At 36.7% G+C, this 72,089-nt stretch overlaps 1 protein-coding gene and 4 long non-coding RNA genes across 6 annotated transcripts in view; all 5 read right to left on the bottom strand.

The window, feature by feature from the left end:
• The window catches only part of LOC113290127, a 6,537-nt gene extending 4,325 nt beyond the window's left edge, over positions 1–2,212 (bottom strand). For both annotated transcript variants that reach the window (XR_003331405.1, XR_003331406.1), the window contains exon 1: positions 261–2,212. This is a non-coding gene — a long non-coding RNA (uncharacterized LOC113290127). The remainder of the gene's footprint in view (positions 1–260) is intronic.
• Positions 2,213–39,140: 36,928 nt separating this feature from the next.
• Positions 39,141–45,851, bottom strand: LOC113290126 (30-kDa cleavage and polyadenylation specificity factor 30-like). The gene is made up of 7 exons (XM_026539665.1): positions 45,233–45,851; positions 44,496–44,885; positions 43,203–43,365; positions 42,919–43,029; positions 41,569–41,637; positions 40,884–40,970; positions 39,141–40,429 (listed from the first exon to the last, which is right to left on the bottom strand). The coding sequence occupies exons 1-7, from the start codon at positions 45,622–45,624 to the stop codon at positions 39,542–39,544; spliced, it is 2,100 nt and encodes a 699-aa protein (XP_026395450.1). The 5' UTR covers positions 45,625–45,851; the 3' UTR covers positions 39,141–39,541.
• Positions 45,852–46,419: 568 nt separating this feature from the next.
• Positions 46,420–47,381, bottom strand: LOC113286560. The gene is made up of 3 exons (XR_003329358.1): positions 47,352–47,381; positions 47,042–47,112; positions 46,420–46,462 (listed from the first exon to the last, which is right to left on the bottom strand). It is a non-coding gene; the product is annotated as an uncharacterized LOC113286560 (long non-coding RNA).
• Positions 47,382–47,743: 362 nt separating this feature from the next.
• LOC113286603 lies at positions 47,744–49,150 on the bottom strand. The gene is made up of 3 exons (XR_003329376.1): positions 49,107–49,150; positions 48,690–48,791; positions 47,744–47,800 (listed from the first exon to the last, which is right to left on the bottom strand). It is a non-coding gene; the product is annotated as an uncharacterized LOC113286603 (long non-coding RNA).
• Positions 49,151–49,159: 9 nt separating this feature from the next.
• Positions 49,160–49,969, bottom strand: LOC113286602. The gene is made up of 3 exons (XR_003329375.1): positions 49,923–49,969; positions 49,354–49,428; positions 49,160–49,223 (listed from the first exon to the last, which is right to left on the bottom strand). It is a non-coding gene; the product is annotated as an uncharacterized LOC113286602 (long non-coding RNA).
• Positions 49,970–72,089: the final 22,120 nt, after the last annotated feature.

Below are 72,089 nucleotides of genomic sequence, written 5' to 3'. Positions count from 1 at the left end.
AAAAGAGTATTTGTGCAGGTTCCAACCAGCCACAGGTCATATTGTACAATTTTCTGGAAACTTAGAAAACTATAATGAGTCGAGCTATGCTATTAATTTAACCAATATCAACCTAATATTGCAATTTCATAATTCCACTCTCTTGTAATGATAATAACCCTTCAAATTAGGTAAGAGCGCTAAATTATTGCATAGCCATAATATGCACCTAAGTTTATACTAAGTTAGCTATAAGAAGGATTATAACTAGGATGTAATACCTTCAAAACCCTTACTGACGCTTTAGTAAAAGTCGTTGCAGGAACACACCCCTTCTTCGATTTGGTGAAACCGCTTGGATGCACGAGCGCTGATTCGCCTTCCAACAATTTTAGAGATAATCTTCAATGCATTATGGCAATCCATACACATTCCAACATTCATGAGTATTCGCACTTGGCTGCGAGCAGGGCTACTTAAGATACCAGAAACACAAGCCAATATTTCACTGTGTGCGAGAAGTATTTCAGCTTTACTTTCATCATCAACATCATGCATTGCGTATCTAAGCTCAGGTATATAACCACTCTTTCATATGTGCACTCAGTGTCTTCAGATGGGCATAAACTTTGTCACTATCAGAGTGGGATGTATCCCCTGCCTTAAACTGTTGAATCCTATTTTGTAATCTTAATGGTGTCTGACCTGAAACCTTATTTTGCATATCAGAGGGGTTTACTGGCACAAAACCAGCCTTTGATTCAACATTTAGCTGTGAGGGGTCTAAGAGAGCAACGATATTAGCACAAAGGTCCCCAATTTCCAAATTCCCATGAATTCTGCAAAGATTCATCAAAGTTTCCCAAACATCAATACTTGGTTCAACTGGCATATCTTCAATGAACTCAAAAGCCTCATCCAAGTGTCCTGAACATGCCAACATTTTCACAACACCCACATAATGATCCATGGAAGGTGCAGTACCAAACGCCTTACTCATCGACTCAAAGTGCAGCAATCCTTCATTAACATCAAAAAGGGTACTACAAGCATAAAGAACCCCAAGAAACATTTGGCCGTTGGGTCTTCCCCCTGCCTCCTTAATTCAGTGAACACATCTATTGCGTCTTCTCCGTATCCATTTTCTGCCAGACCAACTATCATGGTATCCCAAGAAGTCAGATTTCGAGTAGGTATTTTTGAAACAATTCATAAGCATCAGACACTAAACCACATTTCAAATACATCTCTAGTAACTTATTCTGTACATTAATTTCCAAAGAGAACTTTGTCTTCATAAGATGATTATGAATCAATTTGCCTCTTCATTAGCAACAACTTCCCCAATAACTTTCATCAACTGACAATACCGAGGCAAATCAATCTCAACACCTTGTTGATGTAACAAATTCAGAACCCCCATAGCTTCCTTCACATTACCCTCATTACAGAAACCATCCATCTCCTCGAGACCATTTCCATTCTGCTTACTATTAGGATTAATGTTCTGTGCCTGTGAATGATACCCATTACGGTTATTCTGGAGATTATCGTAACTATTATGAAAATATGAAGATCTTGGCCTCTTCAGCACATTAGCATTATGCTGCAAATCATTTGGATTGAACCCATTAGGATTTATGTTCTGTAACGTTGGATCATACCCGCTAGGGTTGTGTTGGAAACTCCTACCGTAATTATTATGAAAATATGAAGAACTTGGGTTCTTGTGGAACTCCGTTTGATAAAACCTACTATTCGGAAACCCAGCACCTGTAGTCTGCTGGATGTCTCCTCCTCCCTCAGAACCATACGAGTTACTGTTACTTGGTTGAGTTTGATGGTCAGTTCTTTCAGCAGCAACAGTTCTAAAGGTCTTAACTTTATTTAAGAGATTAATGCAAATAGAATTAAGATTGGGTTGAGAATTTCTGACCTTTGGTATTAAACTGATGACTCTTTTTCTTTCCATTATTATTAAAACAACAATGAATCGATCAAAGGATGAACGAATGACGTTTGCAGATGTAAAGGAATTGATAGAAGGACATCGAAGAAGTTGTGTTAGGGTTTATGGAGAAAAAAAATTTAAAGAGAGAAATGGGATAGAGAGGGCATGCAGTGAGACGGGTAGTCCAGTTTTGTACGCCATCCTGATTTGGATATTAACCCAGATTGTTGTTGTACACTTATCGCCGGAGCGTGTAAAGTTGAGCACCAGAGGGTGAAATGGATCCATTGAACCACTGTTGTTAGATGTTGCACCCAATTTAGTATTTTTATGTTTTCTGACGTAATTGATTTGATGTAAATAAAATTTCATATATAAATGAAATTACAAGACATTGCGTGATCAGGGCCGTCTCTGACAATTAGACTATCTTGTACGAAAGTTCTTCCAACGGCCTCCAATGGAAAAAAAAATTCACACACGTAGTTTGTATGTTTTCTTAGTGAGTATATATAACCTTGCATTTTTAGGGGCACTTGAAAGGAATTAGGGACCAACAATAAAATAAAATAGGGTCATCCAAATTTAAATTGAGTTCATTCCTTATCCTTTTTTTCCTAATGGCAAAATTGTCCTTCAATAATCGGAAATTAAACATAAATTCGGTAGTTTAGTTATTGTTAGCAGAATTATTTGAAGTTTTTTTTTTCTTTTTTTTTTTTTTTTGTTCCCCGAATTTTGATTCTACCATAATCGATAGTAAATAGTGTTGATTTAACTTCCGAATATATAATGTCCCAAAAATGAGATTTTTCCAAAAATTTTCAATTTTCGAATTCTGGTACTACCATAATCGGTAGTAAGTTTAACTTCCGAATGAATATTGGCCCCAAAATGAAATTTTGTCAAAATCCTTTAATTTTCTAACTTTGGTACTACCACAATGGGTAGTAAATTATGTTACTTTTATCTTCGAATATATCTAATTTTCGAATTTTGGTACTACCATATTCGGTAGTAGATTTAACTTCCGAATATATACTGGCCCCAAAATGATTTTTTGAAGAAAAACCTTAATTTTTCGAATCTTGGAATTATAACAATCGGAAGTAAGGTAAGTGAACTTAACTTCCGATTATATAGTGGCGTTTCGAAATGAGAACTACCCATATTCGGTAGTATTTTAAGTTAATTAAACTTCCGATTATATACTGGCCCAAAAATGAGTTTTTGAAAAAAAACCTTAATTTTTCGAATTTTGGAATTATAACACTCGGAAGTAAGGTAAGTGAACTTAACTTCCGATTATATAGTGGCATTTTGAAATGAGAATTACCATATTCGGTAGTATTTTAAGTTAATTAAACTTCCGATTATATACTATCATAATCGGTACTATTTTAAGTTAATTATTTCAAAAAGAGTTTTTGAAAAAAATTCTTCAATTTTCGAATTTTGGTACTATCATAATCGGTAGTAATTGTGTTCATTATCTACCGATTGTGTTTAATTTTTAGAAAAATTGAATTTTTTGAATCAAGAATAATCGGTATATAACAATAATTTTATCTACCGATTCTAGTTGATGTTCGTCATTTCTTAAGAACATCATCCATAATCGGTAGGTAAAATAGATTTTTATCTACCGATTATGTTCCTGCTACTGCAAATCCGAGAATTCTCAAGTTTTCAATTTTCATTTTCAAGTTTGAGAATTCTCGAATTCTCAAATTTTCAATTTTTATTTTCAAGTTTTCAGTTTTCAAGTTTGTTTCTTAAACTTAAACTACCGTAATCGGTAGTTCTAACATTGTTTCTTAAACTTAAATCCAGAATTCTAATTGAGGGCAATCCAAGATTGTTTCTTAAACTTAAACTATGAATGTGTAGTTATCTACCGATTATTTGAGGGCAATTTTGTCATTACAAAAATTATAGATAAGGGCTAGCTTCAGTTTAGGTTTGGGTGACCCTATTTTGTTTTATTGTTGGCCCCTAATTCCTTTTGAGTGGCCCCTAAAAACGCTAGGATATATAACACTAAAACGAAGGATTTTATGGCCAATAACATGGCCAAACTGTAGCATGATTCATCTGAAAGTGAAATGTCTCTTATATATATGGTAAATAAATTGAAAAATTGGAAACCTTTCAGTAAGAAACGAAAACAAACAGAAACAAATTGAAGTAGATAGTCACCGTCCAATTATTCTTCACTTTAGAATTGTATTAAAGTTAGAAAAAATTTAAGACAGTACAAGAAAAAAATTCACAACTAAAAAAATGTTCCAACCGGGAAAAAGCTTAATACGCCATGTAGTCGGACGGTATGGTCCGAAAAGTAACAATACCTGAATACTCTTTTAGGAGCTTTTGTATATGTCATTCTACCAAGTACAATTAGGAATTGCATAGTAAAAAAAGTAAAATCATAATCGAAGAACATTTAGTGTAAGATAGTGACCTCGTATTAATTTTGTGTTCACCCCGTCACTTCAACTTCGGCCTCCTTGCATTTTAGTTAGCAAACTGCTCCATCATTTTTCTAAAATCTATTTGTCTACAAACCTAATCTCTATAGCTATCGGAGCTAACCAACTCTTTACTATCAATTATGAAACATCTAGATGCACACAAGAATTCACAATTCAATTTATTGTGTCTTTAAGATTAAAGAACAAAAACCAAGACAGTTAGATACCTAGATCAACTGATATGGAAACCCGTCTAAACTAGCGAGTGCAAGATTGACATAAGTTTATGAATAGATGCACAAATTCTAGTCATCAGACCTTAGAACTCATGAATAATGAATCCATAACTTGGAACTAAACTCCCCTTAATACCATATCGATGTACTGGATGAAAGGAAATCGTTATGCTTGTTCTTGGATTGATTTTATTCTTTCCCGTTCTCGCTCGTTCCAATAGGAGTTTGACGTCCTCTACGGCTAAGTGATAACCTGGTATTTTTGTTGTTGTTTTTTTTAGGAGAAGGCGAGAAGTTAACTTTGTATTTTCCGTTTCTAAATTTTGAACAACCAAAAACTATTGGGTCATCAAAATACAAGCTCGTCCTAACTTAAAAAAGAATCCACCTTGTGCAAGAGCACAACTTGACCGGATTCAAACCCGGCCCTGTGCCTGATCCTTCCAAACAAAAAACCAATCTATTAATTTTTTGGTTTCAACATACATTCTCATTTTAGGAAAAAAAATACTAATCAACTTTAGAGAATTGCAAATCGTACCATAGACTTACCGGATATGTTATTATTTTATTTTATTTAAAAAAAAGCTAGTTGAGTTTCAAAGAGAAAAATCTAATAGCCTTTAATAAAACTCAAAATATTTATGGTCTAAATAGGTTTTCCAAAACCTTTTTTTGCTTTCGACGTTTTTAAGCCTTTTTCGGGCTCTTGGAAATAAAACAAAAAAGAATCTAAAAGTTAACCTCCAATTTCACGATTTAAACAACAAAATGATTATGAACCTGTGTTACAGCGACACACCATTTACACGGACACGCTTATTAATACCCCAATACTTCAAGATACAGCTCAGTTAGGAAACTTTGGCTAAATTATTAGCTATCAACAGCTTTCAAGATGAATCATATTATGAAACTCCAATTTAATTCCGAGAGCACCAACTTAAAAGTGAGACTCAATCAAGAATTATATCAAAGAGTTTTTATCTCTTTCTCAATACAATCAGCAAATCAAACAGATAGAAGTCCGCGAGCCTGATTGATATGAGAAATAACTTGGACAGTACCAAAAAAAAAAATATAATGCGGAAAAGAAATTACGCAGACGCCAGAAATTTTGTTAACGAGGAAACCGCAAATGCAGAAAAACCCCGGGACCTAGTTCAGATTTGAACATCACACTGTATTAAGTCGATACATACACTAGCCTACTACAAGTTAACTTCGGACTGGAATGTAGTTGAGCGCTAACCAAGTCATACACCGATTAAGGTACATTCGCGTTCCTTACACCTCTAGAACCACGCCGGATTCTGCGCACTTGATTCCCTTAGATGATCTCACCAACAACTATGAATTGCTACTACCCAAAGTCATAGACTTATAAAAAGATATGTCTCCCACAGAAATGTCTATTCTTTATTTTGTTTTTGTTCCATCTTTTGATAAATCAAGGTGAACATGAACTAAGTAATAATCCGGTCTTATACTCTCGAAGAGAAGCCTAGAAATATTAGTCGCCTCACAATAACCCAACTGATTAACATGAAAAGTTATTACGGAATCACAAGAGTCTGCGACGAAGAACTTTTTGTGGTTACTTTTTATATCTTACCTATCAGAGATAAATCTCGAGTAAATATTAGAGAAGATAAAACTCAATACGATAAAACAAGTAAGATCAAAATACGCAACTACAGAGAAAATAGTTGGATCTGGAATCACGAATCCCAATGAAATCTTCAAGTCGTTAACCTAATAGTGGTTTTGAAAAAACCTAGATTAAAGGAGAATCAACTCTAGTTTACAACTAGGAACACACGAAATTATGGGGATTAGTTTTTCCAGTTGCTAGAGTTCTCCCTTATTTAGTCTTTCAAATAAGGCTTGCTTACAATCAAAGCTAAGATAGTTTAGTAACAAAGTATTCAATATTCACCGTTAGATGAACTCTTGATTTAAGATTCAAGCTAAGTCTGCTTAGAAATTAAGCAATTAATCTACACCGTTAGATGGTATTAGCTTGTTACACACAAATAAAATATACTTATATTTAGATATGGATATGGATAACCGAACCTGAACGTGTATATTGGGTTGGCTCAATAATAGTTAATCGAAGTTAGCCACATGAACACTTTTGTCTTAGTTGTATTCATCTAACACTTCTAGATCAAATATGATAATCAATCAATCATAAAGATAATCAAATGAATCTAATTGTGTTTCAAATAAAGTTGTTCAATTGTTCAGTATCTCATAGAAATATATACGAGCAAATTAAAACGAAATCGGTTTGATTCGTAATTGTGCAAAGTACTTATACAAGAATCAATTCATGAACATTAAGCCACGGTTTGCAACGTTTGCATTCCTTAAATCATAAATATTTCAGTTCATGAGTACGAGAATCATATATTACCGATTTAGAACTTCACCACTGTGTTCGCAAACATGGTACGCGAACAGCAGCTCGGACCTTGGCCTATTCAAGCCGTTCGAAAATCCGGTTCGTGAAAAACCATTCCGGACCCAACTCAGGTAAACTCGTTCGCATACTAGGTACGCAAACAAGAGTTCCGGAACTTTTCAGGTAAATCCATTCGCATACTAGTTACGTAAACAAGAGTTCCGGACCCGAATCATCACAATACAATTCGCATACTGGGTATCCATACCGTGTTGTATCCATACATGAGTAATTGTTCTAAACTCTCATTTCAATTATTGAAACATCCTTGGAAGACGACAATGATAATCACACACATACCATTAGCTTCAAGTACTTTTCAAGCGATCGAATGATCAATACGAAACTTCCCAAGCTAAAATCAAATGATTGTCTCACACAAATCGTAAGATGTTCAAGGTAATTTTGACATGATCATCTTTTGACTTATCATTTAGTTTCCAACAAATAGATTTTCTCCAACTAAACTTGTGAAGAATATGATGAACATAGCTAAAGCAAAAAGCTTCCAACACGTATTTCAAGAAATAGATAAGCGAGATAAACTCGGCTCGAAATATCAAATGTGTATACTATAAAAGTTTATATAGATATACAACTTAGTCTCATTAGAAGATATAATAGAATATACTTCTGAGTGACATATAAATTTTAGCCTCCACATACCTTTTGTTGATGAATTTCCTCCAAGATCCTCAGTAGATCTTCTTCTTCAATTGGTGAACGCCGTGAAGTCTAAAACTCAACTACACATTCTATCCTAATCCGAGACATAGGTATAAGTAGACTAGAAATCAAGTATATAGTTTTGATCAACTAAACTTGACAAACAAGCTTGAGATAGCAATGCTTGCGAGTTCGACCGAGCAGTGCTCTAACAATTCCCCCTTTGTCAATTTAAGTGACAAAACTATCAATACATATGGATTGCAAAATAAATAAAACCTTGCATCTTCTCATCCATCATGCTTGACTTCCTTGTCTCTTCAACCTTCCTTGAATTCTTCGCTACTCCACGTACTCCAGCGATTTCGAACGTGTTCAACTCAGCATCATTGTTGTCAAAAATCCGTAGCCATAACAATAAGAAAACATATATTCTCAATCATTGTTATACAGTGCCATAGTATTATTATAGAAAACAAAGTCCAAATGCATCACAACTTTGAAATAATACTATGGTGATATGTATCACTCCCCCTTAGTCAATACTTCCATCTTAAGTAAAAACCACTCCCCCTTACGTAATGATCCGTAAACCATATGTATGTAGTGTGAACTACCAAATAACTCTCCTCCTTTTTGTCAATATAAATTGGCAAAGGTGCGAAAACTACGAGATCATAAAGAAATTTTCATGACTAAAAGAGAAAAACATACCAACTTGTTTCGTTGATTTCACATAGTCGAAACTTAGTGTATTCATCAAGGAGTTTATAAAGATGCAAGATAACTCCTACAATATTCCACAACCGCACTCCCCACAAAGATATGGAAATTAAACACAAGTTCAATTAAGAACTCTCCCCCATTTGATGTCATTCCTGAGAGAACAACAAGAGCGATCTTACCTTTACAAGAAAAGAATGATTTATTTGGACATTAATAAATCACATGAATTTGTATCCAGAAAATTCGAATAAATTAACCACAGGAAGATCTTATTGATTTATTTAATCGGAAACACTCAACATAAGAAAACTTACGGAGTCATACAGTACTTTCACATAAAAGTGGATCAGGGAAGAGATCAATACTGCAGAATTTTTCAAAATTCCATTCTATCTTTCATCAATATTTGCATAAAGACATAATAGACTAAACTTTTGCGCATATATGAGATAAGCACAGTTCACGAACGTAAACACATGTATATCTCATAAGCAGTTGCAATATATGAAATCAAAAAGATCAAATACTGCAAAATTGTCTTCCAAATAACTTAATAATTTAAATAAATAAATTTAAAAACATTTCAAGATGAAAATCGTTGGACATAGCTATGTGCAGGGCCGGCTCCGAAGCCCGTCAAATTATGTTCTTGCACAAGGTGGATTATTTTTTAAGTTAGGACGAGATTGTATTTTGATGGCCCGATAGTTTTTGGTTGTTCAAAATTTAGGAACGGAAAATACAAAGTTAACTTCTCGCCTTCTCCTAAAAAAACAACAACAGAAGTACCAGGTTATCACTTAACCGTAGAGGACGTCAAACTCCTATTGGAATAGGCGAGAACAGGATAGAATAAAATCAATCGAAGAACAAGCATAACAATTTCCTTTCATCCGGTGCATCGATATGGTATTAACGGGAGTTTAGTTCCAAGTTATGGAATCATTATTCATGAGTTTTAATGTCTAATAACTAAAATTTCTGCATCTATTCATAGACTTATGTTAATTTTCCACTTCGCTAGTTTAGACGGGTTTCCATATCGGTTGATCTAGGTATCTAACTGTCTTGTTTTTTTTTTAATTTTAAAAACACAATTAATTGAATTGTGAATTCTTGTTTGAATCTAGATGTTTCATAATTGATAGTAAAGAGTTGGTTAGCTTAGGTTTGCATACATATAGATTTTAGAAAAATGATGAAGAAGTTTGCTAACTAAAATTCAAGGAGGCCGAAGTTCAAGTGACAGGGTGGACACAGAATTTATAAGAGGTGACTATCTTACACTAAATGTTCTTCAATTATGATTTTACTTCTTTTATTATGCAATTTCTAACTGTACTTAGTAGCATGACATATAAAAAAGTTCCTAAAAGAGTATTCCAGAATTGCTACTTTTCGGACCATATTGTCCGAATACATGGCGTCTTAAGATTTTTTCCGGTGGAACATTTTCTTAGTTGTGAATTTTTTTCTTGTCTTGGCTTGGCTTTTTTCTAACTATAATACAATTCTAAAGTGAAGAGTTATTGGACGACGACTATCTACTTCAATTTGTTTCTGTTTGTTTTCGTTTCTGACGGAAAGGTTTCCAATTTTTCAATTTATTTACCATATATATATAAGACATTTCACTTCCAGATGAATCATGCTACAGTTTGGCCATGTTATTGGCCATAAAATCCTTCATTTCAGTGTTATATATACTCGCTAAGAAAACATACAAACTACATGTGTGAAGTTTTATTTTCCATTTGAGGGCGTTCCAAGAGCTTTTGCACAAGGTCGTTTAATTGCCAGAGACGGCCCTGGCTATGTGTAATCACAATATTGGATATATCAAACCCTAGTTATCCTTCTTAAACATAAGAATAAATTCTCAAAAAGAAGTTTCCTAGACATTAAGATTCTTGAAAAATTCTTTAACGTCCCTGAACTCCTTGTCGTCAACATATATTGGGACATAAGGTTCATGAATTCAGGAGTCAATTCCAACAAACCTTCTTGATTGTTGCCGAATCAGGGCCTTCTTAATTTCAAGAGATCTTAGAACGATAGCCTTTATTTGTTGAATCTCCATCCTTGTTTCGTTTAACACTTCAAGATTGTAGAGGAATGGGATTTGTCTTTTTTCTTCATGACTGATGGCTTAACAATCATATTAATATCTTTTCCAACAGATGAAATGATGCTTGGAGGCTCCATTAAAAAAATGGGATTGTGAAACGAACACAAAAGCAACTTCTCCACAAACAACCTTTTTGAAGAAAAATTTTTCATGGAAGGAAAAAGAGAATCTAGTGTTACAGAACCTTTATACAAAAGAATGGTTCACGTACGATCAACACAAACATCCCTAGGAAGGGTAGAAATGTCGATTTTAACCCCCTTTTATTAACCCAAAAAGTGAAAGCTTTTCAACACCATTACTTGAGGATATGAAAACAATTACCAGAAAATCAGAAAACAAAACTCAAAAAAGAAAAAAAAAAGATTTCTGAACCTAGAACCCGACTGTGCACAACTATTGTCTCTTTTCTAAATTCGGGTACATGAGACAAGATGCACTTTCAACACAATTAGGTTGTGTTGGAGTGAGCAATAGTTGTTCACAACAGGGTTCCTGAGCGGAATTTTCAACACCCTTTTTCATAGGTCGTTTAGACCTAGTCCTTTTCTGTAAAGATCTAATCTTTTCCTTAGAAATCACCTTTTTAGGAGAAGAGTTAATTTTACATACCTCGGATGGATTCGGCTTTAGAACAAGTTTGAGTTTGTTTGCTAACGATTAGCTCTCCGTTGCAGTTTTTGACATACCTTACTTTATGTTTGTGCTTGAAACAGTTTGAGAGTTCATGACCCTTGAGAATACAAAAAGGACATGCCAATGTGGAGGATGGTTCAGGCACCATAGCCGAACATGCTGCTGAACAAAGTGAAGTACCTGATGAGATAGAGTTTCATTAGACAGATAAAAATCCATTTCATTCTCCTACGAGGTTGATGAAGTTTCTCCGGGAAAAACATCAAGGTTGATATGAGTATTGCTACAGTTATTAAAATTAATATTTTCACCCAATAGTGCCACACTTGATTTTTCATCTTCAGTCGAATCATAGTGATCATATGTTTCATCCAGAGTTGCAGCAAGACCTTTGTTCCCAGTGTATTTTCTACAATTTGGACACTCATTAGAGAAATGACCAATACCTTTACACTTGAAGCACTGTGCATATCCTCATCATCAGTGTCAACAGTATTCCTATTTTTAGGAGGGACTCGATCATGAGGCCTGACTGATGATCTAGGTTTATCTCTGGTGAACCGTTTACTTCTCTTCAAAAGAAGATCTCTAAACTGTCTTGCGATCAGAGAAACCAAATTATCAAGTGAAAAAGCGGGGGTCTAACAACCACGCCCAATATTTCGATTAGCAATCTGAATAGACTAACTCCAATATACTTTCAAGAGAATCAATTAGACAGTCAGACTCAATCTAGAGAAAGGATATCGAGGAGTTAATATCTCTCTCACTTGATTTGATCTTTACTTAAGCAAATAAGAATTTGCGAGTCTTTATCAAACACAAGGATAATAAACTTGGATGGTACCAAAGACCAATATCCAAGGATCAATAAATTTCCAATCAACAACCAAAGATGCACAACCTGTGATATTTCAATTATATAACAAAATAAAATGCGAAATAGAAATAACACAGACACCAGAAATTTTGTTAACGAGGAAACTGCAAATGCAGAAAAACCCCTGGACCTAGTCCAGATTAAACACCACACTATATTAAGCCACTACAGACACTAGCCTACTACAAACTAACTTCGGTCTGGACTGTAGTTGAACCCTAATCAATATCACATTGATTCAAGGTACAGTTGCGCTCCTTACGTCTCTGATCCCAGCAGGATACTACGCACTTGATTCTCTTAGCTGATCTCACCCACAACCAAGAGTTTCTACGACCCAAAGTCGAAGACTTCAATAAACAAATATGTATCACACAGAAAAGTCTATGATGATAGATAAATCTGTCTCCCACAGATAAACTTACAAGTTTTGTTCCGTCTTTTGATAAATCAAGGTGAACATGAACCAATTGATAAACCGGACTTATATTCCCGAAGAACAACCTAGTATTATCAATCACCTCATAATAATCTAAATCGTATGGTAGCGAAACTAGATATTGTGGAATCAAAAACGATGAGACGAAGATGTTTGTGATTTGTTTTTATCTTGCCCAATCGGAGATATAATCTCAAGTCAATTATTTCAATTGAACTCGTACGATAGAATATGGCAAGATCAGATCGCTCAACTACAAGAGAAGTAGTTTCGTATGGATTCACAATCCCAATGAAGTCTTTAAGTCGTTAACCGACAGGGTCTCGAGAAGAAACCTACGATTAAAGGAGAATCGACTCTAGCAAAACCAACTAGTATCACACAAGAGGTGTGGGGATTATTTTTTCCAGTTGCTAGACGTCTCCCTTATATAGTTTTCAAATCAGGATTTGCAATCTTAGTTACCTTGGTAACAAAGCATTCAATATTCACTGTTAGATAAAAAACCTGACTTATCCAAGATAATATCTTTCAACCGTTAGATCGAAACTTAGCTTGTCTCACCCACAAATAAAATGTATTCATTTAGGTTTGTGTAACCGTACCTAAACGTGTACATTGGGTTGGTTCACAAATAGTTAACCAATGGTTAGCCATATGAGCACTTTCATATTAACCTTATTCATCTTTCTCATAACTAGTTCAAATGACTCATAAGAACTAGTTCAAGAGTTGTTCAATTGCTTAGGTCTTTATTCATAGACACAATTGAAACAAAATCGGTTTGATTCACTTGAATCAATTCATGAACAATATAGCCATGGTTTGCAAAGATTGCGTTCCTTATTGATTTATTGTTTTAAGTTCATGAAACTACCGATTTGAGAATTAACCAGCTTGGTTACACGTACGGGTATGCGTACCTTAGCTACCGGATTTGAGTTTACAAACTCAGCAGAAATTTTCGGTTCGAAAACTTCCGCGGGTACGCGTACGGGTATCTGTACCTAAGGTGACTGGTTTTTCATTTTGCAAACTTCACAAACTACAACAGAAATTTTCGGTATGAAAACTCCCTCCAGTATGCGTACGGGTACGCGTACCTAACCCGTCTCCTTCACCAGTACCGCATGCACACATATGCACGCACTTGGTTTCCGGCACATGGATTTATACTCTAATGTGCGAACACACTATATATGCTTATATCCATAGTTGGTTATCTCAACTCTACATTTCAATCTTTGAAACATTCTTCTATAATGTTATAATAGTCGTTAGACAAAAAGAATCGACTATCGTCATCAAAGTTATTTTCAAGATTGAAACGTCATCATGACTTTCGTCACGGGTAAAGATGAAAGTGGTTAAAGCAAAAGCTTACCAACACATATTTCGAGAAAAAGATAGGCCAGTAAACTCAGCTCGAAATAGCAAATGTGTATGTATGAAAACTATCATACTTATACGACTTTTGTCTCAAGAGTAGGAGATAGAGTAGATAGACTTTTAAGTGACAGATGAGTTCAAGTCTCCACATAACTTTTGGTCGGATGAAGTTCCACTGGTTCCTTGAGTAGTTCTTCATCTTCGTAAGATAATCGTCATGGAGTCTGGAGCTCAATTATACCTAACTATCCTAGACCGAGACTTAGTCATAAGTAAACTAGAAATCAAAACATATAGTTTTGATCACTAACATTGACAAACATGCTTGAGATAGCAACACATGCGAGTTCGACCAAGCAATGCTCTAACAATCTCCCCCTTTGTCAATTTTAGTGACAAAACTATCAATACATATGGATTACAAAATAGATAAAACTTTGTAGCTTCTCATCCACATGCTTGGTCTCCTTGGTGCTTCAACATTACTCGAAAACTTCGTCTTTTCCAAGTACTCCCATGATTCCATATATGTTCAATTCAGCATCATAGTTGTTGAAGTTCCCTAGCCATAACAATGAGAAAACAAAATCTCTCGATCATTGTTATACAATGTCATAGTATTATTACACAACATCAAAGTTCTTATATCACAACTTCGACAACAATACTATGGTGATACTGCAAAAATTCCCCCTAAGTCAATACTTTCGTCTCAACATGAAAACCACTCCCATTTACATAATGACTCGTAAAACACGTAAATCATATGTATTTGTAGTGTGAACTACATATTAATTCTCCCCCTTTTTGTCAATAAAATTGGCAAAGGTACGAAAACGGGATCCTAATGAAATTTCCACGAAGACGCTTCAAGACCAAAGAAAAGTACATATCAACTTATTTAGATGCAATCATAAAGCCGAAGCTAAATGCATTCATCAAGGAGTTTATAAAGATACAAGATAACCCCTAAATAATTCCACACCCGCACTCCCCACAAAGATATGGAAATTAAGCGCAAATTCAAAAGAACTCTCCCCCATTTGATGTCATTCCCGAAAGAACAACAAGAACGACCTTACTTTTACAAGAAAAGAAGGATTTTATTGGACACCAAAAACCATAATGAAATGATTTTCTATATCCAAAATTCTCAATTAAACTAACTGAAAAAGTGGGGGTACAACAACCACACCCAATAATTCGCTTAGCAATCTGTATGGACAAACTCCAATACACTTTCTAGAGAATCAACTAGACATTCAGACTCAATCTAGATAAAAAGTATATCAAAGAGTCTATATCTCAATCTCTCGATTTGGTATATACTCAAGCAAATAGAAATTTGCGAGTCTTTATCAAATACTAGAGAGATAACTTGGTTGGTACCAAAGACCAATATCCAAGTGTCAATCAATTTAAATCAACAGCCAAAAGGTCGGATATTCTAATTGATTGAACAACGCACAACCTGTGATATTTCAATTATATAACAAAATATAATGCGAAAAAGAAATAACACAGACACCAGAATTTTGTTAATGAGGAAACCGCAAATGCAGAAAAAACCCGGGACTTAGTCCAGATTGAACACACATTGTATTAAGCCGCTACAGACACTAGCCTACTCCAAACTAACTTCGATCTGAACTGTAGTTGAACCCCAATCAATCTCACACTGATCCAAGGTACAGTTATGCTCCTACGTACCTGATCCCAGCAGGATGCTACGTACTTGATTCCCTTAGCTGATCTCACCCACAACTAAGAGTTGCTACAACCCAAAGTCGAAGACTTTAATAAACAAATCTGTATCACACAAAAAAGTCTACGGTAATAGATAAATCTGTCTCCCACGAATATACCTACGAGTGTTGTTCCGTCTTTTGATAAATCAAGGTGAACATGAACCAATTGATAAACCGGACTTATATTCCCGAAGAACAACCTAGTATTATCAATCATCTCATAATAATCCTAATCGACGCAGCGAAAAAAGATATTGTGGATTCACAAACGATGAGAAGAAGTATTTGTGATTACTTTTCTATCTTGCCTATAGAAGATATAAATCTCGAGCCAATTATTACAATTGTACTCATAACGATAGAAGATGCAAGATCAGATCACACAACTACAAGAAAAGTAGTATCAGTCTGGCTTCACAATCCAAATGAAGTCTTTAAGTTGTTAACCTGGTTTTAGAAGAAGAAACCAAAGGTTAAAGGAGAATCGACTCTAGATATGCAACTAGTATCACACGTAAGGTGTGGGGATTAGGTTTCCTAGCTGCTAGAGTTCTCCTTTATATAGTCTTTCAAATCAGGGTTTGCAATCAATGTTATCTTGGTAACAAAGCATTCAATATTCACCGTTAGATGAAAACATGATTAGATTCAAGCTAATATTTCTCAGCCGTTGGATCGAAAACTTAGCTTGTTACACACAAATGAATTGTCCAATTTCGGGTTTATGTAGCCGTTCCCAAATATTAACATTTGTTGGTTCAACAATAGTTAACCAAATGGTTAGCCATATGATTACTTTCATATCCACCATATTCTTCTTCACTATAACTAGTTCAAATGACTCAAAAGAACTAGTTAGAGAGTTGTTCAATTGCTTAGATCTTATGTAATTACACAAGACACAATCGAAGCAAAAACGGTTTGATTCACTTGAATCGGTTCATGAACTTTATAGCCACGGTTTGCAAAAGAATTCCTTAGTTTATATAAACATGAGTTCAAGAACAACCGATTTTAGATATAACCTGCTCAAGTTCTCGGACTTAAGCTCACGGAAGGAGTTCACAAACTCCAGCAGAAATTCTCGGGTCGAGAACTTCCGCTAGTTCGCGGACTTGGCTCACGCCACATTCCGTTTCTCTTGATCAACAAAGTTCGCAAACTTTGGTTCAAGGAATAATTACTTATACATATATGTGTTTCCACAATAATGCTTATATCCTACCAATGGTTATGTAATCTAAACTCTCATTTCAATCATTGAAACATTCTCAGAGGATGTTATATAGCCGTTATTCACAGACCATTTTTCGTCAGAGCAATTTCCAAAGTGATTGAAACATAACATGACATTTGTCACTAGGTAAAGATGAATTTGGCTAAAGTGAAAGCTTACCAACACATATTTCGAGAAATAGATAGGCGAGTTACACTCGGCTCGAAATAGCAAATGTGTATAATGAAAGTTTATATGTCAAAACGACTTTTGTCTCAAGAATAGGAGATAGAGTAGATAGACTTTTGAGTGACAGATAAGTTCAAGTCTCCACATACCTTTTAGTCGATGAAGATCCACCAGTTCCTTGAGTAGTCCTTCGTCTTGTATGATGATTTCCATGGAGTCTTGAGCTCAACTACACTTTCTATACTACTCCGAGACCTTTAGCTATATAGGCTAGAAATCAAGACTTATAGTTTTGATCACTAACATTGACAAACATGCTTGAGATAGCAACGCATGCGAGTTCGACCGAGCAATGCTCTGACACTAACCACAAGTAAACCCATGATTAATTTAATCGGAATACTCAATCAAATTAAACACAAAAGTGATCAATTTAATTGAACATGCTCGACATAAGAGAACTTACGGAGCTACAACTATGTTAACCATAAAGGAATGATCAACTCAATCGTTTTATGCTCAACACAAGAAATCCTTATGGAGCATTGCAGTATACACATAAAATATGGATCAGGGAAAGATCAATACTGCGGCATATACAAAGATTTATTCTATTTTCATCACTATTTGCACAATGACATACAATAGACATAATCCTTGTAAAAAAAGATTTTAACCTATCTTCCATCAATAAATGACATAATAGGCTTAACTTTTGTTTGTCAAAAGTTCATCGATCTTGTATCAATACATGCTTAACGACATATAACCGAGATAACTTTTGACAATATATGGGACAATAATAGTTCACAGACGCAAACACACATATCCCATAACACATTGCAATATATAAAATCATAAAGATTAATACTGCAAAAATCATCTTCCAAACCAAACTTTAGAATTGAAACAAATAAATCTAAAAACATGAAGATGAAAAACGTTGGACATAGCTATGTGTGCTCACAATAATGGCTATTCCAAACTCTAGTTATTCTTCTAAACATAACATGAAAATAGAAGATTTACTGGACATTATAGAGCTTTCTCAGAGCATCTACTGAGAATTCCTTCTCATTATTGAAGAAACTATTTATTATGGGATCATTCAATTCCTCTAGATCTTCAGAAATGTCAGTTACTCACTAAGTTCTCTTTTTAGTCCACACAAGGTGTTCTTGGTTAGAGACCACATTTGTTCATAGTGAGTTATCTTTTCCAAAGAGGAAACGATTTGAGATTTTAAATCATTTCTCTTGTTGATGAAATCTTTCACCATGCCTCTAAAATTATTATCATAATGACAAACAGATAAGAGAGAGTTAGAGGAAGAACCTTCTCCATTAGTTGTCGACTTTTCTTTCTTTATCCTTGAGGAAGAGATTCCTTCACACAGATACACATTAATTGCTTCAACTGCATCTGTTTTTGTGATCCCTCTAGTTACAGGAGCCATGAGACTGTATCTTATGAACATGAATGAGAAAGGAAATATCTAAACGGATTTTATGAACACAAAACCCTAGAAAGACATTGAATGAGTCTTTCAAGATTTGTTATCCGTCTTCCATCTTCTTATGAGAATATTTTCTTAACAAATATAAGAAAAAGAAAAATATTTTCAAGACACAAAGACTTGAGCCATTTTAGACCAATCCTCATTTTTACCAAGCTAAAAACGAGGATGCGGACGTCACCAATATTAGTTGGCGACTAAGTGAGCAATATGCTCAAACCTCTTATTTTTTCGTGGCTTATCACTGTTTGTTGTGTAAACAGATTTCTTACCTCGACTAGATCTGGATTTCTTTAAAAGAGCTTGGTTTTCCAGACCCAGATTCATTTTCTGCATGTTCTCTTGAAGTTTGGTGATTCTCTTATTGCTCCTTCTGAATCTCCAACAATAGTCCTGATCATGCTTCGAATTTCCACAAAAATAACAAGTCAATGAGTATTTTTCTTCTCAATGTGATTTTTCCTGTTTAACACAACAATCAGTAATCGTTGTTCCTTGATTAGTTGGAATGGACTACTTTGAGCTTTGAGTTTTGCTTTTGAACCCTAAACCATTAGTGTTTCCAAAGGATCTCTGACCAAATAACATTGCTGCAAATTTGTCAGAACTTCCAGAAAACCTTTGCAGGTCATACTTGAGAGTGTTAATCTCTTCTTCCTTTAGAGACTTGGTTCTGACGAACTTATCATTAAGACGCTCTTTCTAAATATTTTATGCCTGGAGTGATGATTCATCTCTCTTCAAGGAGGCCTTTAAGAGAAGGTTCTCTTGAAGGATTTCTTTATTCAAGAGATCAAGAAACTCTGTGTCATTCTCAAGTTCTGAATCAGAAGTTGAAGAGGAGAGAGAATATGTAGCAGACTCATCCGAGACATCCAGAGTAGTTTTGTCTTCTATTAAATCATCTGAAGCATTAACTGAAGATGGATATTTATCACATCTATTTTTCCTCTTTATCAAATCCTTGAACTTTCTGATTATCAGTGATTTATCAAGATCAACATGATTGGGGCAACATTCATCTGCCCAAGACAAGTGAGAGGATACACCTGTTTTGGTCACAGCATTGAGCACGAATATTCTGCCTGTGTCAAGATCAATAATTTTTAACTTTCCTATCAGAGTGTTTCCGGAAAGTGTATCAAGGTTATTTCCCTCAACGATGGCATGCTTCTTAGAGTCGTATCTAGATGGGAGCGATCTGAGAATTTTCATCACAATGTCCTTTTCAGGAATAGTCTTACCCAATGCAAAAGATGCATTAACAATTTCAGACACTTTGTGATTAAACTCATCAAATGAATCTTCATCTGCCATTCGAAGGTTTTCCCAATCGGAATTAAGGTTTTGAAGCCTAGCTTCCCTTTCACTGGTATTTCCTTCGAATACGGTTTCTAAGATATCCCACGCATCTTTAGACCTAGTGCAATTTGACACATGGTGCTGAAGATTTGGGGTAATGGCATGTATGATGGCATTCAAACCGTTGGAGTTTTGCTTTGCAGCAAGTATCTCAGCAGCATCGTGTTCGCCAATATTTTTTGGAACATTAACGTTACCTACTGCAACAACGGGAGCATCATAGCCATTGGCAACATATACCCATGATTGAAAATCACGCGCTTGAAGGAAAGCTCGCATAAAAATATTCTACCATAAGTAATTGGAGCCAGCGAAGACTGGTGGTACGTTAATAGAGATAGCATCTCTGTCCATAGAGTCAGATCGCTACAAACACAGACTTGTAAGGTCTTGAACGTGTTTGCCTGCTCTGATACCAATTGAAAAATCGGGGGTCTAACAACCACACCCAATATTTTGATTAGAAATCTGAATGAACTAACTCCAATATACTTTCTAGAGAAAAGTATATCGAGGATTTAATATATCTCTCACTTGATTGATCTTTACTCAAGCAAATAAGAATTTGCGATTCTTTATCAAATACAAGGATAATAAACTTGGATGGTACCAAACACCAATATACAAGGATCAATCAATTTCCAATCAACAACCAAAGGTTGGATTTCACAATTGATCGATACAACGCACAACCTGTGATATTTCAATTATATAACAAAATATAATGCGGAATAAAAATTACATAGACACCAGAAATTTTGTTAACGAGGAAACCGCAAATGCAGAAGAACCCCGGGACCTAGTCCAGATTGAACACCACACTATATTAAGCCGCTACAGACACTAGCCTACTGCAAACTAACTTCGGTCTGGACTGTAGTTGAACCCTAATCAATATCACATTGATTCAAGGTACAATTGCGGTCCTTACGTCTCTGATCCCAGCAGGATACTACGCACTTGATTCTCTTAGCTGATCTCACCCACAACCAAGAGTTGCTACGACCCAAAGTCGAAGACTTCAATAAACAAATTTTTATCACATAGAAAAGTCTATGATGATAGATAAATCTGTCTCCCACAGATAAACCTACAAGTTTTGCTCCGTCTTTTGATAAATCAAGGTGAACAGGAACCAATTGATAAACCGGACTTATATTCCCGAAGAAAAACCTAGTATTATCAATCACCTCACAATAATCCAAATCGTATGGTAGCGAAACTAGATATTGTGGAATCACAAACGATGAGACGAAAATGTTTGTGATTTCTTTTTATCTTTCCCTATCGGAGATATAATCTCAAGCCAATTATTGCAATTGAACTCGTACGGTAGAAAATGACAAGATTTGATCGCTCAACAACAAGAGAAGTAGTTTCGTCTGTGATGAGTGCCAAATATTGTATATATTTATCCCTTTTTGATGGCATTTAACTCATCTTTTGTGCATTAATTCTACATTTTATCCCATATTCTGTATTTTCATTGTTTTCAAGAATAAATATTTTTCTTACTTAATTTTGCATTTTTAGGTAATAAATAAAGTTCGGATGACTTGCGGAGCAAAAAGAGCAGAAAAGTAGTGAAAAGCCGGGAGAAATCACGCAAGGAAGCCGCGAAGAATGGTGCGCACAACCTCATTTTCTACACACAAAAACGCCTCCGTTCTCAGCCATCAGATCAGTTCTCAGAAGCATCCGATGGTCGCTCCTTCATAGAGCATCAAAATCTGAAGTCTCTGCCAAGCACCACAGCGCTGAAATTCCAAGCCTTCAGATTAGATGGTAGTTGAATCCAACGGTTGCTCCCTTGCTGTTCATCAAAGTTTGATATCTCCGCCTTACACTACAGCACCTAACCTAATCTAGCACCGTTCGTTTCGTTGTATCCCTTCATCCGACAGTCGCTCCTCGCTTGCCTCCGCATCACCGTCCGATCTACCTACCAGCTCCACATCTCACGGCTTAGTCTCGCTGAACATCAAAAATCGATGAACTCGCCTCACACCCAAGTGTCGAACACCCTAGACCTCAAGCCAAACAGACCCTATCCCTAAAACTATCGGCTTCTCCTTCTTCTCCCCCTTCCTTCTCCTCTGCAACTCCACGACCACCACCCATTCCGCCACCATACCTCTGCCATAACCACCTAACCACCTCCAATTCAGTAAACCCATCATCCCATACTGCAAAACCTATTCACCTAGCCTTTATTGTTTCATCAAACCCACACTCACGCCTCTGAACCCTAGGGTGTGGAGTTGATGAAGTAATTCATGCTAGACACAAAGCAGGAGCGTGAGAAGAATCAGAGCAGAGAGATAAAGCATGGGTCGACGATGTGGTGAAGACCTGTCAATCAAATTAGGTAAAAAATCAAACCCTAGGTCTGTAAAATTAGGGTTTTTTAATTTAGGGTTCATAGGTCTTTTTTTTTGTATAAATTGAACACAAGGGTGTCGAATAGAGGGTGTTCTTGGACTAGCCAAGTTACCAATTAGGTTTAATTTCAATTTTTGGTTTAATTCCAATTTTAATTTCACTGTTAATTTTTAGGGTTCTTGTTTTGCAATTTACATTCCCTGTTTAGTAGTTTAAATATGTGTTGTTCCTGTTAATCAAGTTTAGTTTAGAATCCATGGAAGTTGAGCTCATTGAGAAATGGGGGGAATTTAGTGTCCAATGTTGCTTGTGATTGACTGTGCTGTTATAAGACAGTCAATTCTAGGAGCAAAACAGTGGACAAGCTTCTTCTCCTCCCATTCCATTTGTATGCCTAGGTTCTCATCATTGTTTTATCTTATAACTATATTGTCTTCACACTCTTGCCTTTGGCTCACAGCCATTGTTTAGCTCTAGTATCACTGTTTTTCTTCACATTTTCACGCACTGTTTTCCACCATTTTTCTCACTGTCTTTCTTTTGCTGTTTAGTTTTTAGTCTGTTTAATCTTTGCTGTTTTTGCCATTCTTTTGTTCTCTGGTTTGCTTCCATCTTTGGCCTAGAGCCACTGTTTACACTCCTCTTTTGCTACTAAGCCAGAAGCCCTTGTGCTGTTGTTTTTGCCCTGTTGTTGCCTCCCTTCCATTGCTTGTGCAGCTGTTGTGCTGCTGCTGCTGCCTTCTTTGCCTTGTTGCTGCTGTTGTTTTCTCCAGCTTTGCTTGTGCAGCTGTTGTGCTGCTGCTGCTGCTTTCTTTGCACTGCTGCTGTTGCTTCCTCTCCAAAGCCCAGCTCACAGTTCACTTTCCAAGCTAAGGCCTGTCACTGTCAAGCCCAAATCCAAAAGCCCATCAGTCCACTGAACTTAACCAAAGCTCAGGTCATAAGCTACAAATCCCAAGGTTTAGTTCACAACCAAAGGCCCAGAAATAGGTTCAGAACAAGGAAAGCCTAGCTTAACCTAAGGCTCATCCAACTGAGCCCAAGGCTCAGTTCACTCCATTGAACCCAAGTTCAATTCCAAGCCCAACAGTTCCAAAGGGTATTCAAAGCCCATTAGCAAATTTAGAACCCAAAATAGCTAGGAACTACAAAACACTCCCGATCTCTGTGGATCGACCCGTACTTGCACGAGCTACAACTGACGACCGTGCATTTGCGGTATTACTGTAGGCCCGCCTTTTTATTGCGCTTAATTTATACACATTCCCGGGCCTACCAGTCTGGCTTCACAATCCCAATGAAGTCTTTAAGTCGTTAACCGGGAGGGTCTCGAGAAGAAACCTACGGTTAAAGGAGAATCGACTCTAGCAAAACCAACTAGTATCACACAGGAGGTGGGGGGATTAGTTTTTCCAGTTGCTAGACATCTCCTTTATATAGTTTTCAAATCAGGGTTTGCAATCATAGTTACCTTGGTAACAAAGCATTCAATATTCATCGTTAGATGAAAAACCTGACTTATCCAAGCTAATATCTTTCAACCGTTAGATCGAAACTTAGCTTGTCTCACACACAAATGAAATCTATTCATTTAGGTTTGAGTAACCGTACCTAAACGTGTACATTGGGTTAGTTCACAAATAGTTAACCAATGGTTAGCCATATGAGCACTTTCATATTAACCGTATTCATCTTTCTCATAACTAGTTCAAATGACTCATAAGAACTAGTTCAAGAGTTATTCAATTGCTTAGGTCTTTATTCATAGACACAATTGAAACAAAATCGTTTGATTCACTTGAATCAATTCATGAACAATATATCCACGGTTTGCAAAGATTGCATTCCTTATTGATTTATTGTTTTAAATTCATGAAACTACCGATTTGAGAATTAACCAGCTTGGGTATGCGTACCTAAGGTGACTGGTTTTTCAGTTTGCAAACTTCACAAACTACAACAGAAATTTTCGGTATGAAAACTTCCGCCAGTACGCGTACCTAACCTGTCTCCTTCACCAATACCACATGCACACATATGCACTCACTTGGTTTCCGGCACATGGATTTACATTTTAATGTGCGAACACAGTATATATGCTTATATCCATAGTTGGTTATCTCAACTCTACATTTCAATCATTGAAACATTCTTCTATAATGTTATAATAGTCGTTATACAAAAAGAATCGACTATCGTCATCAAAGCTATTTTCAAGATTGAAACGTCATTATGACTTTCTTCACGGGTAAAGATGAAAGTGGTTAAAGCAAAAGCTTACCAAGACATATTTCGAGAAAAAGATAGGCGAGTAAACTCGGCTCGAAATAGCAAATGTGTATGTATGAAAATTATCATACTTATACGACTTTTGTCTCAAGAGTAGGAGATGGAGTAGATAGACTTTTAAGTGACAGATGAGTTCAAGTCTCCACATACCTTTTGGTCAGATGAAGTTCCACTGGTTCCTTGAGTAGTTCTTCGTCTTCTTAAGATAATTTCCATGGAGTCTGGAGCTCAACTATACCTAACTATCCTAGACCGACTTAGTCTAAGTAAACTAGAAATCAAGACATATAGTTTTGATCACTAACATTGACAAACATGCTTGAGATAGAAACGCATGCGAGTTCGACCGAGTAATGCTCTAACATCAAGATCTTCATCTGATGATTCAGTCTCAATAGGATCAACAACAAAGTTGCCAACACTTACTTTTATCAATTAGTTTAGTGTTCTTATGTGCTTTGAACGCAATATCCTTTCCAATCTTGGATATATGCTCATGATCTAAGATTTTTAACTTTCCAACAAGAGTATTCCTGGAAAGTGTTTCAAGGTTATTTCCCTCAACGATGGAATGTTTCTTAGAATCGTATCTAGCTGGTAGCGATCTGAGAATTTTCATCACAATGTCCTTTTCAGGAATACTCTTACCCAATGCAAAAGATGCATTAATAATTTCAGACACTTCGTGATTAAACTCATTAAATGACTCTTCATCACCTATACGAAGGTTATCCCGATCAAAATTTAGGTTTTGAAGCCTAGGGTAATGGCATTTTCATACGGAGTGCACGTAGTCACATGGTGCTGAAGATCTGGGGTAATGACATGGATGACAATATTTAATCCGTCAGAACTTTTCTTTGCATCAAGAATGTCAAGATCATCATACTCACCAATATCCTTTGCAACAGTTACACCACCTATTGTAACTAATGGAGGATCATAGTCATTAACAATACGAACCCATGATTGAAAATCTCGCGCTTGTAGAAAGGCGCGCATGGCAATTTTCCCCCATAAGTAATCTGAAACATCAAAGACTGGCGGTACGTTTATATAGATAGCCCTTCTGTCCATAGAGTCAGATCGCTACAAACACATACTTATGAGGTCTTAGCGTGTTTGCCTGCTCTGATACCAACTGAAAAAATAGGGATATAATGACCACACCCAATAATTCGTTCGGAAATCTGTATAGACTAAACTCCAATTTAATTTCGAGAGCACCAACTTAAAAGTGAGACTCAATTAATAATTATATCAAAGAGTTTTTATCTCTTTCTCAATACAATCAGCAACTCAAACAAATAGAAATCCGTGAGCCTGATTGATATGAGAAATAACTTGGAAGGTACCAAAGACCAATGCCAAAGTGACAATCAATTTCAATCCAACAATCAAGGTCATATTTATCAACTGATTGAACTACGCACAACCTGTGATTTTTCTATTACATAAAAAAATATAATGCGCAAAAGAAATAACATAGACACCAGAATTTTTGTTAACGAGGAAATCGCAAATGGAGAAAAACTCCGGGACCTAGTCCAGATTTGAACACCACACTGTATTAAGCCGCAACATACACTAGCCTACTACAAGTTAACTTCGGACTGGAATGTAGTTGAGCCCTAACCAAGTCTCACACTGATTAAGGTACAGTCACGTTCTTTACGCCTCTAGAACCACGCCGGATTCTGCGCACTTGATTCCCTTAGATGATCTCACCACAATTAAGAGTTGCTATGACCCAAAGTCGAAGACTTATAAACAAATCTGTCTCCACAGAAATGTCTATTTTTTATTATGTTTTTGTTCCTTCTTTTGATAAATCAAGGTGAACATGAACTAACTAATAATCCGGTCTTATACACCCGAAGAGCAGCCTAGAAATATTAGTCACCTCACAATAACCCAACTGATTAACAGGAAAAGTTATTACGGAGTCACAAGAGTCTGCGATGAAGAACTTTTGTGATTACTTTTTATATCTTACCTATCAAAGATAAATCTCGAGTAAATCTTAGAGAAGATAAAACTCAATATTAATGTACACATTCCCAGTGCTAATGAGAATAAGTCTGGTAGACCTAAGTCTAGGAAATGAAATTCTCTCAATTCTGACCCTCTGGAACAAATCTCTAAAGGTCCTAGATTTAATCCTCAGAAAAATCCTTTTGATGGATACTCAAAAAGGTTTATGTCTTATTCCTCTGGGATAAGTAATAACCGAAGGAAGGTAAGGAATCCGAGGTTCAAATATTCAGATGGTATTTACAACTCATCTCTCAATATTCATGGTGGGATTACATCTCACTTTGCTAACCTAGCTTTAGGTAATTTCATCATTTTATCTAACTTGAGAGTTGCAAGGATGATATTTACGAGATGCTCAAGTCTACTGTAGGTTACCATCTGTCTTGTGTGTGAAATAATTATTTTCTTCTTTTGTGAATGTTGAGTCATGTATTGACTCCTAGAAACTTGTGTATCTGTGTTTGTGTGCTCTAATTTAAAGCTACTTCTAAATTGTTGAGCCATGAAAAGATATGAGTTATTTGAAAACAAAGTGTTTTTCCTTATTTTGGATCTTGTCTGATCCATTAACTTCCTATATCTGGTCCACGGACGTCCGTGTCTTCTTCTTGAGAGATTTTAGGGCTTCACGTAACAAGGGTTCCTTCTCCTACACTCATATATATATATATATATTTTATTCCTTCCCTTCAGTATAATAATCAAATATATATGAAGAATTCTTCAAGACCTCAGGAAATCGTGAATCTTGAGATGGAAGAAGACATTAAATGATGCAATTCGGTTCAAGAACTTGTCTTGAAAAAGATGATTGCAAGGAAGGAGTACAACTCCTGTACTGGTGAATCTGTCAAGGATTTAATTATTATTCAGAATGACTCAAAGGTCGAATTTGCAAATCTTTAACTGCAGATAAATCAGCTCATTGATGGTCAGACCAAAATCTTTAAAAATCAAAATGTCTTGATACAGAACCAGAAGAAACTTATCTTTGATTGCATCAAAGCCGGGCAGTTTTCTCGCATCGTTGATCGAAAGGTGAATGTTCTAACTCATGAACATGGAGTTTCTACAGTCAAAAGGATCAAGGACGTCGATAATACCTTTTATGATGGGGTCATGGAAAGGTATGATATTATCAAAGAAATCCGATCTTCTCATTTTATCTAGGAAATTTCTTATGAGAATTTATTCTTGTGTTTTAAGAAGGATAACTAGGGTTTGATATAGCGATTATTGTGATTACACATAGCTATTGTCAACGTTTTACATATTGCAATGTTTTTAGGTTTATTTATTTAAATTCTAAAGCTTATTTGAAAAGATGATTTTGCAGTATTAATCTTTATTGGTTTTGTATAGTGCAAAAATAAAATAATATTGTATGGAATATGTGGTTACGTCCGTGAACTGTGATTGTTCCATACATGCTCAAAAGTTAAGTCTATTGTGTCATTATGCAAATATTGGTGGAAAATATAATGAACTTTTGAATTATACGTCAAAGATTAAGTCTATTGTGTCATTATGCAAATTTTGATGGAAAGTAGAATGTATATTTGAATATTTCGCAGTGTTGATTCTTCCCGGATCCACGTTTTTGTGAATGTACTGTGTGGCTCCATAAGTTTTCTTATGATGGGCAATTCTGATTGAATTAATCTATAAGTTATTCTTGTGGATTAATTTATTCGAGTTTTCTGGATACAAATTCATGTTCCATGTAATTTGTTAATGTCCAAAGAAATCATTCTTTTCTTGTGAAAGTAAGGTCGCTCTTGTTGTTTCTTTTGGGAATGACATTTTATGGGGGAGAGTTCTTTTTGAACTTATGCTTAATTTCCAAATCTTTGTGGGGAGTGTTGCTGTGGAATATTGTAGGAGTTATCTTGTATCTTTATTAACTCCTTGGTGAATACACTAAGTTTCGACTACGTGAAATCATCGAAACAAAGTTGATACGTTCTCTTTTAGTCATGAAGTATCTCTATGAGAATTTCATTATGATCTCGTAGTTTTCGCACCTTTGCCAATATATATTGACAAAAAGGGGGAGAGTTATTTGCTAGTTCACACTACATACATATGGTTTACGGATTATTATGTAAGGAGGAGTGGTTTTTACTTAAGATGGAAGTATTGAGTAAGGGGGAGTGATACATAAGGGGGAGTGATACATATCAACATAGTATTATTGTCAAATTTGTGGTACAACTTTGATGTTGTGTAATAATACTATGACACTATATAACAATATGAAAACGATCTTGTTGATTATTGTTATAGCTACGGATCTTCAAAAACAATGATGCTAAGTCGAACACATTTAAAATAGATTGGTACTTGGAAGAGGCAAAGAGTTCAAGTAATGTTGAAGAATCTAGGAAATCAAACATGATGGATGAGAAGCTACAAAGTCTTATTTATTTTGTAATCCATATGTATTGATAGTTTTTTCACTAACATTGACAAAGAGGGAGATTGTTAGAGCATTGCTCGGTCGAACTCGCAAGTGTTGCTATCTCAAGCTTGTTTGTCAAGCTTGCAAAGTTTGCATTTCTTAAATCATAAATATTTTAGTTCATGAGTATGAGAATCATACATTACCAATTTAATAACTTCACCATTGTGTTCACAAACTTGGTACGCAAACAGCAGCTTCAGACCTTGGCCTAGTCAAGCCGTTCGCAAACCCGGTTAGCGAACAACCGTTCCGGACCCAACTCAGGTAAACCCGTTTTCATACTAGGTACGCAAACAAGAGTTCCAGACCTTTTCAGGTAAATCCTTTCACATACTAGATACGCCAACAAGAGCTCCTGACCTGAATCATCACAATACAGTTCGCATACTGTGTATGCATACCGTCTTGTATCCAGACATGGGTAATTGTTCTAAACTCTCATTTCAATTATTTAAACATCCTTAGAAGACGACAATGGTAATATTACACATACCTTTAGCTTTAAGTACTTTTCAATTGATCGAATGATCAATACGAAACTTCCCAAGCTAATTAACATCAAATGACTGTCTCACATAAATCATATAAGATGTTCAAGGTAATTTTCACATGATCGTCTTTTGAATTATCATTTAGTTTCCAACAAATAGATTTTTTTCAATTAAAATTGTCAAGAATATGAATGAACATAGCTAAGCAAAAAGCTTCCAACGCGTATTTCGAGAAATAGATAAGCGAGATAAACTCGGGTCGAAATATCAAATGTGTATACTGTAAAAGTCTATATATATATATGAATTAGTCTCATTAGAAGATTTAATAGAATATACTTCTGATTGATAGATAAGTTTTAGTTTCCACATACTTTTTGTTGATGAATTTCCTCCAAGATCCTCAGTAGATCTTCTTCTTCAATTGGTGAACACCGTGAAGTCTAAAGCTCAACTACACATTCTATCCTAATCCGAGACATAGCTATAAGTAGACTAGAAATCAAGTATCTAGTCTTGATCAATTAAACTTGACAAACAAGCTTGAGATAACAACGCTTGCGAGTTCGACCGAGCAGTTCTTTAACACTACTAAATCCAGTTATATTTATATTGTGTGTGTCATGTCCGCGTATTTTAATTTTTTAAGTTGTTGCATCGAAATAGCGCATTGAATACATGACACCGACACCGTGTCCGTGTCTTTTATGAACTTAGTGTTCAAATGGGCGCATAAGGGTTGCCATTGTTTACTCCATAGTGTCCCTATTTTATCTTTATTTTTTTATTCACAAACTAAAAGACAGCAGGAACTCTTTAAAAATTTAAATCAAACATTTTATATTTACTTATTCGTTGGAATACTTTATGGATTTATATTACTGGATGATTTCTCCATTTGTTCTACTATTGGGTAGGTCGGGTCCAGAAAATCAATTTAAATTATTAACATATTTGAAGGAGTTTGTTCTGCTGACTTTACTCATAAGGGTACGGATAATGAGAACGATAATTATACATGGGCCGTCAACATGAACCACATGAAAATCGATCAGACACATGGAGGGTAGACCATACTCCTTGATAAGAACAAGGAGTCTCATTTTTGATATAGTTGTGAGTATACAGTTTTCATTTAGTTTATATTGATGATCCAAAAAATATTTTTGTAATGAGAATTCCCCATTAGTAAGTGTTAGACCATTGCTCGGTCGAACTCACAAGTGTTGATATCTCAAGCTTGTTGTCAAATTTAGTTGTTGAGTCTCGGATTAGGATAGAAGTGTAGTTGAGATACGAACATCGCGGCGCTCATCATTGCATTCGACCGTTTGAAGGTGAAGATCAACCGAAACTTTTGGAGAACTTCTTCAACAAAAGGTAAGTGAAGACTGAACCACCTATATCTCGAGTTATATTCATCTTTCTCATATATCTAAAGTTATATTCATCTTTCTATATATGAGACGATGTCGCATAACTAATTAGACTATTATGCATAGACAAGAATTTCGAGTCAAGTTTATCTTTGTGATTAGTTTATCGAAATATAATGACTAAGCTTAATGAAAATTTATACATACTTGATAATTTTCGATTGAGGACAATTTATTGTTCGGAATCAAAATCAAGATTCAAGTTTTATTATTCGGAAATAGGCTGGAACAGTGATCTGTGTTATTGATGTTATTTGGGAATGTTTCAAACCGATTTAAAGAGAAATATAGAACTACTATATTAGGATATAAGACAATATTATCAGTCTTACAAACTGAGAAAACTGTTATTACCTGTACTCGTACACGTAGCAGAGTAGTTATTTTTCGACAAACGGATTTTTGGTATGCATATTCTTATGCATACCTTGAATAAAATCTGTTAACTCGTGAACCAGATCGGTACGCATACCCGTATGCAAACCGTAAAGGAACTTTTGTCACGAAACCGATTTAGTGCACATACCGGTACACGTACCAGAAAATTATGTGTTACCGAACTCGGTTGAGTACCCATATCGGTACGCATACGTAAATAGTTCGGTGGTCTCCTGAACCGGTTATAGTCTTAAGGTACACAAACATGTACGCATACCTAAATAGTTCTGTGAACTCCAGAACTTGGTTGTGTTTAAAAGTACACAAACCGATATACATACTGTGACTTAAGAAACTCACGAAAGGCTTTTGCATTTGTATTCTGTAGACCTACTTGCCATGTCGATTAAATTCTTATGCACATAAATTATTTCTCTGAGATAATATGTATTTGAATAATCTTTATAAACACCATAGACATATTTGACCACTTGATTGTGCTTCGAGTTTAGTATTAAGTGTTTATTAAAATGAGTATTAAGCTTATAAGTTCAAATCAGCTAGTTTAAGCTAACCACCTTGAACATAGTCTTTATACACAGCTCGGTTACGGTTCACCTAACCAGAGTGTATATCTTGATTATGTAAAAAAGATTTTAAAGATTCATCTAACAATGATCATTGATTGATTGGTTCCAAAGCTATCTTAGCTTAAACCTAAAGCAACCTATTCTTTGAAAGTATATAAAAGGGGAATCTCAAGCAACTAGGATTTTTGAATCCCGACACTACTTTTCTTGGTGCGTTCTAGTTGTAACTAGAGTCATATTGTTCCTAAAACCCTTTTAGGGTCTCAACGACTACAAAGACTTCAGCGGGATTCGTGAGCCATGTACAGCTATTGTTTATCTTGATAACTCAAGTATCCTGATCTTGTTCGATTGTTGAGATGCTCACTTGAACTAGATAAATAATAATTATCAAAGTTTTCTTCGACTCAGACTTTGTTGATTCCACAAGTTTTATATTTGTAAGGTAAATAATAATCTAGGCTGCACTTCAAGTTGCATAAGTCCGTATTTTGAGGTTAGCTAGACTTTGTCTATTGCTACCAATTTCAAATCACCTTGATCAAAATCTTTTTCCTCGAAAAGGAAATCACATATAGGCTTAATTTGTGGGAGGAAAATTGGTTAAAAGTCTTCAATTGAGTTGAAGCAACTCTAAGTTGGTGTGAGGTCAGCTAAGGGAATCAATTGCGCGGAGTCCTGCTGGGATTCAAGAGGCGTAAGGAACGCGACTGTAACTGAATTGTTGGGAGGGTTTAATTCAGTCTCAACCACATTCCAGTCCGAAGTTAATTGGTAGTAGGCTAGTGTATGTTGCAGATTAATATAGTTTGGTGTTCAATCTGGTTTAGGTCCCGAGGTTTTTCTGCATTTGCGGTTTTCTCGTTAATAAAATTTCTGGTGTATGTGTTATTTCTTTTCCGCATTATATTATTTATCCTTATAATTGAAATATCAATGTTGTACATTTATCAATCATAGTAGATACATCCGACCTTGTTTGTCGGATACAACTTGATTGATAACTTGGGAAATTGATCTTTGGAATCACCCAAGTACTCTCACTAGGAAATCAGGTCTACAGACTTGTGCCTGTAAACGTTCTGATTTGAGAGTTAGAGATATAACTCTAGATATTATTTCTTAATTGAGATTCATTAAGTTGAACTCTCGGAATTGAATATTGAGTTTGTCCATAAAGATTTCCTAAGAAAAAGTTGGTGGTGTATGTTAGAGCACTGCTCGGTCGAACTCGCAAGCGTTGCTATCTCAAGCTTGTTTGTCAAGTTCTGTTGATCAAAACTATATCTTGATTTCTAGTCTACTTATAGCTATGTCTCGGATTAGGAAAAAAGTGTGTAGTTGAACATTAGACTTCATGGAGTTCACCAATTTAAGAAGAAGATATACTGAATACTTTGGAGGAACTTCGACGATAAAAGGTATGAGGAGACTAAAACTTATCTATCACTTAGAAGTCTATTCAATTATATCTTCTAATGAGACTAAGTCGTATAACTATATATACACATTGTGTTATACACATCTGAAATTTCGAGTCGAGTTTATCTCTTAGAATTCTTCAATATCTACTTGACAACTTTGGTTATGAACAATTCATTCGTTGGAAATGAAATATTAAGTCAAGAGGATCATGTGAAAATTACCTTGAACATCTTACATGATTTTTGTGAGACAATCATTTGACGTTAACTTGGGATGTTTCGTATTGATCAAATAATCATTTGAAAATTACTTGAAGCTAGTGGTATGTGTAAGATTACCATTGTCGTCTTCTAAGGATGTTTCAAATCGATTATTGAGAGTTTTAGAACTACTACCAAAATATGGATATGGCACAGTATGCGTACTGTATATGCGAACTGTGAAGTACTAGTTCAAGTCCGGAGCTCTTGTTTGCGAACAGATTTACCTGTTGGGTCCGAAACTATTGTTTGCGAACTGTGTTTGTGAACAACTAAACTAGGCAAGGTACAGAACTGTCATTTGCAAACAGTATTTGTGAACTCAGTGGTTAGGTTCGGCAGTTAAGAAAAGTTGTTCACATACTTTGTATGCAAACCATTTTTCTATACACATGAACTCAGGTTCATTTTCGAACTCTGTTTGCGAACTAAAGTGCCTGAATTTCAATCTCTTTAAGGTATGCGAACTTTCTTTGCAAACCATGACATCGGGTTCATGAATTGGGTTCTTGTATAAGTACTTTGTACACATACAAACCAAGTCGATTTTGTTTCAAATGATTCATGGATATTTCTATGAGTTATTGAACATTTGAACAACGTTTAAAACACATTTAGATGCAAGCAAACTTAGCTTGTATCTTAAATCAGGTTTTCATCTAACGGTGAATATTAATTGCTTTGTTAAAAAGCTATCTTAGCTTTGATTGAAAGTAACCCTGATTTGAAAGACTACATAAGGAGGAACTCTAGCATCTGGGAAACCTAATCCCAACACTTTCATGTGTCCTAGTTGCAAACTAGAGCCGATTCTCCATTAATCTAGGTTTCCAATTCTTCTGAAAACCATTATTAGGTTTAACAACTTAAAGACTTCGCTTGGGATTCGTGAAGCCGTGTCCAACTATTTTCTCTGTAGTTGTGTATCCTTATCTTACTATTATGTCGTATTGAGTTTAATCTTCTCTAAGATATTATCGAGTTCTATCTCCGATAAGATATAAAAAGTAACCACAATAGTTTCTTCGTATCAGAATCTTGTGATTCCACAATAACCTCTTATGTTAATCAATTTGGTTATTATGAGGTGACTAAAATTTCTAGAATGCTCCTCGAGAGTATAAGACCATATTATTAGTTGAGTTTCCTGTTCACCTTGATCTTTATCTTAATACAAAAACAACAAATAGAATAGACTTATCCGTGGGAGATAGTTTTATTTATAAGTTTTCGACTTTGGGTCGTTGCAACTTTTAGGTTGTAAATGGCTTCATCTAGAGGAATCAAGTGCGCAGAGTCCTGGTGGGATTCAAGAGACATAAGGAACGCGACTGTACCTTAATCAGTTTGAGACTTGGTTAGGGCTCAACTATATTCCAGTCCAAAGTTAACTTGTAGTAGGCTAGAGCCTGTAGCGGCTTAATACAGTGTGGTGTTCAAGTCTGGATTAGGTCCCAGGTTTTTTTTTTATATTTGCGGTTTTCTCGTTAACAAAATTTATGGTGTTTGTGTTATTTCTTTTCCGCAATGTATTTTTGTTATATAATTGAACTATCACAGGTTGTATGTCGTCCAATCACAGTTGATAAATCTGACCTTGATTTGTTGGATAGAACTTGATTGACACTCGGACATTGGTATTTGGTACCATCTGAGTTATTCTCATAATAATCATGTAGACGGATTTCTATCTGTTTGATTTACTAATCGTGTTGAGAAAGAGATGAAGTTCTTTGATATCTTTCTTGTGTGGGTTTCATTAAGTTGTTACTCTCGGAATTATATTGGAGCTTAGCCCATACAGTTTCCGAACGAAATAGTTGGATGTGGTTGTTGTACCCTCGCGTTTTCAATTGGTATCAGACCAGGCAAACACGCTAAGACCTCATAAGTCTGTGTTTTGTAGCAATATGACTATATAGACAGATGTCCTGTCTATAACGACGCATCACCAATGTAATAATATTTTGGGTATTAATTTAATTCCCAGGAAAACAACTAGGCATGTTAGACTCTTATAATAGTTGATGTTGTTTGATGGTATTGTTGCAATCTCTTTGAAACCTTGTATGGCGCACCTACAATGCGCACTAAGGATTTCAGTCCTGATTATCATAGACAACCTATAGTTCAAGTGTAGGCTCGTATATATGGCGTTATCTTTAAATATTAGCGTAAAGAAACCCTATCCGAAATAGAAAATCTCTTAGATTGAAATGAAGATGACAATACTCTATATTTTAATCGAGCATATGGTCACTTTTGCAAGAGCTCCTGTGGAAATTGATTTTCTGGAGAAGTTGCGGTTGAGAGAGATTGTTTTTGTGTTCACGACCTACTTTACATACGAAAGGATACCTACCATTTGTAGTTATTGTAAATCGATTGGACATATGTTAGGAGAGTGCAAACATTATCCTAGAGTTTTGGGGACTGAGATTGTTGTGAAATAATAAGATGAGCATAATGAGAAGCCAGAGCAGAGAAAGCAAAACTATATGCTCTAGAATTCATAACATGCACCACCAGGGCCACCAATTGCTACTACATCAAGTGCATCCGGAAGATCTCCTATGTAGTCTATATCATACCATTTACAATTATTTTGACTTGTAATAATCAAATTTTCATTTTTTAATAGCTACAAAATCACCATGATAATTTATAAATCGTGAGTTTCTCAATTGACATTCATGTGTAAGATCCCCATCCAGGAAGTGCCCGCTCCCCATTGGTGGACCAATTCCCTCATCATTGATGCCCACACTTCCTCCGAATAATATTCTATCTGCGCCTTCTTGTAGACTAGTAAATATATGGTTTGGCCAATATCCGATTACCACATCACCTGCAATTACGAACCACCAATTACCCGTGCTTTTATCCTTTAAGAGAAAAATAAAAGTAAACTACGTTAATAACCAAAGAAAAAAGTACTTATCACAATGAAATAATACAGTATAGGCATGGGTTCCTACTTGCGTCAGGGTTGAGAATTTTTTTACTTTGCCTCGCTACCTAAATTTGTAAGTAAATAACTTGATTCGTTTTACAAATTTGATACTTAACTCAAAACCAGTCATCACGGGAATTCAAATTAAAATTATTATTAAAAAGAAAAATGGAAAAATTTAGTTGCATTTTTTCTTTTTTACTTACTTGATAAACGTGGATATGCATGTAACGTTGAACCTGTGGAGTAGAAACAACATCGATCGGAATACCTAAATAGTAACTCCGATGAATTTGAACAAAGCCACCACACAAAATATTGTAGCAACCCGTATTATTGGAGCCATCACTCTACATATAATTTTGGATAAATGAATCGATTAATAATATATTTGGAATTATAATTTCGTTTTACCCGATTAATAAATTTATTTTATTAGTAATAATCAGCTGAACTTACAGTCCAATACCCAAATAAACGAGTTTGGGAGTCGTTGTACAGATCTGATACCTAGCACTATTAAAACCAGTTTTATTAGATGTATTTGTATTACAATGCAAAAGAAAAAAAATTTACCTTGAGCCATCTAATCCAAAGCCGAACATAAAATAAATACTTACTATCCATCCGGCATGTAGACTATTAGTAGTCTTTTCCGGATACGGTGAACCATTTTCAATCCAAAATTGAGTTGAACTACATTGATTTTCTCCGACAAGCGGGTTATAGATAAACATATTAGCACTGGCCCCGTGAAATAATTTATTGGTCTGTCTACCGGGGTTCTTGTTCAGCTGCGCGTTTCTACGTGTGTCGCGGGGGTCTTCTTCAACCGCCAGCGGATTAATTTCAACCGCCCACGACTTTTCCATAACCGGCCAGTACACTTTTCGTTTCCCAATAAATATTTTACTATATTTTATTTATTTTATCCTATGCTCATCTAATCTAATACTCTCTCCGTTTCTTTTTAATAGGTTGGTTTTGTTTTTATAGAAATTTAAGGAAACTAATAGAACTAATTATTGAAAGTGGTCCTCATGACACTTGTCGATAAAAGAAGTGAAGTGAAATGGTCCCCATGACATTTGTCAGCAAAAGAAGTAAATGAAATGGTCCACATGACACTTGTCATCAAAAAAAATTAAGAAAAAAATGGTCCCAGAAAATTAAAGTAACACTTGACTTTCCCAATTAGTAAATTAGCCTATTTCTTTTGAAACATTTATTTATAGAAACCCGCTATTAAAAAAAAACGGAGGGAGTAATATTTTATATTTTAACTTTACTTCGAAAACAAATATTTTTTTATCATATTACAGTGAATAGAAACAAATAATGGGACCCAGATGGTCCATTTTGGAACAGGTTTTCCACCGTGGAAAATCGTATATAGCCATCCACGCGGTTTGGCAAATATTTTTTTTTACCCATTGCCGTAGGAACTGCGCTAACGACCAAGATCGATGGGTCCTAATTAGTAAATGCATCAAAGCATCTTTGGAATGGTCATACGAAAGAAAGCTACTTACAGTGAATAAGCCTGGTTTAGTAGAGTTGGGAGATTTGTTTTTCTTAGATAAAGATTTGGCTCTTATTAGCTCTTCTTTTGTTGTCCTTCTATTTGGCACTGTACTTTCCGGGCAGTTGATACCATCACTTTCCAAATTTAAAAGTTCAACTCGGTCATCAAATTTTGTAGTTCTCTCTTTTGGATAAAAAGATGGTCTCATCTGTAAAAAAACATAATACCAAAACAAGTTGTTTCGTCATTTCAAAAAATATGTTACGTTAAATGTGCATACTTATGCAGATGTGTAATGTGTTCATGAAAACGAAATACCCGTACATGGATTTTGTGATTCTTCAAAGAAGGATGATCAAATGCCGGTTGTTTGTGGATGTCGATACAATCGACGATATCGCCCCATGTAGTCTTCCAACATAAAAGACAACCATTCCGATGATGGATTTTGTCAGCCATTAAGCATAAAAAGAAAAATGCGTATTCACATAAATTTTCTACCATTATCTCATAAAAATCTTTTTGTTTTGGAATATGGCTTTGATCAAGGTTCTGAATGCCATATAACAAGAATTAGTAGTCTTTTATACAAGAAAACCAGACACCGTCGTCAAGGTGAATTTATTACAGGTCTATTGTAGAAAGCAGTTAATAATAATTATTCTTTTCTAGTTTTGGTACAAATGGTGTTAGTTTGTTTTTCCATTAAAAATGTTGATTATGGGATTCATTATGGATCAGAAGATTCACAATTCAATTGGATATGTTCTGCCAGTAAAAGAAAGAAATTCCTTCTGTAGTTGTGATTCAGGGATCTAAACATTCATTATCATTATCATTACTATAACATTAGTATGCAGAAAAAAATGAATTTGAGATGACTTCTATATGTAAGAAAGGAAATTCATTCAAAGAGAGCATTTTCTTCATTGGGTGGGTAAGAAATTCACAGTTCATAGTATACATACACTAACATATGGATGGAGAATGAATTCACTCATCCAGTTGGTTTTACACATTTCTCTATTTCACAAGGATTGTACTTGTTTCCCTGCCTGCTTAAAAAACCTAGTAAATCAAAAATGGTGGGGATACACCACCAAAATACTTTTGGCTTAGACATGTTCTTCATGTATTAGTCACAATTACATAGCAGTGAGCTTCAAAGATGTGAATGTAGGATTGACTAAACAAGAAATCTCACACAAACTAAGAAATCAGAAACTAAAAAGAAAGTCAAAGTACAGAGTAAACAAAAAGGGAAGAAATAGCTGGCTTTCTCCGCTGTCGGTGAGGGATGATGGCCTCACCGTTTCTTCCCCTCTCCATGCCTTGATCGTCTCGGTGCCTCGTCCTCACTTTCACTGTCATCATTTCTAAAGCTGCTTCCACCTCCAACACCACCACCATATGAGTCTTCACTTTGGGGTCTGCCTTGCTGATACTTGGCCTCTTCATCTGGTCCACTGCCAGCCATTTCCTGTCCCTTACTTTGATCTGAACCTGCACTATATCTATCACTTCCTGGTCGCCTTTGATCTCTCTTCACTACCCAATTGGGGTTCTGTGCAGATTGAGGAGGTGGTTGGCGGAACTGCTGCATACCCATCGGCCGATTACCTCGAACCTGTGCGCCTGGAGGCATACCCATTCCTCCCATGAAGGGACCCCTCCCAGGGCCCATCATCATCCCAGGAAATGCATTCCCAGGTTGTTGAGGCCTGCCATGAAAACCCATGCCTGCTGCGGGTCCGTTCCCATCCATAGGATTGAAGCCCATTCCTGGATTTGGACCCATGCCGGAAAAGTCACCGGGAAACCTAGGACCAAATGGAGGAAACATACGAGGAGCTACACCGAACATGTCTGGCACTGGGAAACCATCAGGTGTGACGCCCCCATAAGGAAAACCATCAGGACCCATCATGACAGGAGGGAAGCCGCGAACCCCTGGTAACGGTCTTGCTCCACGACCTAGCATTTGTGGGGGCCACATCATCCCTCTTCCCCTTCCTCTACCTATACCTGCTGCAAGAGCCTGGTTGTAGCCCTCATCTTCTTCCTCACTTTCTTCCTCTTCTTCTTCTTCATTATCCTCAAAAGGAACAATGTCAGGGTTCTCTGCCCCTTCATCTGGGTTGACTCCCTTTGCTTTCTCCTCCTCTCGTTTTATTTCTGCAGCAACAGCTATTGCCTGAAGCAAAAACAAAATATCCATTCAGATTTGATTTAGCACATCCAAAATATTTTTGAAGTGCAAAGCAAATATACTAATATAGACTGCACACTACTCCGTTTGTTTTTTTTCTTTCCGATAACTACTTTTTGACACTCTTACGCGATATATAAGGGGTCCACGTTCGAGTTGAGTTACAAAAGAGAGTAACAATTAAAATCGTAGGAGTGCCAACATAATCCAAAATCGTAGGAGTGCCAACATAATCCAAAAAAGGATTCATTAGCAAGATAACTAGCGTGAAGTATGGCCAATTGTCACAAGTTTATTATCACCATCCTATTGATTTCCATACTTTATATAGCAGAAACAAAGTCAAAATACATAAATTATCATCATGGGCATATATTTAGACAACATGGAGGTAAACTGGTTTCCCGTCATATACATAAGCTGAAAGTACATAACATACCATTAATTCACTATCTGGTTCAAGATAAAGCAAGGATGCTAGCTGCTCACCAACAGAAGGCTCAAGCTCTTGGCAGTCTCGACTAATCTGCAGTATCCCCAAACAAGAAACAATAAGAAAGATAGAAATTTGAGTCTGGAGATTTAGAGGTACAAGCAAGACATCTCAAAATAAGAACTGGCACGATATTAATGAAAACCAAGAGTTCGGGGCATTACTCAGTATACTAGTGTCCAAATGGCATAATACATGTGATAAAGATCACATTGTTGATCCGTGAACATAGATTTCAATAGTACTGGCATAACAAGTGTGCAAAGAAGAAAAAGCTTGCAAGAGAAACAAATCAAAAAGCAAGGGTTGAGATTGATCACTGTGTCTGTAAACATCATGAGAAAGCACGGATTTTCTATCAGTACCTAGACTTCAACCAGGAAGCCAGGCAAATACTAATGCCGCACCATTATGCCCAAGTATTCCGCCCCCAGAGATTATAACCACTAACACCAGAAAATGCTAGGCTTTTCTGAGAAGCACTCTGTACTATAGCCCCAATCAAGAGGGAACCATTTGGGTAAATCATAGAGACAGATTCCCTGATTTAAGGCCCAGTAGCATAGGGCTACATTCTTCGCCGAGAAAAAAGATAAAAAGAGATGATGGCAAAAGATCTGTTAATACATACCTTCACTGGCAAGTTCTCATTGTACGGATTCCTCAAATGACGAGTTTTATGGAAGGACAACTCACATAGCTGCAGTAACAAAACATACAAAGCTCACAGTCAGGTTCACGATACGAACATATGAGGTCAAATCTTCTTAACAGCAGATCATGTTAAGAAGACTAATGATAAAGAACAATTAATCAGTTGTCACAACTGTGCAAGGGGTATACATCCATAAAGACATTCACAAAATTGATGTTAAGGCCATGCTAGGTATCAGCTTTGGAAACATTAGATGATATTCACAAATTCGTGAAAGCACTTCTTCCGGATCTATAAGTTAAGAAGATAATAGTAATCTTAGCAAGCCTATTCTTTAGCATTGCGACAGTTTAAGGTTAAACTAATCAGCAGTTGACAAGGACCACAAGATGAATGGAAACTGCAACTACATGCATAAAGATTCTGCAAAGTCAATAGATCATCTCAATTTCAAACTTTCCATCAATTAAAATTCTGATACTTGATGTGCTTCTCAGTTCTAAGAATCTTAATTAAGGTGGTGTATTCCAATTACATTGTCAAGTTCTTAATTCTTACTTCAGATTCATAATGACACCGATTTACTCCCTGACCAACTTTCTCCTTCCAAATTTTGTATGGAAGAGAAAGGGAGTCTGGCATAATAACGTGTTGGGGGAAATGATACTCTTTTGGATTATTATGCTTTAGCACAGCAAAAAAAAAAAGGATGGGGGGGGGGGGGGGGGGGGGGGGGGGGGGGAAGAAAGAAAAAAAGAAAAAAAAAAAAAAAAAAAAAAGAAAAAAGAAAAAAAAGAAGAAGATTAGGAAAACATCCTATCTGATAACATTCGAAACACTAGGAAGAACTTTTTGAATATGAAAAACACAAAGATTTATATTGTCAAGTTCTTAATTCTTACTTCAGATTCATAATGACACCGATTTACTCCCTGACCAACTTTCTCCTTCCAAATTTGTACGGAAGAGAAAGGGAGTCTGGCATAATAACGTGTTGGGGGAAATGATACTCTTTTGGATTATTATGCTTTAGCACAGCAAAAAAAAAAAGGGGGGGGGGGGGGGGGGGGGGGGGGGGGGGGGGGGTGAAGAAAAGAAAAAAAAGAAAAGAAAAGAAGAAGAAGATTAGGAAAATATCCTATCTGATAACATTAGAAACACTAGGAAGAACTTTTTGAATATGAAAAACACAAAGATTTACCTCAAAGAATTATATTCTATATAGGTTGAGATTTTCATGCAGTACAATCAGATTACTAAAATAATTCCAGGTTTGCAGCTCATGGCAATAACAAGGATGTCAATATAGGGTCCAAGGATATGTACCTTTAACCATTTAACGGAGAAATTGCGTCCATAATGTGCAGTTCCATGCGCATATTTCCAGTTTCCTCCCCCAACATATCCACCAATTTTAGACATCATTTTTGCGCATCCCTAGCAATCAGACAGCAAGTAACCATAAGATGCGTTGCAGAACCGTAACAGCATTATGTACCCTTACGTTTTGAACAGAAAGCAGCTAAAAAATCTCCTTGATCCCCTTATTTGACATAAGTATTGAAGTTCTTAGACTTGAAGTTCTTAGAATATATGATCACCAAATCTACCTGGAAGTGTCGGGTTCGATTGACTGAAAAGATCAAAACCACGTTCTCAGCAGAGTCAAAAGCTTCATTAAGTTTGGCCTCGTTACTCCTTTGAGTTGCCCAGACTCCTTGTTGTACGGATAACTCCAAGTTTTCACGATTACAACTTTTTACAATAAAGTACCTGATACATATACCAACAAAACATAATTAGACACACACATGCAGAATCTAAACACGTTTGATAGGTAAGGTGTGCCAGGTTACATAACAATTAATAAGTCGATCAGGAGATAGAAAATGGAACATGTCAGGATTGATTCCAAAGATTCAACATGCTGATTTCACATGAAACAAGTGCTGCAATATTTTACTGTAACGCCTATAGATCCAATACCACGTAAAAAAGACTGGCACTCAAGAACAAGGGATGATGTAGGTGCACTATACATGCATAACAAGAATATAAATAAACAAATTTGGGATTCACAGATCACCAAGCAAAACAGTTCACAATGGTTCATATAAAGTACACATGATAGCATGGGAGTAGAATAAAGTTAGCAAATAGCGGACAAGGTAATTAAGAAAAAGTTTAGGCGGACGTAGTTAACAGATGAGAATGACCAGAATAAAAACGGGCAGCACTTAATACAACAATAGGATCACCGATAGATAAAAGCAGAAAGAAATTCATCTGTAAGATGAGACTATCAGTTGAACATGATGATTTAATATCCTGGTGTTGTCATATAGTATAAGACTAATAAAATGTTTCTACCAGGCAATTGGATTACAGTTCCTGCTACATCTTCAATCGTTTAATGATCAGCCCTGGGTCAACCAGTTACACAATTGATGTGAACTGAACAGTTGGATCAGAGTTTTCTTTTTCGGGCAATCTAAACAATGTAAAGATCACAGGTTCTACAGCTTATTCAAGACATTAGCAAGGACATACCTTGATCACTAATAGAAAACATTCAAAACTCAAAACACAAAATCCTCACTGACAATCTATTTGCAATATAAATCACCAAAGGTCTCAATATTAATATGTTGAAAATTAACAGAATCACTTGTGACTGCGCCCTCTGAGCGAAAATTATTTCACGAGGAAAACAAAAACCTGTAAAATTACTTGAAGAAAGTAAATCCACAATAAATACATTAGACGAGGAACGAAAATCACAGCGAAATACTTTTAGAAAATAATACAGCTTAAACGCGACTTATAAAAGCAATGTCAAAGAGTATATACTACAATATTATGCTTACATAGCCTAAATAAAAATCTAAAAGCTCTGCACACACCGAGTTAATCCTTGGGGGAGCGGTACCGATTTGCTGGCTTGATTTGACAAACCATCCTGTATGGTTTGTGGCTGAGCCTGGTTAACCTGTTGTTGCTGAGGTTGTGGAGCTTGCGAATGTTGTTGTATATTGGGGGAATCGGCAGTTGTAGGTTGCTTTGCTACTAGAGCTGGATTAGCAGGGTTTGAACCTGGTGGAAATGGTGGCCTCTCTGTTTGTTGGTTATAATTTGAATTCCTATTTTGAAAAAACCTGTTTGAAGAATTATAGTTAAAGTTACTCAAATGTTGAATCTTCTGAAATACTTCTTCAACAGGAGGTGGAGGTCCAGGCAGTTTTGCATGTCTATATCGACAGTCAGGTCCATTCGGACAAAAACCTAACTTGTACCTGCAAAATACCAGAATGAACCCATCAGAAACATACAATTCAAAAGTCGTTACAGTTTAGAATACTGAACTCCAAAAAAGCTCTAAATTGATACTATTTTTTGACGCAGTGTGACATTCAATAAAGATATGAGTTTATCGTGCAAGTCACATACAATAACTGACCCATTTTTAATCTTCTGCATTAGCATATAGGATAATTGATAACAGAATTCACTAGTTGAGGTCATGTGAATTCACTAGTAACCATTTGCCTGTCTATACAACTCTAATTTAACCATCAAATTCCATTCCTATCTAAAAACACTTAAAATTCAACTTAAAAAAAATAAAAGTTAGAAACCTTACATATTGCATTCTTTAATATCCTCATTAGTGTGTTTATAAACACAATCTTGTTCTCGACATTCACCATACAAACGAAAGAATCGACAAACGGGCATTCTAGATTTATCATACTGATGTAAAAACCCACAAGCATCACCTTTCATACACAAACTTCTAAGCCAATGTCTACAAACAGTCTGTCTAAAACTTCTTCTCCCATTATGAACACCACCACCAGCACCACCAAGAGGTTCAGCTGCAGTATTTGCAGATGGACCAGTTGTTTGATTAAGACCAGACACATTAATAGAATCATGTGTATTCAAATTTATGGAAGCTGATGGATTTGCAGTAGCGGTTGTCTCTAAACCTCCTTCAAAATCAAAACTTAAACCTCCTTCGGTATCATCCATTGTTGATTTATGCGTTACAAACCCTAATTAGGTTTCTCTGAAGATAAATAAGAAGTTGATTTTAATGGAACATAAGAAAATTCAGATGTTGCAAAACCCTATTTAGGGTTTTGGGTAAGAACAGATTTGGGTTTCGAAAGGAAAAGGTCGTGAGAGAGAGATCACTGTGGAGAAGTCTTTGAATGAGGTGGGAAAATACGGTGAGTGTGAAACAACAGAGAGCTTAATGCTCGACACCTTTTGGCACAAGAAGTCTTATGGGGTTGCTGTTTCTTATGGTTTTCCGATAGGGGAAATTAGGCTCAGGCCCAACCCATGGATAACCCATAATATGAGGCCCTTAATTAAAAAAAGTTTAAATCTAGGCCCCGAGTTTTTAAAAGACCTTGATACCCTTATGCATATTGTCAAGCCCATAATTAAATAAAATTTAAATCTAGGCCCAAAATTATTAAATCTAGGCCCGAAATTATTAAAATACAGTGCGAAGGTGTAAACAGAAGTTACACATGCATATGGCATGTGTAACCAGAAGTTACACATCCTTATGATATGTGTAATGCAAAGTTACACTTGTATATATATGCAAATAAATAGACATCAAAAAAAAACACAAAAAAAAAGTTATTACTTTAATATTCATTTACAATAATTTCTTAGCATGTGTAACTAGAAGTTACACACGCATCTGTTTAGTGTAATTGAGAGTTACATATGTGTCTATCTAGTGTAACTGAGAGTTACACATGCATCTGACTTGTGTATTCAGCGTCAACTCCAGTTCCAGCGAGACCATTACCACGTTTAAGCAATTAGCTTTTATGAAGTTATCTAAAACCTGAAATATAACAACAAGCAATCAGTATTTATACGATTAAAATGAACAGTACATAAAACAATGTATATTTCAGTTTCACAAGCATCTGACTAGTGTAGCTAGCGGTTACACATGCATCTGAATTGTGTAACTGAGAGTTACACATGCATATAACATGTGTAACTAGGAGATACACATTCATATGGCTAGTGTAGCTAGCAGTTACACATGCATATGACTAGTGTAACTAGGAGTTACACATACATATTGATATGTGTACCCAAAATCAGTATGTGTAAGTAAAAGTTACACATCTAAGTAGAAACTACACATCTAATTTGCATGTGTAACTGGTATCTACACATCTAATTAGCATGTGTAACTAATAGTTACACATGCATCTCACTTGTGTAACTAAGAGTTACACATGTATCTAATCAGTCTAATAATCAGTATTATCCTACCATTCTGTAATCTGGAGATAATGCATCATTATTATACATTGTTTGAGGCATGTAATTGAGATCTAAAATGTGGTTTTCAAGAATTATCATCTCATATGAAGGACAAATGATTAAGTCAACAGGGTTGAGCTTTTACCTCTGAGGTGGCAACGACACACTATTCCCAGATATATGAATCCCATGCTTCTTATGAAACAATTCATCACCCTGAAAATTGCAGCACAGTAGTCAGTACCAGACAATACAAGATCCCTAAAATTTTCAAAGTGAAAACCAAAATCAATATCCGAATCTAAAAGCAATTCAGCACAAGAAACATATTCATCAATCTCGCAAATGGAAATCAAAACATGTATGCAACATATAATGCGCATCAGAAACTCTTGGCGGCATATTATCCATCAAAATTTAACAGCAAAAAGTATATAACAAAGGCATATCCTCACCTTAGCTCCAACTACAACACCACCACCACCACCGGCTCCAAAACCTGCACATATACCACCACCGCCACTTATAGCCAGAGGAGATCCTTCATACAAAGAATTTCACTAACACAATAATGCTACTCAAGATGAACACGCTAACTGAAACAGTTGGGTTTCATGGTGCTTAGCAGGTACACATGTAATGGCTTATGTAAACGGCAGTTACACTTGCATATGGCTTGTGTAATCTCCAGTTACACATCCATATGCTTGTGTACTCAGAGCATATAAATTATCTTCATCAGCGCTAGAAACAGGGATATCACATAGAGTTGCTCAATAAATAAGATAAATGACACTTACAACATATGATGTATCTCAGCTTTAGCTTTCTCCTTCTCATTAAGCATTGGAGTCTAATGATCTGGACTTGACTATGCTCCAGAGTCGCTTTTCTGCATTAGAAACTGCTGAAACATTAAACATAATAAAATCATTAAACTGAAATATCCTATGCAACCACATGATATCATTTTTGCTCGTCTAATGCATAATATGTAATAGTTATATTTCTCATTTCATGTCATACAAGTTTCGCAGAATACGACATAACAAACTTCCAAAAGAATGTACTTGCACGAAGCTATGGGACTGAACAAAGGATAAAACCATCTAGCAAGTGGAAGAAACATAAACTCCATCTTTCAAGTTTTCTTGAGTAATATATGTGGTTTTACAGCATGTGTAACTAGCAGTTACACATCCATATAGCTTGTGTAACTACTAGTTACACATCCATATAACTACTGAAATACAAGCTCAGCAAGACCAGTGACAAAGAAAAAAAACTAAGCATTACAACACTATGAAAATAACCCATGTAAACTAGAGACTCTAAAAGCTACTACTTATCCAACCAACATAAGCTCAAACATGAAATTTTATGCTATTTCAATCAACTAATAACGGATAGAAGTTTCATATTAGGTTACATATGCATATCCCATCAAATTAGCATAGTTACACATCTATTTTGCATGTGTAACTAATATATACACATCAATTTAGCTTGTGTAACTAGAAGTTACACATCTAATTAGCATGTGTAACTACTAGTTACACATCCATAGTCTACCAATACTATGCTGGTAAAAAAGCCTTACACTGTGAAGTGGGAAACCTGGTAAAAGTTCATACACAAGAAAACTGTACTACATGTAATCGGCAGTTACACATTCATATATCATGTGTAATTCGCAGTTACATATGTCATAAGCATATGTAATAGGAAGTTACACATGCATATGGCATGTGTAAGCCGCAGTTACACTTCAGTGTTTTTTAAAGCCATCTTACCATTGGGAGAATAGATACTGAGATGAATTGGATCGGTAGAGATAGATTTGGAGCGTCATGTCCCTTTATTTGTTTCATCTGCGATCTCCTATCTCAGAGCAGCTACATAAATATAACAGATAAGCATGTTAGATGAAATTTATCAAATTGGGTCAGTTGTACAAATTATACTTAAATTTCAGAGAATCAAATGCTTAACGAGGACACCTTTGTATATCAAACAACAAAATTAGTTACAATGATGACCAAAATTTGCAGAGTAACCAAAACAGACCTAGGACCACGTAAAAAACAGATTAAACATACTTCCAACATTTGCAGAGTAACCAAAACATTTGCAGCATGACATCGGAAAATGAAGTACCTAACAACCAAATAACTAAGACACAACCAGTGAGAAACAACCAAAAAATTTACCTCAAGAGCAAAACATTGGCAGCATGGCATCTGAAATGAAGTACCTATAATCATCTTTATCAGTTGACTTCTACTTCTCAGCACTGCTTTCTTTCATATATGTCAACACATATGAGCCTGGTGATAAGGATGAATCAGAGCTTTCTAATTTCTCAGAAAAGTACAACAATTGAGCAATCAAACTCTTTTGTGATTCAAGAGTGTTTTCTGTTGTTTCATCTATAGCCACTTGGATAAACAAACTAACCAATGAAGCAGTTCTCATTCAATTTATCAATTCTGATATCACCAGTGCCTCCTCATCCTCCTAAAGAACCCCTACCTGCACCACCAACATCACCAGACCAGTTCATATGAGTGGATGAAAAATCAAATCAAATCTATGGGTAACAGAGACAATGATTCTTTGATACTGAATCTCAAAACATTATTTTAGATCGTAGCTACAAATTAAGATTTACGACGAATAGATATAGATTTTTTGTTCAAGTTTTTTCAAAAAATCTAAATCAAAACAACCAGAGTGAGTAGAAAATTGTAGATCTATGCTTCGATTTCAATTAGGATAGGTTAATTAAAAAAAAAATGAAGATATAGGTTCTGAAAACCCTAAAATCCTTAAGAGAAGATGATACTTATACGCAAAATCATGCTCATCTTTCCCATGATTAAGGATCTAAACTCTAATTAAGGATCAGATAATGAAATCGAGATTAATTTTCATTTTTTTTTTCAAAATCAATAAAATCAAACCACGAGAAATTTGATTTCAACTCGAAATCGATTAATGAAAGCTTTAAAGGAAGATTAACTTACCTTTCAATTCGTTTTTCCTGATGTTTCTCTTCGATTTCTTTGGTTAATTATCAGACTAAACAAATCATCTGCATCTTCCGTAAGATCTATCTTTTGATCAGATTCAATCGATCTTTGACATAAATGAAAATACAGAGGCATAAAAGGAGAAGATGCAACCAATCGTTGTTGTTGCAGTCGAAGATTTGATGAAGACGAAGAAGATTTGATGCAGTCGAAAATGAATCTCAGGAACCCTAGAAACCATTGTTCTACAACAGAGAGAGATAAAGATGAAAGAGAAAGAGAATACAGAAATGAAAAGAAGCTTCTGGGATTCCCTTGTATAAATACTAAAGGGCAATGTTGCCATTATTAAAATTCGGAATAATTAATTATGGGCCTGATCTAAAGATAATTTGATTTTTCGGGCCTAATAATATCATTTTATGAAAGTGTGGAGTTGAGGGTGGAGGATCCATTTTGTGGGGCTTCTATATGTTTGAACCCATATAGTAGGGGGTTCTAGTATTTTTCACTTTCCGATATGGATGCGGAACAGGATTCCAGGCGAGTGTGGTGTGGGCAACTCTAGTGTGAATCATTAGATTTGGTTCTTTGAGAGCAAACTGTAAGAGTTAAAGGCCTAGACAAATAAAGCTCTTGTATTGAACGGTGAATAAATCTTCGCTTCATATTGGTGGAAATAGAATTTTTCTGAGTTTTGTAAAACGAGCGTTTTGGTGAGGACACTTGACAACGTATAATTCGTTGTCATTGGTTTCCTATTTTGACTGTTTTTGTTTATTCCGTGAATAGCAAGGACGTATCCTTTTTAGAAGATATACCAAAGTTAACTAGGTTTCCTAATACGAGCAAAACATGAATTTGTGCACGTCTATATAAAAAGCCTCAGCCACGTTTACAACACAAATTTTGCTTTGGGTTTCTACTACGAATTGGAATCGTGTGTAATTGTATAAAAAAAAATTTGTCTGTCATTAAGTTTGTTTGAATGTGTTTTTTCATAATCAATATGTGGTGCGTGATTGTTCCTACTTAAATTTATCCGGTCACTTTCAAATCTGCTTTCCTGTTTTAAACGTGTTTCTTAATTGCATACCAATCATAATAATATTCTTAACACTACTATGTTTCTTAATTAGGTCATTGAAGCGAATTGAATTGTCTCTTTCCTCGCCTTAGTGGAGACTACTGATTTAGATCCTCAATTGTTGTCTGGTGCATGCATATTCAAAGTGTTCCCAGCCTTCTTTGCCTCATAAGAGGTAGTCTTACATATGAACAATATTGGGTTTTCTTCTATTAAGGTAAAATAAAAAACGATTTAATTCCCAATCTGATTTAGATAAGGGCAATTAATCCTTATGAATCTAATTTTAATCTCTTTTGATTAATATCATGTTGTTGTTTACCACGTGGATTCAATGAAATTTTACACTTTTTCACTGAGCTTCTAAATACAGGACTTTTCAAATAATTTCACTAGGTTAGAGCTCAAAGATTAGGGAGGACGTGGTACGCATCTTAAATCAGGTAAGTTTTTTTTCTTCTTTTAACCTCTTGTAAGACCAGAAACAATTTAAACTTTAGCCATATTTTTAGTACTGCAACTAAAGTATGAAGAACAAAAATAGATCTCATGGGCATTGGGTGGTATAAGTTTAACTATATATTGTAGTAGAAACCTTCCTCATTCGTTAGATATTTTCGCCAAGCCCTTACATTCAGTTCATCATTAATGCTGTGTTTTTTGTCTAAACTACCCACTTTGTTGGCTCCAATGGTAACAAATATTTCCTAGCACACTTGCTATTGTTTGGAAATTTCACCTTCTTTGCTATTCTACTAATCCTTGAAGGTTATATGATCGAATATTTTTGTAGGATAACTGATCTGTCTAGCTTACCATGAACTTCTGCAACATCTTTATATTCTCTTATTTCACGTCTTCTTTGTTTATTATACTCTGAAACTAGGACTTTTTTTTTTCAAATATTTTAAATATATACAAAAAAGAAGAAAAAAACCACATATTTTACACATATTTTTCCGAAAATAAAAGGAAAAAAATTAAATATTTCCAAAATTAAAAGGAAAAAATTAATAAAATCCGCACATATTTCTTATCTTTTCTCCACCTATTTAATGTATCTCAATCGAAAATACATTTCCACGGGGCAGGGCGAAGCCCCGCGCACACCAAATCAGTAATGCGCCATCATGGGGTAGGGCAAAGCCACGCGCACACCAAGTTACTAAAAGAAAAAAATGCCCGGTGCGTAGCACGGGCATAAATCTAGTGGCTTCTGAAAACACTTGCAGTCAAACTTATTGCTTCATCATTCCATGTGGACAAGTATTTTGAAAAAAATCCAAGAGGCTCTTTTTACCGAATACGTTATTGAAAAATTATATGGTACCCCGTGCGCGGATTGAAGAGGAGGAACGACACTCGAACATTATTAGGAAATATGGCTAAACTTAAAGGCCTAGACAAATAAAGCTCTCATATTGGACGGTGAGTAAACCCTCGCTTCTTATTGGTCGAAATAGTTTTTTTTTTTTTGAGTTTTGTGAAACGAGCGTTTTGGTGAGGACACTTGGCAACGTATAATTGGTTGTCATTGGTTTCCTGTTTTGACTGTTTTTGTTTATTCCGTGAATAGCCAGGACGTACCCGGTTTAAAAGATATGCCAAATTTAACTAGATTTCCTAGTACGAGCAAAATATGAATTTGTGCACGTCTATATAAGAAGCCTCAGACATGTTTACAACACAAACATTGCTTTGGGTTTCTACTGCGAAGGAATCGTGTGTAATTGTATAAGAAACCTTTGTATGTAATTAAGTTTGTTTGAATGTGTTTTCCCATAATCAATATGTAGTGCGTAATTGTTCCTACTTAAGTTTATCTAGTCACTTTCAAAATCTGCTCTCCTGATTTAACCGTGTTTCTCAATTGCAGACTAATCATAATAATATTCTTAATACTACTATGTTTCTTAATTAGGTCACTGAAGCGAATCGAACTGTCCGGTGCATGCATATTCAAAGTGTTCTCAACCTTCTTTGCCTCACAAGAGGTAGTCTTACATATGAACAGTATTGGGTTTTCTTCCATTAAGGTACAATAAAAAACGATTTAATTCCCAATCTGATTTAGATAATGAATCTAATTTTAATCGCTTTTGATTAATATCATGTTGTTGTTTACCACGTAGATTCAATGAAATTTTACACCTTTTTACTGAGCTTCTAAATACATGACTTTTCAAATAATTTCACTTGGTTAGAGCTCAAAGATTAGGGAGGACGTGGTACGCATCTTAAATTAGGTAAGTTTTTTCTTTTAACCTCTTGTAAGACCAGAAACAATATAAACTTTAGCCATATTTTTAGTACTGCAGCTAAAGCATCAAGAACAAAAATAGATGTAGGAACAAAAATAGATCTCATGGGCATTGGGTGGTACAAGTTTAACTATATATTGTAGTGGAAACCTTCCTCATTCGTTAGATACTTTCGCCAAGCCCTTACGTTCAGTTCATCATTAATGCTGTGTTTTATGTCTAAACTAACCACTTTGCTGGCTCTAACGGTAACAAAATTTCCTAGCACACTTGCTATTGTTTGGACATTTCACCTTCTTTGCTATTCTACTAATCCTTCGAGGTTATATGATCGAATATTTTTGTAGGAAAACTGATTTGTCTAGCTTACCATGAACTGCTGCAACATCTTTATATTCTCTCCTTTCACGTCTTCTTTGTTTATTATACTCTGAAATTATGAATTTTTTTTCCAAATATTTTAAATATATATAAAAGAGAATAAGAAAACCACATATTTCACACATATTTTTTCTGAAAATAAAAGGAAAAAATTAAATATTTCCTAAAATAAAAGAAAAAATTTAATAAAATCAGCACATATTTCTTATCTTTTCTCCACCTATTTAATGTATCTCAATCGAAAATACATTTCCACGGGGTAGGGCGAAGCCCAGCGCACACCAAATCAGTAATGCACCATCATGGGGCAGCGCAAAGCCACGCGCACACAAAGTTACTAAAAGAAAAAAATGCCCGGTGCGTAGAACGGGCACAAATATAGTGGCTTCTGAAAACACTTGCTCTTATTGCTTCATCATTCCATGTGGACAAGTATTTTGAAAAAATCCAAGAGGCTCTTTTTACCGAATACGTTATTGAAAAATTATATGGTGCCTCGTACCCGGATTGAAGAGGAGGAACGACACTCGAACATTATTAGGAAATATGGCTAAACTTAAAGGCCTAGACAAATAAAGCTCTCATATTGGACGGTGAGTAAACCCTCGCTTCCTATTGGCCGAAATAGTTTTTTTTTGAGTTTTGTGAAACGAGCGTTTTGGTGAGGACACTTGGCAACGTTTTGTTTATTCCGTGAATTGCCAGGTGTTTATGGGTGAAAACTGTTTCTTTTGGTTTTGGTAATTTTGGGTGTGTGGATGAAAAACAAATCTAAACCCTAAACAATGCACTGCACGGGAGTACTTTTGATTCGAGAGATCAATCTGTACAATCCTGGCCTAAACCAAGAAATGGTGGTTCCAGGCTTGCTTCGGTCACAAAGTGAAGGAGAAGGGTTGGTCTTAGGGAGGGAAGCGAAGAGAGTGTTGAGACCAGAATGGTTAATTCTGAAGATGTGGCTTGTTTTATGACTTGTATCAGAAAGTGGAACTGGCTTGCAGAGTGAAAAAGCTATCATTTCTCGGTAATTTCTGGATACTATGTTGTTGTCGACCAAAAACCTGTTGTTTGGTGGAAATAGGTGAAGCCTATTTATACAAGTCATATTTAAACGTACTCTGGTCTCGTAGGAAGTGGTAACGATTGGGTGATGGAAGAGTGGAGTAAGGTATAACCGTCAGAAACCGATGCTTCCATGATGAAGGAAGTGGATCCGTTTACACCCGTTACTTCTTGCCGCCACTAATTGTCCCGCTTCATGACACTTTCTTATAACGGGCGTATTGCACGCCGCACGTTGTAAACCGCCAGACCAATATCCTGATGAGTATCCCCCAATTTGTGACATGTTTGATGTCTCGAGTGTTTTCGTGGAAAACGTGTAGCAGGTTGCTATGTGCGTCAAGTCAAACTCAAGAGTCTTGTCGCAGGAAAATAGCATGTGATGCTATTAGGCACGTCTTGGCTGGTCGCCTAAAACTTGCCACAAGTCCGTCACTTCGGTAGCTAACTTGGATGGCTGAGATTGCATCTCATGAGGAAGGGTACCGTTGATTATGACTACCTTCTGTTGGCGCCTGGTAATGGCGCAGTGGCGTTTTCGGTGTATGCCAGTGGCACTGCGGTACGACTGGTATAGCTCGTGCATGCTAGTGGCACAGTGGTATAAGTGGCGCCTGGCGTAGCCATGTCCACGAGATTTAAGCGGCTGGTCGCCTAAAACTTGCCACAAGTCCGTCAGTTCGGTGGCGAATTTGGATGGTTGAGATTGCATCTCATGAGAAAGGATGGCCATTGACTATGGTCATATCTTGTTGTATAGCAAAGTGGCGTCATTGGCATGGTGGCGTCTGGCGTAGCCATGGCATAACGGCATGCCAATGGTGTAGCCGTGGCAGCTGTTTTGGCATATTAGTGTTAGACCCAAATATGTCTCTGGAAATATTGGCCATGTTGCTAAGTTAAACTTAAGGCCTTAGGAGAATCACTTAACCTAGTTGGCATGACGACTTTAGCTAAACTAGGGTTTAACGTATCGAAACCTTAATTAGCACGTGCGATGCGGCACAGTGGCGTGGCTGACATAGCTGGCGCATGCCAGTGGCACGATGATGCAAGTAGCGCCTGGTGTAGCCATGACCGCTAGGTTTTGGCACATTGGTGTTAGACCCGAAATGCGGCGTGGCAACATTGGCCTTGTTGGCACATCAATCCCAATGCTCTGGGGAACGTTACTTGGCTTGGTTTGCGTAGCAACTTTGCCTAAATTAGGGTTTGGCATGATGAAACCCTAATTAGTGTGTGTGGCATGCGGACGCGGAATTGCGACACTTTTTGTGCAAACGGTGCCATAGTTGTGCCAAAAGAATTATAGCAAGGCCATGGTGTGGAAACGACCACAGAAGTAAGGATTGTCGTGGGTGGCTATGATATGGCGCCATTCCTAGGGCTTCCTGGGTCCCACACGGCTCGTGGCATGTTGTGGGGTCGAAGTGGCATAATTTGTACCACGATTGGAAATTAGGGCTTTGGTTAATGCAGAATCGTGCTTCTGACTAGAAAACCCTAATTTAAGCTTATCATGGTGTTGGCCACGAACATGAGGTAGGTTAGCACGCAAGGCGCTATTTATGGCATGTTTTGGCATGCTGCCACAAAGTGGCATGTTGGCATGCCGCTCATCTCATTGGTGCAACATGGCACGTTTGGCATGTTGGCGCGGTTTTTGGAAAGACAATTGGCTTCGTGACCATCTGGCGCAATTTTTCCTTTTTAACACTATGGCAAGTTTAGAGCAACCTGATTGGTCAAAAAAGAGGGTCGGCCAAGCATGGGCATGGCTACACTTCTAGTGTGAGTGTGGCAGCTTTAGAGCAACCTGATTGGTCGAAGGAAAATGGGGCTGGCAAGTATGGGCCCAACCACAACTCATGGGAGTGTGGCAGGTTTAAAGGGACCTGATTGGTCGACAAAGGAGTAAGGGCCGGTTGGGTAGTATGGGGCATGGCCAAGTGGCGCCGGCTAGCCTATGGCATGGCCACGCTTCCTATCATTGTTGCTCCTTCTCCGCGGCTCCTTTATTCTTTGCTTTCTGATTTTGGGTAGGACTTTGCACCTACTAATCCATGGCGGATTGTTGCTTACACGCATCAGTCTGGATAAATTTCATGTGAACATATTGAGTTTCTCAATAAATACGCCAGTGGAGAGGTTGAACACTCATCACTTTACATGGCTCCGTTTCTTTGCAGAGTGACGGCACATTAAATGTGAGGTTTTACAATTTTACCCCTGAACCAAAAACCACCATCAACATTAAGTCCCCTGCTTAGCACGTAACAGTGGCATTGTTGCGGGGTAAGCATGAGATGGTGACATATGAGGATAAAAATCGAAAGGGAAGACATTAAGAGATTGCCAGGAAAATTCGACTAACCTTTGGCAGGAGGCATGAGTAGTCTATGATCCTTGTGTTGGCATACTTCTGGCTTGGCCACAGGGTGATGATGCCATGGAGTGTTGGCGCGGTGATCCTTAACACAAAGATGAGTGTTGAGGTGGTGAAGCCGTCAGCACTATGACAAAAGCATTGAGTGTTGAGGAGTTTGAACATCTCAACACTAGGAGGAAAGATGTGTTGAGGCAGTACGCCTAACAACATAGTGGTGAGTGTTCAGGAATTTGCAATCTCAATACTAAGGAAAAGATATGTGTTGAGGCAGTTTTCCTGGCAACACAGTGGTGAGTGTTGAGAAAATTTCCAACGTTTCAACACTAGGAAAAATATGTGTTGAGGAAGTTTGCCTGGCAACACGGATGATGAGTGTTGAGGAAATTTCCACGTCTCAACACTAAGGAAAAATATGTGTTGAGGCAGTTTTCCTAGCAACACGGATGGTGAGTGTTGAGGAGTTTGAATGTCTCAACACTAAGAGGAAAAATGTGTTGAAGCAGTTTGCCTGGCAACACAGTGGTGAGTGTTGAGGAATTTACACGTCTCAACACTAAGAGGAAAAGGTGTGCTGTGGAAGCATGCCTGGCAAGACAGTAGTGAGTGTTGAGGAATTTACACGTCTCAACACTAAGAGGAAGGATGTGTTGAGGAAGCATGCCTAGCAACACAGTAGTGAGTGTTGAGGAATTTACACGTCTCAACACTAAGAGGAAAGGTGTGTTGTGGCAGCATCCCTGGCAACACAGTAGTGAGTGTTGAGGAATTTATACGTCTCAACACTAAGAGGAAAGGTGTGTATTAGCAGCATGCCTGGCAACACAGTAGTGAGTGTTGAGGAATTTACACGTCTCAACACTAAGAGGAAAGATGTGTTGAGGAAGCATGCCTAGCAACACAGTATTGAGTGTTTAGGAATTTACACGTCTCAACACTAAGAGGAAAGGATGTGTTGAGGAAGCATGCCTAGCAACACAGTAGTGAGTGTTGAGAAATTTACACGTCTCAACATTAAGAGGAAGGATGTGTTGAGGAAGCATTCCTAGCAACACAGTAGTGAGTGTTAAAGAATTTACACGTCTCAACACTAAGAGAAAGGATGTGTTAAGGAAGCATGCCTAGCAACACAGTAGTGAGTGTTGAGGAATTTACATATCTCAACACTAAGAGGAAGGATGTGTTGAGGAAGCATGCCTAGCAACACAGTAGTGAGTGTTGAGGAATTTACACGTCTCAACATTAAGAGGAAAAATGTGTTGAGGCAGTATACCTGACAACACAATAGTGGTGTTGAGGAATTTTCACGTCTCAACACCAAGAGGAGACTGTGTTGAGGCAGCATGCCTGACAACACAGTAGTGAGTGTTGAGGATTTTACACGTCTCAACACTAAGAGGAAGGATGTGTTGAGGAAGTATACCTAGCAACACAGTAGTGAGTGTTGAGGAATTTACACGTCTCAACAGTAAGAGGAAAGGTGTGTTGTGGCAGCATGCCTGGCAACACAGTAGTGAGTGTTGAGTAATTTACACGTCTCAACACTAAGAAGAAAGGTGTGTTGTGGCAGCATGCCTGGCAACACAGTAGTGAGTGTTGAGGAATTTAAACGTCTCAACACTAAGAGGAAAGATGTGTTGAGGAAGCATGCCTAGCAACACAGTAGGGAGTGTTGAGGAAGCATGCCTAGCAACACAGTAGTGAGTGTTAAAGAATTTACACGTCTCAACACTAAGAGAAAGGATGTGTTGAGGAAGCATGCCTAGCAACACAGCAGTGAGTATTGAGGAATTTAGATGTCTCAACACTAAGAGGAAGGATGTGTTGAGGAAGCATTCCTAGCAACACAGTAGTGAGTGTTGAGGAATTTACACGTCTCAACATTAAGAGGAAAAATGTGTTGAGGCAGTATGCCTGACAACACAATAGTGGCGTTGAGGAATTTGCACGTCTTAACACCAAGAGGAAAGTGTGTTGAGGCATCATGCCTGACAACACAGTAGTGAGTTTTGAGGAATTTACATGTCTCAACACGAAGAGGAAAGGTGTGTTGAGGAAGCATGCCTGGAAACACAGTAGTGAGTGTTGAGGAATTTACGCGTCTCAACACTAAGAGGAAGGATGTGTTGAGGAAGCATGCCTAACAACACAGTAGTGAGTGTTGAGGAATTTACACGTCTCAACACTAAGAGGAAAGGATGTGTTGAGGAAGCATGCATATCAACACAGTAGTGAGTGTTAAGGAATTTACACGTATCAACACTAAGAGGAAAGGATGTATTGAGGAAGCATGCCTAGCAACACAGTAGTGAGTGTTGAGGAATTTACACGTCTCAACACTAAGAGATTTAAAACTTATTTGATATGCCTAATAGATATAAAACATTAGTTTAAGGATAATTACTTAGCTCTATCTCCGCTAGGTATGTCCTTCGCGCATGACTGGGCTTTAGGTGTATCAGGCTCTCCCGTGAGTAAGCAGCGTGACAAAAGTCCCCATGTGTAATTATCCTGAGCTTATTTCCTCGTGGAAGATGTGCTTCCATTGCATTCGATGGTAAAGAGGTGACTGCGTTTAAACTTCTAAACCTATAGGAGGCTTCAGTCCCCAAGTGTAACTTACTTTTATTGTACCACCTTGAATCCATGCCTATGTGATTTGATACAAGTTTATCGTACTCTCCTGGATGGGATGCTTGGAACATCACATGGACAAAATATTCTTTGCAGTGGTTGTTGCTATGGTGAAGCTCAAACGAGCAGCAACGGTTCTTGGCAGCAGCTGTGATCAAAAGAGATTTGGCTGGCTGCGATCACAATCCTTGACAGGGAGGAGTGGCGGCTACGGGAACGAGCCTTGGTAGGAAGGAGTGGCGGCTTCTGGAGAGAACGTTGAAGCGGCTTCTGGAGCGAAACGTTTAAGAGGAGCGGCTTCTGTAGGTGAGACGTTGAAGTGGCTCCTGGAGAAAAACGTTGAAGCGGAAGGGATTCTGGGAAGAAGGTTGAAACGGCTCCTGGAGTGAAACGTGGAAGCGAAACGGCTTCTGGAGCGAAACGTTGAAGCGGAGTGGATTCTGGGGAGAACGTTGAAACGGCTCCTGGAGTGAAACGTGGAAGCGGAGCGGCTTCTGGAGCGAAACGTTGAAGAGGAGCGGCTTCTGGAGGTGAGACGTTGAAATGGCTCCTGGAGCGAAACGTTGAAGCGGAACAGCTTCTGGAAGCGAAACGTCGAAGCGGAGCGGCTTCCGGAAGCGAAACGTTGAAGCGGGGCGGCTTCTGGAGCGAAAAGTTGAAGCGGCTTCTGGAGAAAAGTTCGAAGCGCCAACAAAACACAGATGAGAGCTTGAAAATATATCTCAGCGCTGCACCTTGGAGAAATAAAAAAATCTCACACACATGCTCCATCATAGGTTACATGGTTTTGTGAACAGAGTCCCCCGAAAGCATTAATGCACAACTCCACCAACTGATGTTCGGTCACATTTGGTTTATGACAATCTAACGCCCGAATTCTGAATCCCTTGACTAATCATTCGGATGTTCATTGTTTCGCTCTTTTTGAGTTGTGGCCATGTCCGTCTGATCCTTAGCAAAAACTCTTGTATTTCCATCAAATCAGCAATGGTAATAGGGGATCGGCTTCCTCTGGCTCCCCCAGTTTCTCGACTTGATGGTGGAGTACCAGCAGCTCTGGTGACGGTTGTAGGTGTCACACTTGAAGAAACGTTGGGGGTGGCGGCAACGGCTCTGGCTCTGCTGACCGGAGGTGTAACACCTGAAGGAACATTTTTCGCGCCGATGGTGTTGACAGGTGGCGTGTTAATGCCACTGGAAGGAACATTAATACCGAGAGTAATTTCAGCGCTAGTGTTTTCAGGGTTTGTTGCTGATCCGGACCTGAAATCTACCATCTAGAGATCAGGATTGAAAAATGAAATTTGGAGATTGGAAATTGATATTGCAACCGATAGATTAATCTCCCACTGTGGTCGCCAATTGTTTATGGGTGAAAACTGTTTCTTCTGGTTTTGGTAATTTTGGGTGTGTGGATGAGAAACAAATCTAAACCCTAAACAATGCACTGCACGGGAGTACTTTTTATTCGAGAGATCAATCTGTACAATTCTGGCCTAAACCAAGAAATGGCCGTTCCAGGCTTGCTTCGGTCATAAAGTGAAGGAGAAGGGTTGGTCTTAGGGAGGGAAGCGAAGAAAGTGTTGAGACCAGAATAGTTAATTCTGAAGATGTGGCTTGTTTTATGACTTGTATCAGAAAGTGGAACTGGATTGCAGAGTGAAAAAGCTATCAATTCTCGGTGATTTCTGGATACTATGTTGTTGTCGACCAAAAACCTGTTGTTTGGTGGAAATAGGTGAAGCCTATTTATACAAGTCATATTTAAACGTACCCTGGTCTCGTAGGAAGTGGGAACAATTGGGTGATGGAAGAGTGGAGTAACGTATAACCGTCAGAAACCCATGCTTCCATGATGAAGGAAGTGGATCCGTTTACACCCGTTACTTCTTGCCGCCACTAATTGTCCCGCTTCATGACACTTTCTTATAACGGGCATATTGCACGTCGCACGCTGTAAACCTCCAGACCAATACCCTGATGAGTATTCCCCAATTTGTGACATGTTTGATGTCTTGAGTGTTTTCGTGGAAAACGTGTAGCAGGTTGCTATGTGCGGCAAGTCAAAGTCAAGAGTCTTGCCGCAGGAAAATAACATGTGATATTATTAGGCACGTCTTGGATGGTCGCCTAAAAATTTCCACAAGTCCGTCAATTCGGTGGCGAACTTGGATGGCTGAGATTGCATCTCATGAGGAAGGGCATCCGTTGATTATGGCTACCTTCTGTTGGCGCCTGGTAATGGCGCAGTGGCGTTTTTAGTGTATGCCAGTGGCACTGCGGCATGACTGGTATAGCTCATGCATGCCAGCGGCACGGTGGTATAAGTGGCGCCTAGTGTAGCCATGGCCACGAGATTTAAGCGTTTGGTCGCCTAAAACTTTCCACAAGTATGTCAGTTCGGTGGCGAATTTGGATGGCTGAGATTGCATATCATGAGAAAGGATGGCCATTGATTATGGCCATATCTTGTTGTACAACAAAGTGGCGCCATTGGCATGGTGGCGTCTGGCGTAGACATGGCATAGCGGCATGCTAGTGGTGTAGCCGTGGCAGCTGTTTTGGCATATTGGTGTTAGACCCAAATATGGCTCTGGCAATATTGGCCATGTTGCTAAGTTAAATTAAGGCCTTAGGAGAATCACTTAACCTAGTTGGAATGACGACTTTAGATAAACTAGGGTTTGGCGTATCGAAACCTTAATTAGCACGTGCGTTGCGGCACGGTGGCGTTGATGACATAGCTGGCGAATGCCAGTGGCACGATGATGCAAGTAGCGCCTGGCGTAGCGATGGCCGCTAGGTTTTGGCACATTGGTGTTAGACCCGAAATGTGGCATGGCAACATTGGCCTTGTTTCCATATCAATCCCAATGCTCTGGGGAACGTTACTTGACTTGGTTGGCGTAACAACTTTGCCTAAATTAGGGTTTGGCATGCCGAAACCCTAATTAGTGTGTGTGGCATGCGGACGCGGCATGGCGACACTTTTTTAGCAAACGGTGCCACAGCTGTGCCAAAGGAACTATAGCAAGGTCATGGTGTGGAAACGGCCACATGAGTAAGGAGTGTCGTGGGTGGCTATGATATGGCGCCATTCCTATGGCTTCATGGGTCTCACACGGCTCGTGGCATGTTATGGGGTCGAAGTGGCATAATTTGTACCACCACTGGAAATTAGGGATTTGGTTAATGCATAGTCGTGCTTCTAACTAGAAAACCCTAGTTTAAGCTTATCATGGCGTTGGCCACGAACATGAGGTAAGTTAGCACGCAAGGGGCTATTTATGGCATGTTTTGACATGCTGCCACAAAGTGGCATGTTGGCATGGCGCTCATCTCATTGGCGCAACATGGCACGTTTGGCATGTTGGCGCGGTTTTTGGAAAGCCAATTGGCTTCGTGACCATCTGGCGCAGTTTCCCCTTTTTAACACTATGGCAATTTTAGACCAACCTGATTGGTCAAAAAAGAGGGCCGGCCAAGCATGGGCGTGGCTACACTTCTGGTGTGAGTGTGACAGCTTTAGAGCGACCTGATTGGTCGATGGGAAATGAGGCTGGAAAGTATGGGTCCAACCACAACTCATGGGAGTGTGGCAGGTTTAAAGCGACCTGATTGGTCGACAAAGGAGTAAGGGTCGGTTGGGTAGCATGGGGCATGGCCAAGTGGCGCCGGCTGGCCTATGGCATTTCCACGCTTCCTCTCATTGTTGATCCTTCTCCACGGCTCCTTTATTCTTTGCTTTCTGATTTTGGGTAGGACTTTGCACCTACTAATCCATGGCGGATTGTTGCTTACACGCATCAGTCTGGATAAATTTCATGTGAACATATTGAGTTGCTCAATAAATACGCCAGTGGAGAGGTTGAACACTCATCACTTTACATGGCTCCGTTTCTTTGCAGAGTGATGACACATTAAATGTGAGGTTTTACAGTTTTACCCCTGAACTAAAAACCACCATCAACACCAGGACATACCCGGTTTAAAATATATGCCAAAGTTAACTAGAGTTCCTAAGACGAGAAAAATATGAATTTGTGCATGTCTATATAAGAAGCCTCAGACATGTTTACAAGAAAAACATTACTTTGGGTTTATACTACGCAGGAATCGTGTGTAATTGTATAAGGAACCTTTGTCTGTAATTAAGTTTGTTTGAATGTGTTTTTCCATAATCAATATGTAGTGTGTAATTGTTCCTACTTAAATTTATCTAGTCACTTTCAAAATCTGCTCTCCTGATTTAACCGTATTTGTCAATTGTAGACTAATCATAATAACATTCTTAATACTACTATGTTTCTTAATTAGGTCACTGAAGCGAATCGAGTTGTCTGGTGCATGCATATTCAAAGTGTTCTCAGCCTTCTTTTCCTCACAAGAGGTAGTCTTACATATGAACAATATTAGGTTTTCTTCCATTAAGGTAAAATAAAAAACGATTTAATTCCCAATTTGATTTAGATATAAGGGCAACTAATCCTTATGAATCTAATCTTAATCTTGGTTAATATCATGTTGTTGTTTACCACGTAGATTCAATGAAATTTTACACCTTTTTAATGAGCTTCTAAATACAAGACTTTTCAAATAACTTCACTTAGTTAGAGCTCAAAGATTAGGGAGCACGTGGTACGCATCTTAAATCATGTAAGTTTTTTTATTTTAACCTCTTGTAAGACCAGAAACAATTTAAACTTTAGCCATATTTTTAGTATTGCAACTAAAGCATGAAGAACAAAAATAGAATGTAGGAACAAAAATATATCTCATGGGCGATGGGTGGTACAAGTTTAACTATTGTAGTGGACACCTTCCTCATTCGTTAGATACTTTCACCAAGCCCTTACGTTCAGTTCACCATTAATGATGTGTTTTTTGTCTATATTTTGTTCACAAATTCAATTTATCACTTCCCTTAATCCATATGTAGAAATGAGGAAGGTGTCCACTACAATTGTTGTTAATTACCGTTGTTGATCGTGATTTATGAGTCTTTATTGATTAACCTAATGTTCAATTCACAAAACTACATAAACTTGTATTTCATAAAATAAGCTAGATCATCAAGATGTAGGTAACGGAAAAACAAATTATACTATGGTATGTAAACATTAGTATGCTTTGCACGAATAAAACTACGGAAGCAAATCAAAGGATTCTTGTTGGTTGCTTTATCGATGATGAGAAAAAAAACATTTTTGTTATGATTAAGGATCGTTGATTCTGTGCACATAATACGAAGAGCTCTCAGTATGACTAATTAGTTGGTGAAATAACTGGGGTTGTGTCGTTGTTAAGTGATGTCATATCTTCTTAAATCCTACGGCCATGAAATTGCTAATTCGAAAAGGCTTCCGCACTGCGGGAGCAAAAACTTTTCTGTAAGTTTTACTGTCTCAAGCTTATAATCATTGTTATATGCATAGAATTATATCTTGATTTCTAGTCTACTAAAGTCAACTCTCGGACTAGAGTATGGTAGTTGAGTATTAGACTGAACCATCAATAATCCTCGAAGATTGAAGACTAGAGATCAAATGAAGAATTTGGAGAACTTTATCAATAAAAAGGTATGTGAAGACTGAACCATCTTATTTACTCACGTCATTTACCAGTCTATCTTATGAGACCATGTCGTATGATTTTGGTGGATTTCATATTGTGAAGAAGAAATTTTGAGTCAAGCTTGTCTTGATAAATCTCTCGAAATATGATTCAATCAATGGATGTTCATAGACACTTAACAATCTTAGTTAAGAACAATTTATCGTTCAAGAGATATTTCATATCTATGGCAATTGAGAATGTTTCAAATTGTTTAAAATGAGTCTCAGAACTACTAAGATTCTAGGCACAGGATAGGTGCACATACCCAATGGTGTACCCTAGACATCTAGGTTCTAGAACAGGGGAGGTATGCATACTCAACACGTATGTCCTAAGGTTTTGAGTTCGTGAATGGGGGGAGGTACGCGTACCTTAAGGACCTGAGTTCGTGAATAACTAAGGATACACATACCCACTATGCATACCCTACCTCTATACATATATACCTACTCAGTTCGAACTAAGAAGATGCTAATAAACGATTTTCAAAATATATTTGGCATTGCTACAACTCTAATAAGCACTTCCAAGACAATTTTATCACTAAATCACTCTGTGTTTGTAAATTATGATTTATATGTTGAGTGTTAATGAACATGATTAAGCTTATAAGTTCATAAGGCCTAATTGCCGAGAACTATCATTGCACATGATTTCATAACCCTTGACCATAGTGTATATTCTTCTGTGTAGTTTCAAGGAGAAATTCTCACATGTTTACATGAATTCTTAACAAGAATTTCATCAAACCTGAGAAATTCTTTGCTCGGATGTCAAGTTATCTAAGCTTGAATACAAATCTACCTAGAACCTTGAAATTTTATAAATAAAGAGACTCAAACAACTGGGAATTCAATTCCTGACACTTCTGTATCCTAGTTGGTAGATAGAGTCGTCCTCTACTGATCTAGGTTTCCTATCTGAAATATAATTAAGTTCAGGGATTCGTGAAGCCATGTCCGACTATCTTTTACCTGATAGTTCGTATATCCTGATCTTGTTCTTATTAATCGTTGAGGTTGTTGTCAATCTTCGATCAGGAATAGATAGAAATCACAAAGTTCTCTTCATATTAAAGTTTGTGATTCCTCAAGATAGATATATAAAATTATTCTTTATTAATTGGTTTAGATTTTTGTAGGAGGTGGTTAGTAATCTAGTCTTCCCGGCGAACTAAGTGTAAGTGTTCCGGATTCGTGAAGTTTGCAAGCTTTGTCTGGTGCGAACATATTTCTAAGCCTTGATTTAAATGATCTAAAGGGAAATCAAATAGGATTATCGGTTACATGTAAATTGGTATCAAAAGTACTCACTTAGGTTAAAGCAGTTATTAGGTTGTAAAGGACGCCAGCTAAGGGAATAAATTGCATAAAGCCTTGTGAGGTTCAAGAGACATGAGGAGCACGACAGCATATGAATTTAAAAGCAACAAGTGTAACATATCTATGGGTACTAAAACAAAGAAAAATGATTAAGGTTATCCTAAAAAGAGGAATGGATGAGGCAAAACTAGGTCCCTTCAAAGATTATCTCCAGATTAACAACCACCGCAGTAGAGTACAAACCACATACCAATAATTAAGAAAATAAAACATATCAAATATCACTGGCATATTTTTGTGGTTCAACCAACAAAAAATCATTCCCACACTCCCATACAACAATGGAGGATGCATCGTGTTTGTAAACCCAATAATAAAAAAATGATATTTATCTACATTGGCAGGTAAAATAATGATGATGACTTTGCAAGTGCGCAAAAACAACAACAAGGCACGGAGATTATAATTCAGGCGTACATATCTTAAGATGTATATGATATAAGCAAAAAACATGTATTATCATCACTAGGGTTATTTAGTAAGAGTTTTCACTCACCTACTGCTTATCAGTTTTATTCATCGGAAAAGATCTAAGTGATCTATTAAAATCAGCTTTCCCTCTTCCAATATTGACTTCCCAAATATAGGATCAGAAATCCTCTCGTTGTTACTAGGTAAGACTGGGCATGCCAATTACGTATGAGATATAAAAACTCAATTTTACATTTGCTCGGCAACAGTCTCACCTTTTCAATAGATTTCCAGTTGTGGTTAAAAGTCCTTTAGAATCACTACTAGTACCGGGTTTAAGAATAATAGCTCGTTCACCAAAATTAATACCTTCATTCTTGCAAGATCTAGTACGGATGATGAGAAAAATTATGGTGATAACAAAGGACCCGAACCTCAACGAGATCACCTCTCTAAGAACTATTCATTATGCAGGAGCAATGGACATGTTCAAGAAAAGTGTGGGAGATTCAAAGGGAATAAAAAGGTTATTGTAAATCTCTCAAATGATATGCAGAGGATGAATCAAGCCTTGAAGAACTTTATAAATGGAGGTTATTCTAAGGCACATCATGAGAAAAGAAAAATAAAGAGAAGGAAAGGTAAGAAAGTACCTAATGACAATAAAAATACAAACGACCATGTTGTGTCCACTTGTGATACTAGTGGTGAGTCTCAAACTCACCCCATCTATTTAGACGAAATAGTGTGTGCAACCTAAATATATTAACTTGGGAATATGAGGTTTGCACAAAATTCATCATGAAAACGATGTTTTCTGATGTCAAAGCTGCTCAAATATGTGAGCAAACCCATATTGAGAACCCTATACATTTGAGTTCGAGAATAAGGTAGCTTTACAAACCCGTGTTGCAAACCTACCCCCTGACTTCGTGAACTAGCATAGGTTTGTTAAACCGATTTGCGAACTCTTGTTGTCTGACTTCACGAACTGCAGAGGTTTGAAAACTTATACAACTTCAGTTTAGCATAAGTTCATGAACTGTTTTATATAACTATATTCTCTTTTACTGCAACTCTCATAGACACTTCTAAGTAAACTTTATTCACAAAATCACTTTGGGGTTGTGGATCATTCTATAATCTTTAGTGTTAGAACACCGCTAAGTGCTTGTAAGTTCAAAGGCATACTTTCCCCTCTGGACTATCATTGTTCACAGTTCCGGAATCCTGGACAATAACGCATATTCTGTTGTGTAATTTCAAGGCGGATCTTTCACATGCTTACATGAATTCCTAATAAAAATTTCATCTAAACGGAGAAAATATTTGCTTCATTCTCAAGCAAACTTAGCTTGAATTCAGAGCCATCAATAGCCTTGGAAATCTATAAATAGAGAGATTATTGCAACAAGATTTATTAATACTTGGCACTATTGTGTCTTAGTTGCAAAGTTAGAGTCGTTCACTATAACCTAATTTATTCACATATTTGTTTCTAGGTTACAAATTTTATGATTTTACTTAGGGATTCGTGAAGCCTAGTAAGGTTATCTTTTTACCAGATGATTTTTGTATCCGAATCTTGTTCTACTGGTTAATGAAGTTCACTGACTTTAGATCGGGAGTAAGATAGATGAAAATCACAAAGTTCTCTTCGTCTCAGAATTTTTGATTCCTCAAGACATATATCTAAATTATTCCTTGATTTATTTGGGTTGTTCTTGAGAAGTGGTTAGTATCTAGGTTTCTCTGCTGACAGAGTGTAAGTGTTCCAGATATGTGATGTTTGCTGCACTTTGTCTACTGCAAGCAGATTTCCGAACCTAGATTGAAACGTATCAAATGTGAAATCAAATAGGCATGTCTGTTAGAGGAAAATAGGTATCAAAAGTATTCACTTAGGTTGAGGCAACTCTTAGGATGTAAAGGACTTCAGCTAAGAGAGTGACACACATACAATCTTGTGAGGTTCAAGAGATGTAAGGAACACGACGTCGTCTGAATTTCTTGGAGGATTAGTTCGATCTCAACTACATTCCGTTCCGAAATGTGATAGTAGGCTGGTGTCTGTAACGGTTTAATACAGTATGGTATTCAAAGATGAATGTCCTAGGGTTTTTCTTCCAGTGCAGTTTTTCTCGTCAACAAAATTCAAGTGTCTTGTGTTTTTTTTTTCCTTTTCCGCATTATATTATTTATCTTTCGAATAGGAATAACACAAGTAGCACATAAAAAATCTAGATAGTTTAAGTCATTATTATTTGAGATCAAAAACAAGATTTGTTCTTGTTGGATTCATATCTTGAAAGATATATTACAATTTTTGTACTTGTTAGAATTTGGATCCTTATAATTCAAGTATGACTAGGATATTGATTTTGGGGATCGTCCAAGAACTCGTTTACATAATCAGTACACATATCTTTGGTCTGCACATTGTGAAAGAGAAAGAGGTAAACTCTATGTACGATCTTAGTCAAAGGTCTTTTCTTTGACCTACTTGAGATTATATTAGGTTTTGTTCATACAGGTAGCCGAATGAAAAATTTGGTGGTGTACTTGGTCCGTTCTCCTTTTTATAATATATCCAATCCAATATCCGTCGGATTCATATTGACTACGTGTATCTTGACTAAGTATTTTCCAGGTTCAGTACAATTTTAAGGATAATTATATCATATATCTCAACTGGTAGTTAACCAAGTACATCCCACTTTTTAGGATAACTAGGCTTTGACTATTTATCTGGATTAATAACCAGTCAGATTCATTCTTATCTCTGGGAGAACTTTCATCTTGTCCTTTTTGGGTTATTGACAATTAAAACATATGTTATGTCTTTAGCATAGTCAAATAATATTTTTAGGGACTTCCATAAATTTTAAATTTCAGTGACTCTCGGAGATTTTCTGAAAATGTAGAGATTTTTACAGACTCTCGGAGAACATTTTAGAGAGTTATTGTGACTTATAGAGATAAAAAAAATGAGATTTGTAAAGAATCTCTGTGATTTATGGAGACAAAAACTGTAGAATATCTCCTGAAAACATTTGCATGAGAAAATTTATAATCACTGTGTATAGGTAAGATCTTAGCGTTATATGGACCAAAATATAACCTATGTGCAGTAACTAATCTTGTATATCATAATCAAAATCTTGCATATCAATTATCTCTTATTCTTTAAAATAAAAATAAAATTAAAAAAGATTTGCAGATATCTCTTCACCCAAGACCTATATGGATACCATGTACATATAATGTTAAAATGTTTACTTGTGCTCAAGTATTATTCCAGTGCCTCCTTATTGCAGCGGTACAGAACAAAATTTGGGAAATGAATGAAAACTCAACGTACAAGGGATATAGTGAAAGAAGTGCAAGGGATATAGTGACATCAATTTGACATGTATCTCCATCACATGCATTGAGTCCACTGACAACAAATTATGAATTATATTACTTTTGCTGCTGCGGTAATCAACAACCCTTCTATCCATTTCTTTCCTCATCTGTATCTTCCATTAATTAAAGCCCAAAAGCATTTTCTTTTGTTAAGAACAGTATCAAGTATCACCGGATTACACGAAATAAAAAAATAAATGCAACCATCCTTCGTTCCAATTTTGACAGGTTATCTCGACTTTGATGTTTACTAAAATTTCCTCCAATTTTTTTCTTTTGAATAGATCATTTTCCAAATTTTCAAGTCTCCCAAAATATCACCTCTTGGTGAGAGATTTCGATCATGCCTATTTTTCAAAAAAAAAATCTCTCAAAGTCTCTAAAAAAAACAAATCCATGATTTTTAATTCTTTTTCGAATAACAGGAGTGTTGGAGTGATTCTTATGAAATTCTAATCCAATAACATAGAGTTCTGGAGAATTGAAATGACTTAAAAAAAGTCTCTAAAGTCTCTAACCAATAACAAGAGACATTGGGAGACTCTTCGAAAACCTCAATGGAACAACATTAGATTTGGGAACTCCCTGAAAGTCACTTGAAATCTTGTTTGACTACCCCTGTTATAATAAACCAGATGTGTTGTTCCAATTTTAAGGATGGTAAAAATGCAAATCATAAAATGAGTTCAAAATAACTTTTGTTTACGTTCTTCTTTCATTTCGAAATAAAACTAAATTTGTATTTCACAGTGAATCATACAATGTAATACCCTGTAACTTTATGTGGATCTTGATAATTCACTTATAACAATCTTGGAAGAAGGTATGCAAGAAAAAGGATGACAAACTTATTTATTTGATTTTTCGATTTTCCGTATGAATGCTATAATAATGACTTAACTAATTCATTGAATTTTTAGTCACTTTCTCGTATTTTTTGAAGCAATTTCTCAACACTGATTAATTTAACTCAAGACATACCTATATCTGGTGACAGAAGTGGGGGTGGTTTAAGGGTGCTACAGCCACCCCCAAATATCTAAATATCATCTAAATTACATTTTTTTGAAACCTGTTTTGAGGCATACTGATTTTTTTTTGAGGCATCTTGCATAATGCCAAAATTGGGTCACTACAGACACACCATCACCCCTTATCTACACTTTTTGATAATGACATAATTACCCTTATTTAATTAGTGTTAATGATTATGATTAGTTTTAATAATAATGTTAATGATTGACTAAGTTAAGTTGTTAGTGTTATATTAGTTGGAAAAAATCTCATTTTTGAGTGAGAGTGGGGTTTTTGAGAGAAGAAAAAGTGGAGAAAAAAACTAGGGATTTTGAGATTTGGGATTTTTTTGTGATTAAAATGGATGATCCAGGAGAATCTTCATCTCGTAAAGACGATATAATACACATTAACTACAACAATGGTCCGGATTTGGCCAACTTTCTGGATATGAGAATGATTTTGCTCAAACTTTAACTCAACCTAAAACTCAAGATGATGGTTTTTATGAGCCAAATC

This window comes from Papaver somniferum, chromosome 6 (assembly GCF_003573695.1).
Source record: "Papaver somniferum cultivar HN1 chromosome 6, ASM357369v1, whole genome shotgun sequence".
Classification (NCBI taxonomy): Eukaryota; Viridiplantae; Streptophyta; class Magnoliopsida; order Ranunculales; family Papaveraceae; genus Papaver; species Papaver somniferum.
This window is presented reverse-complemented; position numbering and strand designations above follow the sequence as displayed.

Coding starts and splice junctions, on each gene's coding strand:
- LOC113290126 (XM_026539665.1), bottom strand. CDS start 45,624: ATGGATGATACCGAAGGAGGTTTAAGTTTTGATTTTGAAGGAGGTTTA. Junction 41,638..42,918: donor TCTCCGTTAAATGGTTAAAG/GTACATATCCTT, acceptor TTGTTACTGCAG/CTATGTGAGTTGTCCTTCCA. Junction 40,971..41,568: donor ATGAGAACTTGCCAGTGAAG/GTATGTATTAAC, acceptor GGGATACTGCAG/ATTAGTCGAGACTGCCAAGA.